General features: G+C 45.3%; 1 protein-coding gene across 2 annotated transcripts; it reads left to right on the plus strand.

Annotated features, from left to right (window-relative positions):
• Positions 1-9,081: 9,081 nt before the first annotated feature.
• On the plus strand, positions 9,082-30,981 carry sh3glb2b (SH3-domain GRB2-like endophilin B2b; the record flags this gene model as incomplete). Of its 2 annotated transcripts, XM_080528454.1 has the most annotated exons (13): positions 9,082-9,144; positions 13,915-14,056; positions 16,798-16,930; positions 18,758-18,887; positions 19,036-19,128; positions 19,996-20,007; positions 24,102-24,164; positions 26,483-26,506; positions 26,846-26,935; positions 28,865-28,965; positions 29,262-29,276; positions 29,888-30,137; positions 30,874-30,981. In XM_080528454.1, the coding sequence occupies 13 exons, from the start codon at positions 9,082-9,084 to the stop codon at positions 30,979-30,981; spliced, it is 1,224 nt and encodes a 407-aa protein (XP_080384580.1). The 2 variants fall into 2 exon arrangements, with proteins under 2 accessions (XP_080384580.1, XP_080384579.1); XM_080528453.1 differs by lacking the exon at positions 19,996-20,007.
• Between the last annotated feature and the right edge of the window lie 41,108 nt (positions 30,982-72,089).

The raw sequence follows: 72,089 nt of genomic DNA on the forward strand, positions 1-72,089 counted from the left end.
GGTAGGGATATGCCCAGACACCACTGGTGTACCCACTCTGATGTTGTTTCTCCAACAGACCCCACATTGACCTAAAGCATGGTCAATCTGTTCCATCAAATATGGACTCCAAAACCCATATTTCTTGGTGATCTTGCGTCTTACCTCCCCCCTAGCCACATGTGCTAATCCATGAGCTTCCTGTATTAACATGCCTAATAAATCTGAGGGTGCTACAACCAACCCCTCATGATTCCTCCATAGACCTGTGTCATCCTGACTTGCCCCCCTTGCTAGCCAAACGTTCTTGTCTAACGTAGTTACTCTACTCTGTAACATCAATAAATCCTCAAGTGTGACCATGCCCTGTAACTGCTTTTCATGTGTGACCAGAAGACCTTTACCTGCCTTGTCTGCTCCTGTAATGGCTTTGGCTGCATCCTCTGCAGCCCTGTTACCTTGTGTGACATGTGATGAGTCAGACCTGTGTGTGGCACACTTCACTATGGCTAATTCCTTTGGCTTCATCATGGCTTGTAACAGCTTCATGATCTGTGCGTGATGCTGTATAGGCGTACCATCAGTTCTCTTAAAACCCCGCCCCCTCCATACAGCTCCATTAAAATGACAAACATTATGTGCATAGGCAGAGTCGGTGTACACTGTCACTCTCCGTCCGGTTCCCAAGTTGCATGCTTCTGTGAGGGCAATCAATTCAGCCAACTGAGCCGAGCAAGGCTGAGGAACTGCCTCAGCCTGTTCTACAATAAACTTTGAATTTTGTGCTTTAACTAAGGAATACCCAGCGCACAAAGTTTCTCCTACCCCGTAACAAGACCCATCAACCCAATATTCTATATCAGCTCCCTTTAAAGGCAAAGCTTGTAGGTCTGTTCTATGCTTAATCACTCTGGCTGTCGATGGAACCTGAGCACCGGATGGCATCGTCACCTGACAGCCGTCAGGTGTGCATTTTACTGTACAGTTCAATTGGCATAGAGCATCTCTCCCTAGCAGCCCTGTTGGCGTGTGTTCTGACACAAGTGTTGACAGAGTTGCTCTCTGTCCCTTGTACTCTAAGTCTACAAGCTCAGTTGTAGGAATCAGCTGTTTAATTCCCTCAAATCCGATTGTCTTCACATATTCTCTAGACATAGGGAGGTGCGTGGCGCCTTCAGGCTTCTTTGTCACCACCAGCTGGCACCTCCCACTCGGATCTTCCGGGCACCCCTATAGGCCAGCTGCTGGGCCTCCGTAAGGGTTCATCACTCCTGGAGCAGGTGTAGTAGGGGGCCAATATCCTCCTCCTTGGCTCCCCCCTGCGCCCCCCTGGGGCCTGTTGCAGCAGGCACAGGCTAGATGTCCATTCTGGTCGCATTGGCATGGTTCTAGCATCTCCTTCCCTGCTGCTGTCCATCCCCCTGGTGGTGGTCCTTGGCCAGGCTGTGTGTACATCTGGTATGGAACCGCTTGCACCCCTGGTGGCCCTTGTGGGTATGGATACCCCCCTTGTGGCCCCTGTGGGTAGGACTGGTAAGTAGCAGGATACCCCCCTTGTGGCCCCTGTGAGTAGGACTGGTAAGTAGCAGTCTGCACTCCAGGTGGCTGTTGCTGTGGGGCTAAAGCCTGCACTCCCTCTATGTTCCTCTCGCTTTCAGTCAATTGCAAATGAGTCAATATTCTGAGGGATTCTTCGTCTCGTGCCTTCTGTATCTGAATGTTCTTTCGATATAACTCAACTTGATGAGCTACGTGGTCTATATAAACAGCTTTGTTCATGTGTCGTAGCCCCACCACTTCTGCTAGCTTATCCTTAACTGGGGTAGGAAGCCCTTCTTGTATTTTTTCCCTGATTATGGATTTTTCTAAGGGGTTATCTTCAGCGTCTTTCCCTGTCACACTTCTCCATTGAGAGTGCACACGGGCAACATAACCCCTGGGATTCTCATCCCCCCCCAGTGGCTTCACAATGATATTGTCTGGGTGAATGTGAGTAGGGTAGATCTCCCTGATTGCTTTCCACAGCCTGCCTCTGTTTGCTGCGAAGAGCTCTGGATCATAAACTGATGTATTGATATATCTATGAAGTCCTGCCTTCATCAATATTTCCTGCATTGTATCCAATCCTGCAATAAAAGCTAAGAGTCTTTTCAGGTCTCCCATCGCGGCCTGCGTTCCTGTCAGTATCACGTCGACCTCTCGCGTCCACGAATGTCCTCCCTCTTGAAGAACTGGGAGTTTCTCGATCACTTCAGACAAATCTGTATGATGCCACGGATGATATTCCATCTTGTTACCCCGAATCAGCACTGGACAGTTCTTTAATGTATTTGATGACATTCGGTGACAATCTCCCTCTTTCTCCGGGCGTCTTCTCCCACCTTTCCTTTCGGCTGTGGCTATCATCTTCCTGACCTGCGCGTTGTAGCCTCCATCTGCATTGTCGTCATCACTTGAGTCTTCACTGCCATCTTCGCTGTCATCTTCCTCGTCACTCCTGTCGTCCCCTTTTCCCCTTGGCTCCTTCTTCTTCTTCTGGGAATGATCCTCCAGTGCCTTAGCATATGGAGGGGGACTGGGGGCAGGACACAGGTCTGGGGATGAAATGTTCAATTTCTGTTCCAGTGTTCTGGCCAATTCTTTTTTCTTTTCCGGTTCCATCTGAGCTATTTTCTGTCCCTCTACCTTAAATAGATCTAAAATAGCTAACTCTAACTTGCGTTTCTCTGATCTAATCTTTCCTCTTTGATGTGCTTTGTGCCCATTGATAAGTATCTCCAATGTTGCAATTAATTGTAAATTAAGGCTGCCCTCTTTCGGCCACGGCTGTTCAATGTATGCCCAACGGCTATTCCATTTCGTAGACATTTTGCTAATTTCCCTAACAAGAGGATTCATTTTTTCCACTACAGCCATAGGGGATAACGTAGCCAACATTCCACGATGTTCACTAATATCTTTCAACAGCTTCGTGGAATTCGACCCCATTCTACTTGCTCAATATGCTGACAATATTCTATATTAGATAAGGTGTACGCTTCTTACAACCCACCTTCCTATTGTCTTGTTTGCTAAACAAATGCTAGTCCAATATAACTGTATTAACCGTCCACACAAAACCACTACAACCCAGAACAACAGATTTGCCTCTTGTGTATGTCAGTGCAGTATTAACTTAAATCTAATCACTTTGTAAGTACTTTATACTTAAATGTGTTTCCTAATTGTTTATGAATATGTGTCACTTGATTACTCATTCAATACTAATTACAGTTCTGGTCAACACAATTATTAAATCACAAAAGCTGGTCACACCTAAGTATTCACTGATCCACAAAAACCCTTTTACTGCTCAACTATCAAATATGTACTATTCTGCTATTCCTTAATCAAACACTGTGGAAATGACCTAACTAAAATAAAAGATGTAAATTACAAATATTAATTATAACCTGTAAAGAAATCGACTTGTTATTTGGAAAAGAATGAATGATTAATTATTAATTACAATCTGTAAAGAAATCGACTATTATCGACACAAAGAAATGGTTATTATTAGATTATCACAAAACAATTGATCAAAGTTCTGTGAAACAGAAAATTAAATGATCTGAATAATTAATTCAATCAATTAGTAATTAATTAAATTAATTAAAGTAATATCTAACAATCATCTACAAACATCATCAATGAAGGAGGGTTGTATTTCATCAATTTACAGAGAGCCAATGTTTTAAAAATGTCTTGTAACTTTTTTGTCCAGCAGGTGGAGCTGTGCTCCGGCTAACGCGCATCGATTGCGCATGCGCCAACTCTTCCATGTAAAATGGCGTCTATGAATGTTCCAACCGTAACTCTAAACTATTAAAAAATACCCCGCTGATCAATTCACTTTATCTCTATCTCTAAAATACTATAGTCTATGTAATGCAACAATCACACGCAACCCCCCTACGTGTCCGAAGCCTAAAGGCCAGAGGCAGAAAGCAGGCGGCCCAATTTAACAACCCTTTTGTCCTTGAGAAACCACCGCGTGTTTGTAGCCTGCTTTAAAACAATCTCTTTAACACAACTTGTTTTCATAAACGATTACTTTTCACGACACAGCAATATCAAGATTATCTTTCAATCCAGTTAAACTATTATTTATCTCATCCAAATCTTTCTCATATGTTTTTCACTGTTCCTCTAGAAGGTCTCTGTGTGTGTCCTGCGCGTCTGCGCGCGTGTCCTTTCACACAGACAAAGAGTAATGGAGTCTACAATTCTGCTCATATGTTTTTCACTGCTACAATAATGCTCTTTCACATATCTTACAAAATAGACTTCATAATCCAGTTACACTTTATCAAATTACAATTTTACACACATCAGACTCTTTTCTGATCTAATATACTTACAATCAATAATATATACCAGTCCACTTCAAAATGCCTTTATCAGTTTGTTGCTGGCAGTCTACACTTTTTCATATAGACACTATTAGAGTACGTCTTCCTCTAATACCAAATTTTACACACATACACGATATTCCATAACACCATGCAAATCAAATTACTCATTTACAAATACCTTACAAATTAAATCGTATATTTTCAAATACGGGCTTCTTAACCCGGCTCTCACCCCCAGTTTAAAGACTATGTAAAGTTTGTTTCTATTCCAACAAGATTACCGTTACACAGATTCTTTTGACTATAACTTATCTGAGATTTACAGTCTATTTTAAACACACCAATCGACTAGAGAGAGATCTCTCTGCAGAAACCCTACCTTCTTCGTTAGATTGAAGTTTGCAAAATACTGTAAATTAAGCTATATTATCTCCGTTGCTTGCTCGCCATTACTGTCGTGTATTTCTCTTATTGGTTACGAATCAAAGAACAATTATTGAGTTTAAGATGATTTAATTAAAGTACAGGAACAGGGTATACGTATACCAACACTGGAGCCTTGTCTCTGTCCTCCTCTCCTGGGATCCGCTCGTCAAGCCCGCCCCCCTTGGGTCTCAACCCTATCCATCCACAATATGCAAATACAGTCACAGGTCATAGCCTATCACCTTATCCAGATGGCCATGAGGGCCGTCCCCTGTGATGTCACCACGGCCCCAAGTCCGAGGGGCTGGTCAGATTACAAGAGCCATTGCACAACACTAGAAAATAGGATATATATAGTAGAAAATATACGACAACTTCAATAGTTGTGTTTTCACAAGACATTCTGATAACAAGACATTCTGATAAGGACACTGACTCACTGCTCTGCTCACAAAGTATGATATCACCATGGGAACGAGACGCTAGCAGGACACTCAAACTGATAACATACATAGACTCTCAGCACCCACACAAGAGAGGAATTGAAGGCCATGCTAACGAGCAGCTGCAACGGATTTTGTACGGACAAGTGGAAAACTACTAGATAGGGGGGGGGGGGGGGCACCACCCAGCCCAAATGTTAAATGAAATGTATAAAGACTATGTACCAAGGCAAAACGGGACTCTCGTCTGGTGGAGCTCTTGCAGTTAACTTGTTGACGGCTAGCTGAGACGGGCCTGCAGAGGTGAAACTAGATGAGACCACTTTTCCATGGAAAATAAACTATTATTGCTTGCTGATGTGCTTGAATAAATATTATCTCAATGAACAGTTCAGTAGTGGTGCCTAATATTTGATTGGATCATATCATCTTAAGAAGTGATATCAAGGACGTCTCGTTGAGATTAAACGAACTCGCTTGTAAAGTGACGACTCAATTAAATCGATACTGGAGAAGTTGATCGCCTTACATACCTCAAAGGTACAGGTATAGCTCTGAATCTGTTACGGAGGAGTACCAAGCCCAAGACTTGGAGGAACACTACCGGGGCAAGGTGTTCTTTACCTTTCTTGACATACTCTCGCATGAGCTACACCGTAGATTCAAGGGGAAGGATGACACGCCTACTGGGTCAATCCTAACAGGTCTTCTCTGCCTTACCATCTCAAGTCACTGGAAGGGCATGACAAATGACAGAGCTGCTCTATCTGTCAGAGATGTGTGCCAGTTTTATGATGCAGAAGAAGAGAATGTTGTCACCGAACTGAAGGTATTCCACTCTTCATATGCTCTCCCCTCCAACAATCATGTCACAGCTGCGCTTAAGTGCCTTAAAGACAATAATGTGGAATCAGTTTTCCCAAATCTAACTATGCTCCTCAAAACTTATGCTACTATCCCAGTGACAACTGCTTCAGTAGAGCGATCATTCTCAAAACTGAAGCTGATCAAAACCCAGCTCAGAAACCGATGTGGGGAAAAAAGGCTCTCTGATCTCATGCTGCTTTCAATTGAGAGGGATATCCCAATTGATCGTAATGAAGTCATAGACATATATAAACACATGGCCCAAAGAAGAATTCTGCTATGACTCCACTACCCACCATCTCCCTTCGGTTGCAGCAATGGCATCTGTTCATGCTTCCCCTGCAGCAAGCGCCCAACCAATATGCACCTTTGTTTGGACATGCAGAGTGATTTTCAAAATGAGACACTCATGACAATATTTTTAATTTCCAGTTACAGTAACAGTCATGTAATCTAATGTTGGGTCTTAAAATCATATTTTTTCATATAATTGTCTTGTTTCTTTTGTGTAGTTTGTAGCTTAATCATATATTTCTTTATTTCTTGATCTGTTGAAGATAGTCCTGTCCATAGGTATAGGTAGGGAGCCACCCCTCCTAAATTTCGTTGTTTGGTACCTGTACTGTAGCAATGACAATAAAGTCCATTCATTCATTCATTCATTCATTCAGGTAACTTGAGCCTAGGCTGGGGGGATGGGCTGTTTATTATGGTGGGAGGCTAGGGGGATGGGAGAGCCTCGGTTCATTGTTTTGTTTGTGAATGAATGGAATGAATGGACTTTATTGTCATTGCTACAGTACAGGTACCAAACAACGAAATTTAGGAGGGGTGGCTCCCCTGGTGTTAGGAAAGGGAAGAAAAAAAACTTTTAAAAAAAAATCACAAGAAGGGAAGGAGCTGGTTTACATAAATAAAGGCTATGTACACTATCCACTGTACTATACTGTACAGATAGACGACTAGGGTTGCATATTGCACAATAGTATTGTTTCACGTTATTTAAAGTGTCACAGTTTGCAGGCTTGAAATGTACATGTTTGTGCCTCAGCACTACACCTGATTTTTTCAGTCCAGCAGCTGCCATACAATCCGTCCAGACTGTCCAGGGCCCAGAACTTAGGTCTTTGCTGTGTTCAGGGCCTGGACGGCCCTGTGGTAGAAGCTGTTCTTCAGTCTGTTTGTCTTAGCGGCCAGGGTCCTGTACCGCCTTTTCGAGGGCAGCCTGGTAAAGTGTTCGTACCCAGGGTGGGTCGGGTCCCTGGAGATCTTGGAGGCCTTCCTGAGACAGCGTGTGTTGTACAGCTCTTCCAGAGAGGGGAGGGGGGCGCCGGTGATCTTCTGTGCTGTTCTCACGACTCTCTGTAGCGCATTTCTCTCCGCTGTTGTGCAGCTGGAGAACCAGTTGCAGATGCCGTAGGTGAGGATGCTCTCCACTGCGCCGCGGTAGAAGGTCACCAGTATCTCCTGCTTGCTGTGTTCCTTCCTGAGGACTCTCAGGGTGTATAGCCGCTGTTGTGCCCTCTTGATGGTGCCTTTTGTGTTGTCCTTCCAGGTCAGGTCATCCCGCATGTGCATCCCCAGGAATCGGAGGGTTGAGACTCTCTCCACGCTCTCTCCGTCGATGAGCAGGGGCTGGATCTCGGACTTTTTCCTCCTGAAGTCTACGATGATTTCCTGGTTCTTTGACTTGTTCAGCAGCAGGTTGTTAACCTTGCACAGCTTGCTCAGTTGCTCTACCTCATCCCTGTACGCCGCCTCGTCCCCCCCCGAGATGCATCCCACCACGGTGGTGTCGTCTGCAAACTTTACGATGGAGTTGCTGGGGTGGACGGGGGTGAAGTCGTAGGTGTAGAGGTTGTAGAGGATGGGGCTTAGCACGCAGCCCTGGGGCGACCCAGTGCTGAGTCTGAGGGCTGTGGAGGTGTGGGGGCCCACCCGCACCCTCTGGGGGCGGTCGGTCAGGAAGTCCTTGATCCACGTTTGTGAAGCATTAGTTGAAATGCAGGTGCAAATGACTGAGTGGCAGACATTGTATATGGTTTTCTAGTTCTGATTTGTTTTGACAATTTTCAAGGTTTGGTTTTATTGTGTGCTTGATTGCATTTTAAATGTTCTAATATTTCAAAGTTTGCTATTATTGTAATTCTGTATGCTCTCAGTTTGACAATAAATCTGAGTCAAACTTCATTTTCTATATAGTTTTCTTTGAGTGGGTAAATGTACAGAGGTGAATGGGTTAATTTTCAAAACAAGTGAGAAAACTGTTGAATTTGGATGGAATTTATACCTATAGTGATGTGTCAGTGAAATATAATTAGTTTTACAAAAGAAAATAAGATGAGAAAGGTCAAATGGCACTGATGGTGCCAAAATGTCTCCAAATGGCACAATTTGGTTGTCCGCCTAAACATACCTGTACTAAAACAGGTACAAAGTTGCACTGGCTCACATTACTAGCATCTAATTTGGCGTAAGTACTCATCAGACCATGGAGTACTGATTCCTAGATGATTTGGGCTACCAGCTCAGGTTTCCAAGCTGATATTCACTCTAAAAGCTGTCGTTTTTTTAGGCAGAGAGTGAATTTGAGATGTTTCACAATGTTCTAGCTCTATTTACTCAGTATTTACTTACTTTACTCAGTACACAACAAGACACACATAAGGCTAATAAAACCCATGCCACTGTTAGACCACATCAAATACAATTTCACCGATGTATTTCCCGTTAGTGGGTGGGTGATGGACAGGTAGATGCGGTCGTGACTTCTTGCAGTGGCGTAGGAGGAACATATAGGATGGTGTCTCCTTTAAAGCTAGGGCGGGTAGACGATGTCCGACTAAATAGGCCAACGAATTAGAGAGGCTTGCGTTCTACATCATCGCATCTGAGCTAGAGGACTCCCTTTGCAGGGGACACAAACGAGCCGATGTTGTGGGAACACGGCATATGAACACACTGACACGATCATGGATTTCAACGTTAAAAAGCTGGCTTCAGATGCAGGAGTCTTCTTCACCCGAGCAGTCCAGGTAATTCCTTTAGGAAATCAATCATTTGAGTTACTGAAAATAAGTGTTTGCAGTGCGCTAAACTGATACAGTGGGTAATGCAACGTCATTCGGGCTAGAAACTGTCAGGCTAATTCTACAACCTCTCGATTTGACTATCACCATAAACCCGTTATATGAATAAGCACTCGACAATGCTCGTTTAGGCTTTTTCCCTGCAACGTCATTGTAAGCCGATAACGGACTCCTTGTCCTGATGCATTATTGACGGATGTTCCCGACCGTGGCGCCACAGGGTGCATGTGACTGTCACCAGGCGACGGCGAGACTCTTCTATCACGCCTCTGCTTTTAGACATTACTGTAGGTTAGGTTAGGTCGTAGTGGCTAAATTAACAACATGTCAGTCATGTTTATCATAACCATAAGATATAGACTACCCCGTCTTTCCAAGTTTTCTTATGCCAGGACCCTGGGTTTTACTCGTTTTTTTAGACTGGAAATCTGATATGGGGAAAATGATCTGGGGTTCTGGAGATTATTCAAAATATCTGTGCTTATTGTCTATTAAGGGCATGGAGTCATTGAACAATCAGGGCCCAACGTTTTTCAGAACCATGTCATGTTGTCAGGAAAAGAGCCTGGCATTAATGACATGTCATATCAAGAGATCCATGCTGGAAGTCTTGTTATTGCTTGGAATGAAGCTCATGGTCTAGCAAATCTATGGCTTTACAAATGAATGAACATCAGAGCCCAGTATTTTTATTTTCAGTTTAATCCAGATCAGAATTATCCATATTATTTTTTGCAGAGGGGCAATCAGACAGCTCGATCTTATCCTGAACAGTAAAAAATAATATGTCATTCAGATCCAGATTAAACGTTTTGAAATACTGTGCCCAGAGACCAGAGTGAGAAGATGCATTCCTATCTTATCACGATATTCTAATAGCTGTCGTGTGACTCTAGGAATGCATGGGAGCAGAGAAATGTTGCTTAGAAATTGTTATTTATTTGTTCATAGTTTCAAGTTTCAGGTTTATTGTTACATCCCATTATACAAGTATAAGAAAGTAACATTTGTAGGCTTCAGTTCCTTGACCTTAAGATAAATAAAGTGGCAATAGTTACAGTATAAGAGACAAATAAGACAAGTGACAATAGTGGTAAAAAAAGAAGAAGACATGAGACAAATTGAGCAGTACAATAGTGGTAGTAATAGAAATAGCATAAGTATTGCACTCTTGGCAGTGCATACAGTACCTATTAAATGGGCTATGTGCTAAAGGCAGGGTAGAAAAGGACAGTCATCCAACATCCTGAAGACAAATGTGTCCCATATTACAGAAGTTCAGGTCAAGGTTGATATAGCACGGTTAACAGGGACATAATATGAGAGAGAGATAGGAAAAGAAAGGATGCATTTTTTTCAGTCATGCATAGATTTTCTCTAACAGTTTTTCTCGCCCACCTATTATGTGTATCACTATTAGATTTGTTTGGATTCAACTTTATTGTTATTGCAGAGTACAAGACCAGACAACAAAATGCAGTAAAATGAATGAATGAATTAAATTAAATTAAATTAAATTAAATTAAATGAATTTTAAACCGTGTAGCTCTATGCAGAGCAATTCATATGCATTGAATTGTCAAGAATGTTTGTAATTTCCTGTAATATAACTATTAGTGGGGTTAAAGAGGAATTCAATCGGCAATTCTGGACATGCAGTTCATGTGCTGTCTATAGAATGTCTTAATCAACAATATTGTTTAACCTTATGTGCATGGTCACTGTAGGAAGGAAACACATCCTCTTTTCATCATGTTCAATCACCATGCAGAAAACAACACCATAAGACCCAGGGACAGGGACAGGGACAGGGACAGGGACAGGGGCAGGGACAGGGACAGGGACAGGGACAGGGACAGGGACAGGGACAGGGACACTGGGTCAATAGAAGCTGGAGAGGACGCAGTATCCCAGAGCTTTGACTTAAGTTTCTCTTTTTTTAATACTTCCAATGGCTCCAAACCTTCTGCACAGTCAGCAGGGATCTTTGGTCAATGTGAGATGAATCGTTGCTGTTTTTTTTATTGAGTTATAGGATAATACTTTGGACACTCTTTGTAGACCTGTTTACGATGCAGTGATATTTTAATTCACATAACTTTTCAACTACATTTTATTTCAAAAATGTTTTAACAAACATGTAGCCTACTGTATGCTTATATTTTTTTGAAAGTCCACTCTCGTATATTTTATAATTTGGATAATAATTTGATTGGACAGAGACAATAGACAAAGACAGGAAGTACGGGTATGTCAGCAGGTAATGGGACGGATTTAAATCCATGATTATACAGTGATTCCCGCAGAAATGAAATATACTTTGGGGGAACGACTCGGGCGGGGGGGGGGGCGTGAAAAATGTAGAGATTTTTTTTCTCAATTCCTGCATTCTAGTGAATTTTCATAGTAACACTGCACTTCAGACAACCTACAACTGGTGATGGTGTCTAGGTCTTTAAGTGTTAAACAGCTGAGAGCAGTCACTGTTGTTTTTTGTGGTCTTCTTTCACACACACATCTTACCACGTGTGTATGAACATCCTCACAAACCAACAAAGAACACGATCTATATCAAATTTAAGACAGAAAACTCCACACTGGTATATGGGTGGCTCCCCCCAAAGTATAATTTATGGGTGGCTCCCCCCAAAGTATAATTTATGTTTTTTTAAGTTGTTTTTACTCACTGAGCACAAATTATACTTTGGGGGGAGCCCTTATACTTTGGGGGCCCCCCAAAGTATTAACATGCTGTGGGAATCACTGTTGTATATTTTTGATGAAATATATTGTTATTATTATTATTCCTTATCCCCTCTTTTGCATGTCATTCTTTCTTCTTTTTTTTTTTTCCTGCCCTCTGGCCACACTGAAGATTTGAACATAGGCCTAACTATGCTATGTCGTGACCAGGTCTTTCACTAACAAACTCTCTTGCTCTAGGTCTTTGGCACAGATTGTGTTTCGGTGAACCTTATTGGCCTATTTTCTATACATTATTGTCAATTAATCACAGTTTAATACTGGGCAATATCCTGTTACTGCATGACAGCATACCTGGTAGTCAAGGAGCAGAGACTGAAACATTGCTGGTCACGTTCACATGTGGAGTCCTATTGAAACACAGTATGCTTTTTGCTACATTTAATTGAACTGTATAGGAAATGGTAATCGGATCAAATTATAAAATGTTTGTAGTGATATTCATCCTAGATATGTAGCAACAGGTGGTTTGAAGACAAGTGGTAGCTTCCCAAGATAATGCCTAGGCTTTAATTGAGCAGGTTTGTGCCGGTTTATCAGCTTTGTGCAGAGATCATGGTTTGAATTGTGCCTCAATCACACTATTGTATTTAACCTTGGTCACACTGTTTGTTCTCTCCTACCTCCGGCCATAAAGTCAGTGAGAGTGAAGGCTAGCTGTTTTAGTATCATTTAGGTTATCTTTGCTTAGTTTATCTTAAGCCCTATTCGGGGGATTATCTGGGGAATTTTACCTCTGGTAGGCCTAATTTGTAATAATTACAGAGGTCATCTTGTGTTCTTAATCCCTTGCGAATCAGCTGTCTGTAAAATTCCCACTGCAAATTACCTACCATAATTCAACTCAGACGTCCTGTGATAATACTTATGCTGTGCGAATCGACATTTCAGTGATTTGGGGTGAGTTTTCTCCAACCCCATATCATATCCGGGAGAATGTCAGTAACTTTTGTGAAACACAGACTTCGCTTATCCAGTGCGAATGCGCCACATGAAACACAGATGTCAGGGGGGAATTTCTCACCTGGTCCCCAGATAATACTAATCCCATCCGAATCTGACTTTTGTGTTACAGTATTAACAGAGGGTCTAATCTGCTTTAAGATTAGCCAGTCACTCACCTGCTTCAGAGCCAGAGGAAAAACTTGCCTTATCTGATCAAATCCTACTCACCACTTACAAAGCCATCAACAATCTGGCCCCCTCCTACCTTGCTGACCTCGTCCCCCTCCACACCCCCTCCCGTTGCCTCAGGTCTGATGACCAAACCACCCTCAAGACCACCAGGACCAAGCTCCGGACCTGGGGTGATAGGGCCTTTTCAGCCGCAGCCCCGTCCCTCTGGAACGCCCTCCCCAACATTTAAACAGGCCCTCAAAACCCACCTCTTCAAGCTCGCCTTCACCAGTTAAACCTCTCCCCTTCCCCTTCCCATGTGTCCTCAGCACTACCTCAATTAGGCCCCTATACTTTCTTCTATTTACCTTTTTGTTTCTTTTAATTATTACTACTCTATTTTTTCAGTTTGTAAAGTGTCTTTGAGTTTCTAGATAAGCACTATATAAGTCTAATGTATTATTATTATTATTATTATTATCCTAATATAATTTGGTTACACTTTACATTAAGGTGCCCTTTATAAAGATGTAGGCCTATACATTATGTATGACTAGTTTCTAAACTATTGTCTATGTTTATAAACAGTTTTAACTCTTTATTTGCTTTTTTTGGTCTTTGTACTTTTAGAGCACAACATATGAAATGTCTGGATCTAATGTACAGAATGTGTCACTCATTCATTTAGTGTCATCAGTCATGATGGGTTTGTTAATGGAGAGTACAGTAGGCTATTCAACTCCTCTATTGACATGCTATTCTTTACCTACACTATAAGAGCTATATTTTAAGAGATCCGTTTCACTAGTTTTCAATCCTCATATTTTGTCTCCAAAGTTCACAGAGGAGAAGTTGGGTCAGGCAGAGAAGACTGAGCTTGATGCCCACCTAGAGAATCTAATCATTCGAGCCGACTGCACAAAGAACTGGACCGAGAAGATCTTCAGACAAACAGAGGTCCTGCTGCAGCCCAACCCAAGTAAGGCCCAGACCTAAGGTTCTGAAGGGAGACATATTTTCTGTTCTCCATCCCATGTTTGTGTGATTGCTGGCTTTGCTTCCCACCCCCCTCCCCCAATCAATTTAAACATTTATCAATTTAAAAACAAAAGACACATATTTTTTAGGTCTACCTATAATTATGACTAACTTTCATTATCTTTCCATAATTTGAAAATATTTTATGATTCTTAATCTCACAGAAGCCATATCCTAAAAATGAAAAATAACTTGATATTAGTGACCGGGGTCTATACTTGAACATTAATGATGTTTGATGTTTTACTAAACACTTTTTAAAGATCGCTTTTCTATATGTTTTACCAGAAATCAAAGCCTTTGCTTATCCCTATTTTTATAATGGAAGAAGCTTGAGAAATGTATTTCTGCCTTAATTTCCCCAGAATATAGACTCTTAGCTTTGATTTGACACACTATTTGATATGCTCTGATGAATTTGTCATTTTGATCCTCATGCGTCCTTTTACATGGTTCTATCGAACTGACTATTATTTTCAAGTCCTACTGATATATACACTAAACAAAAATATAAACTCACTTTTTGCTCCAATTTTCCAAGACTTTTTCTATGTAAACATAGAAAACCAGCATCTAATCAGGATCTTGATATGCCACGCCTGTCAGGTGGACAGATTATTTAAGCAAAGGAGAAGTGCTCATTAACACAGATTTAAACAAATTTGTGATATATTATTTTAGAGGAATAGCCCTTTTGTGTAGATAGAAAAAGTCTTAGATCTTTGATTTCAACTCATGGAAAATTGGAGCAAAAACAAAAGTGTTGCGTTTATATTTTTGTTCAGTGTACATTATCACTGGGTTGTGTGGAAGAAAGATGTCTAATATTATAAAACTCTAACCATTTACTGTCTGTTCTGACCCTCTATGCTACAGTTGATCACACTGGTAAGTCTGTCTCCACTCCCAGGGCCCTGTGCTTGGTGCTTCCCACTTCTCTAAGAACCCACCAAACAAACATGTGTGACAGCAGCTGGTGAAACCGGGAACAAGTCGCCAACCAATCAAAATGTTCAGACTTTTATTCTGTACATTTCTGCTACCTCCGGCCATAGAGTCAGTGAGAGTGAAGGCTAGCTGTTTTAGTATAGTTTAAGTTATCTTTGCTTAGTTTATCTTAAGCCCTATTCGGACGGGATTAATATTATTTGGGGGATTATCTGGGGAATTTTACCTCTGGTATAGGCCTAATTTGTAATAATTACGGAGGTCATCTTGTGTTCCTAATCCCTTGCGAATCAGCTGTCTGTAAAATGTCCATTGCAAATTACCTACCATAATTCAACTCAGACGTCCTGTGATACTTATGTCGTGCGAATTGACATTTCAGTGATTTGGGGTGAGTTTTCTCCCACCCCATATCATATCCGTGAGAATGTCAGTACATTTTGTGAAACACAGACTTCGCTTATCCAGTGCGAATGCGCCACATGAAACACAGATGTCAGGGGGGAATTTCTCACCTGGTCCCCAGATAATACTAATCCCATCCGAATCTGACTTTTGTGTTACAGTATTAACAGAGGGTCTAATCTGCTTTAAGATTAGCCAGTCACTCACCTGCTTCAGAGCCAGAGGAAAAACTTAAATCATTTTGAATACATTTCAGCGTTGAAAATCAATGACATACTCGCTAGTCATGCCAAAATATTACAATGCAATGGATTCGGTGAGTAATCCCCACTACTCTACACTAACTACATACAAGTGAGGATTACTCACCGAATCCATTTTCAGAATAAAAGTCTGAATGGTGAATCGGTGGTGACTTGTTCCTGGTTTCACCAGCTGCTGTCACATGTGTAGAGCTGGTCCCTCTGCTCTTCCTGGGTGTTGTTAGATAGATTCTGGGGAATTGGGGAAAATAACTCAGCTGGGAAAAGAACATTGCTACTGAGTCACAGAGTAAGTGTTATACTGTGCCCTGCGCAAGTCATTTCTTATTTTGGCTCTATACTCCAAAAGTTCGTTGAAAGTGTTGAAATCAAACACTTACTACAAGGTTAAAGTAGAGATTCTCAGCTTTTATTTAAGGCCGTTGGTGTACATTATTCATTTCACCATTTAGAAATCGAAACCTGCTGTGTTTGGTTCATTCACACTGAAATTCTGACTTAGCACAAATCTTAGCATCAATTATGAATTGATGCTAATTGAGTTGAGGTGTAGCAAAAGTAAAGTAAGTTGAAGACTAATACAGTAGGCGACTACTGTATGGGCAAATCTGTCAAGATGTAACGATTAAGGTAAGAATAAGCTGAAACGTTGTTGAGAGGGAAGCCCAGTGGATGTTTGTCAACCGCCCTAACCATCATAATGAGGCCCATCTAGCCTGCAGACAAACGGATGACCTGTCAGTATACAGTACGTGTGTCTTCTTTTATGTGAGTGGCCTACTTGTTCAATTCAAGTAGTCATAATTCCAATTCCATTGCTTGAAGATTCATTTTTTTTTTTTTTGTATTGCAATAGACCCCAACCCTGCTCAACCGCCCTTTGCCACTTTGTTTATTAATGCAGAGATTATTTCTCGGGTTGGTTTCTCCCCGGATGATAGAAATTCAACCATTGGAAAAAATAGCACAAATGAATAAAGCTAAATAAATATTGTATTCCAACTTATTAATGCTGTCTGTTTTGCCTTATGAATGCCAGACCTATCTCACTTCTGTCCCTGTACAGGTGCTCGCATAGAAGAGTTCTTCTATGAGAAGCTGGACAAGAAGACCCCATCCAGGACCACCAATGGAGAACTGCTGGGCCAGTACATGATTGATGCTGCCAGGGACTTTGGTCCAGGGACCCCATATGGTATGTGGATCTTGTGCAAGTGTGGGCCTTTTGGCGGTACTGTGTGCAAGAAATATAAACAAAAAGATACACACTCAAGACAAACGTGTCCACACACACACACACACACACACACACACACACACACACACTCACACACACACACACACACACAGCAAATGCTAAACTACTAAATCCTCCTTTTCGGTACAGCAGGGTAAAAATTCACAAAACATTAAGTATTAACATTTAACAGTGGTTTACTGAACAAACAATGGGTCTTCCTTTCTTAATTAAGAAAGCAGGTGCCTTGGATAATTCGTGGACAACTGTAGTTTGTGCTTGTTTATAAAGGGCTGGTATGCTTTGCTGGCTGAAATGCGGACGAGAGGGAACTATGTAATGAGGCTTGATTACTTTCAACGTATGTTTAAAACCTGTGTTCTCGACAACAGAATATGATCCGCTGCTATATAAACACCAATGGCGTCTGAATTGTTAGCAAAAGGATGCTTAAATGCCTTTTTTTCTTGTATGGCGATGTTCACATTCAGGTGATGCCATCTCACCAAATGAGTGAGCAAGTTCGATGTACAGCCGGCCGCATACCCGATCTCAGTTGAACAATGCCGGCATATAGCTTTGGTCCAGTCCACCTGTCTGTAGGTAACTGAGAAACCGTAATTTTCCCAAACAGGAGACTTAAGGGTTGCTGGCGGAACTTCAAGCTTTAGTTTAAACTAAACTAAACTAAACTACTTTCAATCTCTCTGTGGTGTGTGTGCGCATATGTACTGGCTGAGATTACTTCCAACACACGAAAAAAGCTTTTATTCTGCATGTGCAGTGGGTAAAAGAACACTGTATTCGTTCGGTACACACACGTACTGAACCGAAGGACCTGTACTGAATACATGTACCGTTACACCCCTACTTAATAACATAGTTATTCAAGGTCCAGTGTTAGGGCTATCACACCGCCAAGTAACCGTTCCCGTTCCCGTTCTGGAACCTCCGAACCTTGGTGCTGTCTGGCGAACCAGCCCGCGTTCATGCGAACCAGCCCACATTGATTGGTACTGAAGTGATTAATGCAGCGAAGCAGGGAGAGATGCTGATATATGGCGGTGGAGAAGAATGTAGGGGAGGGTTTAATTAATGCAGGGCTACCAAAGGGCATTAGATTTCCTCCCAAGGAGTGGAAGTCTTTTGTCTGGCACCCTTTCCCTCTGCCTCATCTCTCTCCCTATCTCTCCTATACAAGATCAATGACTGTGCAGTTTAACAAAGGATGAGTTATTTTATGTAAGATACATACATACTGTACCTGAATATGTAATGGGACAGTGAAGCATTCTTTCCTCTTTTGGCACTGTACTCGGAAAGTGCTTTTAAATCAAACAATTACTATGATTCTCAGCTTTTATTTGATGGTATTTGTGTTCATGTTGGTTTCACCATTTAGAAATGACACTTTTTATACATAGTCTCCCTATTTCAGAGCGTCAAAAGTAATGGGACAGATTGATGTACTGTCTAAATTAAGCACTTGTGTTTAGTATTTGGTCAACAATCCTTCACATGCAATAACTGCCTGAAGTTTGGGGTCAATGGGTCCCACCCAAGTACACAAATACCATCAAATAAAAGCTGAGAATCAACAATACCATTACTAGGGCACTGTTTTTGTTCTATCACACACAATTTTTATTTTTTTTTATTTTATTATTGTCTAAATTGACTGGGATTGACTGACCACATTATTTGTATGTTCGCAATTAAAATGTTAATTATTTTCCAATTGTGTGTGTGTGTGTGTGTGTGTGTGTGTGTGTGTGTGTCTGACAGGCAGTACCCTGATCACCGTTGGAGAGTATCAGAGGAGACTTGGGGGTGCTGAGCGAGAGTTCCTCCAGACATCTGCTATAAACTTCCTCACTCCTCTCCGCAACTTCCTGGAGGGCGACTGGAGAACCATATCTGTGTGTTGTGCCCAATTCCAAAAATTCCCCAAGCCCCTATCCCTACTTGTGTAGAAAGATTAAAGACAAATCAGAAAATATTAGTTGCAAGCAACCTAAGGCTTGATTACCACTGCCCTTAACCCTAGTTTTGTTTGTCCACATGCAGAAGGAGAGACGCCTCCTGGAGAATCGCCGGCTTGACCTGGACATCTGTAAAGCTCGCCTGAAGAAAGCCAAGCAGGCAGAGGCCAAAGCCGCGGTGAGCCCTCCTCCCCCCTTCCTCATCCTCACTCCCGTCGTGTGACTATATTTTGTTGTTTTCTTAGTACTCCTATGGTTTCATTAAATACTGTATATTGATGTTGCCAATCTGCTGTGATGCCATTGGTTGCCATTGGTTTTCATGCCTGATTGAATTCTAGCCTGTGTGCATACAGTTGGCCAGATATGTTCAAGGTAATAGTAAACATGTGACGGCTGTGTCATCAGAATGTTGTTTTCATACCCATGTGAACACTCCAGTATATCCTTTGACTATTTTTCAGTTAAGGCTACACAAACTGCCTCTCCTTCCCCTAATCTATCTCAAATGTGTTGTTAGATAATAACTCTGAACAGGACATGCTGGTAGCGGTAGGGGGTTGTGGGAGTTCCATCAGAGTCTAGGGGTCAACCTTAGACTCCTGCTCTTCAAACACCAACCTGGCAATTGTCTCTTCCAACCTATCATCTCCTTGAGTCATTTAGTGCCACGGGTGAATAAAGTTGCCCAAATTGTCAACATTCTAGATTGCCAAGGGTGACCTTAATTAACCAGAAATGCATAAATGATGAAGCTTCATTTTGTAGCCAATCAAAGTATTGTTGCTAGGTAAATACCACAACAAATGCTTGGCACTCTAGGTGGTGAGTGTTCTAGAAATCTTTGTCACTTGGTGAGTTAATCTTGGTGAATCCCTCAGCATATCACCACCCACCAGCCAACATAGAGAACCAATAAACCCTTAACAGCTGCTGCCTAGTCTGAAATCTACATTATGTGGAGCTTTTCATGTGAAGAGCATTAGCGCCACCTACTGACTATAAACTAACATGTCTCTCTGTTATCATTTGCAATTTTGTGCAGTGTGAGGGAGATGTGAGTACTGTTTTGTTTTCAGCTTATCTCGCTTGCTTCTCTAGTTTTTTTTGTCTTGAGTGCTATTAGGACGTCCTCTCTTCCGCTCTTCTTTCAAATCAATTGTTCTGTCAATGTTTTGGATGGTACACTGGAGCATTGGGGGGGATGATGTGGACTTTGAAATATTCTTTGCATTGCCATTTCTTTTCAGAAAAGGTAAAAAAACAAACAAAAAAACAGCCAACTGATGGTCTGCCTTCATCGGGTAAGATTTGAGCCCCTATTCTGGTCATCTGACTCCTATAGTGATTAAGTGGCCAATAGAGAATCTGGGGTTTTGTTGCTTCTGATTTCCCATGCTCCACTGCACCCTCTCGACTCTGAATGCTACTGCCTATTCTCACACTCAAATCCCTGAGAATGTTGAACTCATTCAACAGATTTCTCTGCAGTTGATTTTCATATTTTCATTACGCAGGTTCAAAGGTCAGGTCTGATCACATGACCAAAGCCAACATGGCTGCCATCAGGACCCTAAGTCCTCCTATCGTTTGTGACCCAGGAACAACCAGTGGTCACCATAGGAACGTATCAAATGTACGATGGAGGAAACTTGTATCCTCATGCAGATGAGATTTTAGGCATCCTGACGTATCAATGCCACGCCCGCTTTACTGCAGAAGTTTGGCATGTTGGCACACAGACTTTAGTATAATTGCAGATCCACTCTATCTTTGATCATATGAGAATGAACCATGGTGGCCTGGGGTGGTCCGGTGGTCTAGCACTGCGGTCTACAGTGCACACATATGCCCATGTCGGCATGGGTTCGAATCCGGCCCATGCCCTCCTCCTTACTTTTCTGTCTACCTTCACTATCTCTATCCAATAAAATGAAAAATATGAGTGGGACTGCCCCACTCAGAAACAAATAACCTTTAAAAAAAGAAACAAACTAAACTAAGCTAAATAAAATAGGCCTTCATTCTACACTCAATATTTTCATAAATACATATAATGAAAGGGTGTGTGAGGGGAAATAAACTTTCCTAATACCAAAAGTGAAGTATATTAAGTTATGTAGCAGACAAGAAATGACATGGTACTCCCTATTGGTGGACAAGTTGCACAACTGTTAATGATCATATAGAATCCTGTTCCATTTTTCTTATGTGATGAATTGCTTATGGAATTATGTTTACCATCAAGGTAATGATTGTTTCTGTTGTGGAATTCTTGTGAAAGCTCAGTTTTTCATATCAACTTGGACTACAGTATAATCTTTCAAAGCATTAACAAAACGTTACACATTCACAAAGTGGGACAAATTTGTAGATGACATTCTAGATATGAGTGCATTCTTAATTCTGTGCTTGCAAGTTATTTTAATTTTTTTCTCATTTAAAATGTTTATTGGTTCAAAAGCAATCACCGTTAACTACCTGAGAGGTGTAGCCTAAACTAGGCAAATCTCTGTTTTGGGGGCATGCGCTCAAAGCATGGCAAAAGTCCCATAAGATAATTCTATAAAGGCAGTTGCAGTAAATACAATTGTTGATAGTAACTATGGTGAGTTTTCAAGCAGTCTCTCTCTCAGCGAGTGGCTTTCCTTTCTCCACAGCGCTGCAATTTTGATGTTGTGCATGATGGATATCGAATTCTGGAATTTTTCAGGCTGAGACTATTAAACAAAAATGTGACAGCAGCTGGTGAAACCGGGAACAAGTTGCCAACCGACGGATAAATGTCATAAATAAATGTCAGCGTTGTTGAAAACCAAAGACACACTCGCTCACGATTCTGTGAATAATTCCCACTACTCTACACTAACTAGGTAGTAGTGGGGATTACTCACCAAATCCATTGCATTGCAATGTTTTGGCTTGACTAGCGAGTGTGTCATTGATTTTCAACAATGTTAACATTTATTTTTCTGAATAAAAGTCTGAACATTTTGATTGGTTGGTGACTTGTTCCCGGTTTCACCAGCTGCTGTCACAAAGTCTTCAATGTCGGGCTCGGGCTGGACTCTCAACGGGCCTGGGTCAGGTCATCAGGCCCGTTTCAAGCTCTAATGTAAAGTCCCTAAGTGATACAGAACACTAGAGGCTAGTGTTATGGCGCTTTTCCATCAGCGGCTCGCTTCGGGTCGGGTCGCTTCGGGTCGGGTCGCTTCGGGTCGGGTCGCTTCGGCCCGCTTTTGAACAGTTCTGGTTTTCCACTATACACAACAGACCAGGAACTACTAGGAGGAGTAGGCGATAGTAGGCGGAGTTACGCGTCATAAAAGCGCCCAATGGTGGTGACGTATATTTTCACGAGACACAACACAGCAACAACAACAGCAACATGGAGGAACTTGAAGCTATCGTATGCCTTTCCCTCGGCATGTGGTGTGTTTTTTTGGAGAGAAAGAGAAAGAGAGAGAGGAAGCTATGTACACATAATAAAGTCATGTTTTTTGAACCCTTAAAACCACTGCCTTCACTTGTCTGCTTTATGAACTGTAGTATCATTGTGTGCCGTGTTATTCACAGACAAACACGGTGCCCTTTGCGGGTTAATAACTTCGGTTTACCGTGGGTTAGGATAACAATTCCAACGTGTCCGGATAGAGGAGAGGACAGGGAATCCAAAACCATTTGAATGGTGTCGATCCTACACTCCTATCACCGTCGACAGCGCGGAGCGAATTCCCGGGTAGAAATATTCTCTGCCCCCGCTGTCAACAGGAGTTTCATCCAGCAGCAAGCGGTGCTTTGCGGGTTAATAATTTTGGATTACCGTGGGTTAGGATAACAATTCAAACGTGTCCGGATAGGGGAGAGGACAGGGAATCCAAAACCATTTGAATGGTATCGATCCTACACTCCTATCACCGTCGACAGCGCGGAGCGAATTCCCGGGTAGAAATATTCTCTGCCCCCGCTGTCAACAGGAGTTTCATCCAGCAGCAAGCGGTGCTTTGCGGGTTAATAACTTTGGATTACCGTGGGTTAGGATAACAATTCAAACGTGTCCGGATAGGGGAGAGGACAGGGAATCCAAAACCATTTGAATGGTGTCAATCCTACACTCCTATCACCGTCGACACAGCGCAGAGCGAGTTTCTCTGCCCCCGCTGTCAACGGGACTTTCAACCAGCAGCAAGCGGTGCTGCGAGCAGCAAGCGGTGCTGCGAGCAGCAAGCGGTGCTGCGAGCAGCAGCGGCCGGGTGAACTCCCGGTTCATTGAGTTTACGGTTAAAAGCATAACTTCTCGGGGTGTCAGCGCGGTGGTTAAGGGCTCAAAATGACCGTAGACCGATGGTGAAGTTAGCAAAGGAGTATTGTGTTTCTACCACATTCACAGCCGGTGTTATTCACGGGCAAAGACGGTGCATAATAGCGATTTTTGTGTTATGCTTGTTGTAAATAAAAGTTCTATGATGCATTGAAATGACATTAAACTAAGATAATACGATGGTCAGCATAATTTTTCGAATCTTTATTAATAAGCTATTAAAGAAACTGTAGTGACATTTTCCAAGAGCGAATGTGGTATTTCAAGATGGCGGTTAGCGAAGAAATCTATGAACATGGGATGACGATTTCCATTGACCAATCAACGGTGTGCAGCGTCACACGTCACACGCAGCCTGGCAAAAAGGTTCCGGGTCTAAATTTAGACCCTGGTATCGAAGGGTAGCTAAAGAAGCGAGCCGAACCGAGCCGAGGCGACCCGGGCCGACAAATGGAAAAGCGCCAAAGAAGCAGGCCAGCCCGGGTCGACCCGGGCTGGCACGATAGTGGAAAAGGGGCTTTAGAAGACACCAGACATGTAGAAGTGTCACATGATTGCAAGAAGGGAACAATATCCTTCACACAACCCCTGACTCCAAAAGGTCAGCATTTTGTGAGAAAGAAAACGTTGTTAGACGTCGGGACGCCCTCCAACAGCTTTGCTTCTTTGTCTAACTCAGATCCCCGTCGGCTGTTGAAACAGACCTTTTGCTTCTTTGCTGTATGTTGCTTGTCATCTTTTCTTCTTCTTTTGTTTGTTTGTTTGAAGCAGCTTGTGTTGATGCATGACCTTGTCAACTCTGTCGTCCCCCCCCCCCCCTCTACCCGTAGGCCGCGCCCGATTTTCAGGAGACTAGGCCCCGAAATTATGTTCTGTCTGCGAGCGCCTCTGCGGTAAGAGCCCCAGAGATCCCTTGGAAAGAGGACAAGAGGAACCTGATTTAGATCAGTGCATACACATCACAGACATGAGCTGTACATAATGCTGGCACACACACACACACACACACACACACACACACACACACACTCACATACTCACACACTCAGACACTTTTTGCCCACACAGGGTGCGTTGCAACTCCTGGTCCAATTTATACTGGGTAGCTTTATCTACCATTCATTCCCTCATTCTACCAATTCATTGTCACCAGGGATGTAATAGTAGGAAAAAAAAGTTGGGTAAATGCTGGATACCAGAGCAAATTATGAATGTAAACAGTAACGTCAAAATCTGCACATTTTAGCAATAGGTGGGTATATGCCATTACCTACTACTTTACATCCCTGACTGTCATCCTTTCTCACACCAGTGTTTGCTGTACGGTTTCCACATCCACGGTTAGATTATGGGATAGACAGAGATATATAGATGCAGATAGGAAGCCCTACTCCAATGATTCTCAACTCTTGACTCTTGGGGACTGTTTTGCTCGAGCCCAGAATTAGAACTCACCTGATTTCAACTCATCTGGGCCGTGATGATTAGTTGAATGAGGTGTGTTACTGCTGAGTTGGAACAAAAGCCTGCACATCCTGTAGCTTTACCCAGAAACAGAGTTGAGAAATCCAGCCCTGGACAGTTATGTATGTTCTTCCTCCCCTTTGGTGCTTTATCCCATCCAGCTGAGCAGCGGCTGGGAAAGTTGGGAGTTGGGAGAGGAGTCCAGTGTGTCGGAGCAGAGGAAAGTTGTATGTCGTTATAGAACGTATCGACCACACTAGATTGGATAAACATCGTGGTGAAGTGATATAGAAGTTGTTACTTACTCCAGTGTCGAATAGAAAGTTTGTGTCGTGTGTTGACGCCAATGTGTTGTGGACTCACCACCTTCCACTCCCAAATGGATAGACCCATACATGTTTGCCTTTAGGTCGAAAATTGCTTCTTCAATCTTATCCACCTCATTTCCTCTTATCGGTCTCTTCTCCTTTTACCACATTTGAGAAGGTTTCGGTTGCGTTCCAGTCTGTCTGCGAATCAGTTGTGCTGTACAAATGAACCAATTGTTGCAATACCTGTCATTAACATTGCAGTGAGATTGCTACAATATGTCACTCACTGAACACTTTATTAGGAACACCTGTACACCTTGTCATTCATTCAGGTGATGTAATGGTGTGGGGAATGTTTTTATGGCACCCTTTGGGCCTGTTAATACCAATCAATATCCCTTGAATGCAGCAGCCTATTTGAGTATTGTTTCTGACCATGTGCCTTCATGGCCTCAATATACCCATCTTCTAATGGCTACTTCCAGCATGATAATGCACCATGTCTCAAAGCAAACGTAATCTCAAACTGGTTTCATGAACATGACAATGAGTTCAGTGTTCTTCAGTGGCCTTCCCAGTCACCGGATCTGAATCCAATAGAACACCTTTGGGATGTGGTAGAATGGGAGATTCACAGCTTGAAAGTGCACCTGACAAATCTGTCAATCTGTCAATCATGCCATCATATACCAGAATCTCAAAGGAATGTTTCCAACATCTAATGGAATCAATGCCATGAAGAATTGAGGCTGTTTTGAGAGCAAAGAAAGGCCCTACCCAGTATTTGTATAGTGTTCCTAATAAAGTGTTCGAATATACATTTATGACAAATGTCATAATAGAGAAAAAGGGGTGTATCATATTTAATTATAAACACGTCTGCTACGTCTTCCCATTCTTTTGTGACCTCAAAACTGAGAGCAGTTGATCAAGGTATTTCCTTTGACTCACAAACACAGAGAGTAATTCACTGTAAATAGTATATAGTAGTCAAGTTTTTAGCCAACAACAGTCATCATATTTTCAGACCAGTTTACTAATCAGCCTGTCTTCAAATCCATCTACATGGACAATCGATAATCCATATAATCATACTCCAAAAATATCAATGGTTAGCTTAAAATGTCTATGTGAGACATCACAGCACAATTGACAATTCATACGTAGATTCAGTAATATACATTGGTCAGTACCACAGTAACATATAGAGTATGTACATAGAGAGCACTTGTTTCACTATGAGCATGTAGAGTTGTTGATTATTTACCAGTGAGTGTAGGTATCTGGTGATTGCCTTGTGAATAGACAAACGGCCTGGGGCGAGGGACTGAAGGTGGATGTGAACTGCCTTCTCTGGGGGGATGTCATTACTGTCAGACGTGTCGGTCTGAGAACGACTCTTGTCTCCTTTCTTGTTGTCATGCTGCTTCCCCCAGCTGTGGAGCGAGGAGGTGGACAAAGTAAGTATCCCTCAGAAATAGGCATCCCAACCAAATGACCTAAAGAATGCTCTAGATGTCTACCAGCAACCTACATGTTCATAGGTTGAGTTTGTATAAGAACCACAGATGCTAAATGACACTTAATAGGTGTTCCGAGTCTTTGAGAGGCAATTCACTGCGTGTGTGCGTGTGTGTCTTGTGTGTCGTGTGTGTGTCGTGTGTGTGTCGTGTGTGTGTCGTGTGTGTGTCGTGTGCGTGTGCGTGTGCGTGTGTGTGTGTGTGTGTGTGTGTGTGTGTGTATATGTGTTGCCCCACTCATGTAAATGCTGACTGTGTCTTCTCTCTCCTCCTCGGTAGGCGGAGCATGAGCTGCGTGTGGCTCAGACTGAGTTTGACAGACAGGGAGAAGTCACACGGCTGCTGCTGGAGGGCATCAGCAGTACACATGTAAGTCTGCAAACACACCGCACACAACCCCCTTCACACACATAGATAAGTGCAGTATTTTATCTCAACTTTAACAGTACAGTATACAATTTGAATTTGAATTGCATTTACACACTTTTGGGGCATGTCTTTCGCTATGGTGAGTGAATAGTGAATGATATGTCAACGTTTATTTAAGTTACCAGAGAACATGTTTCTGAACACTTCAATTAAGGAGGTCAGGGCATCAGCTCATCATTATGGCCTATAACGAGAGAACCTCACTAGACTCTTTCAGTGTCTTACCTTAGTCGGGAATCAATAGACAAATAACTAGTTTAAGTAAGAGTCATTTCCTGTCATGCTATATGTATGTCGGAAATGTCCCTCCTAATTATAAGATAGAATTTGAACACCAACCGGTGTACAAACCGTGCTATGTGTTAAACCCTGCTGTGCAACACAACTAAGGAACATAAAGTAATTTCTAGGCTTAACCTGGTCAATTATATTGCATGCTCAGATTCTAACAGACTATTCTAGCACACACATCTATCTGTTTTTGGACAAATGAGAAAAGCGTTGAATCAAATTTGAGGAGATTTATTTTAGACAAGCAATAGCATTATTTTAGACAAGCAATGGCGTTGTTTACTTCAATAAACTGATTGTACAATCAAAAGTGGAAATACGGAAAATATAAAAAGTACCTTTGTAGGGGATTGTTCTAAGAAAATAATCAGTTGAGAAAATATTGTTTTTAGCAAGACTGTACGTGCTAACTCACGTAGGCGTTTGGTTAAGCTGACTCTCCAAACAATCATTCTGAAAACCTTTTATATCATCCCAGACCAAATGGAATTTCTACAGAACAAAGAAGGACCTTTTATCAAATCGGGAGACCTTCTGGCAAATTGCAAAACAACATTAGTATTCATTCATGAACAGGGTTCGCCAAGGCTATCCTGGGTGAGGCTCAATCGTCTCCGGACCGGCGTCGGGCGTTTCCGCTCATCAATGCACAGATGGGGCTTGGCCCCAAATGCGTCGTGCGAGTGTGGCGCAGAGGACCAAACCGCAGACCATATTATCCTGGATTGCCCGGTGTACCACCCACCCAACGGGATGCATGGTCTGTCGGTATTAGATGACGAGACGATGACGTGGCTTCTGGAGGGGTGTCCAGAAATATAGCCCGGGTGAGCCCCTCAACCAGGTCTCGGGGTGGTAAAAGGGTAGCCCCTCGGCCCCGAGCCTGGTGGAGTGGAGAGGAAAAACAACTACCCATACGCCGAAGAAGGGTTCTCCACAGGTCTTCAGCTGGGCCCGGAGATAACGGTGCCATACCATGACCGTTGTAATAAACTGATTGTTCATTTGACTGAATTCCTGTGGAGAATAATCAAAGACACATAGCGAAATACTAAAAAGAAACATCACACAATAATGAAATGAACATAAAAATACTGCTTGTACATTGTCCAGGTGTGCCCACTTACCTGTGACACTGAATCAGAGGTGACAACAGTTAATCAAGGCGATTCCTTCGGCTCATAAACACAGTGTGCTTACATATGTGCTTATGGAAATAGAGTGGACACTCACACACACAATCAATTCAATTTCAGACCAGTTTAATAATTAGCCTGTCTTCATATCCATCAACCCACAAACCCTATGACCTTTCAGGATAATGAAGCTCACAAGGTATTGCTAAGTAACATAACTCAATGACCAAAAACTGTCAACCACAGCCAATGTGTACAGTAGCCTATGTGGGAAATCAAAATGGTATTTTGAGTAAACTATCCCTTTAAACAATTAAGAAGATAATTAATTACCAACAGTAACACATGTTGTGTTAGGAGACTTTGAGAGAGTTTCATTGCTTGTGTGCGTGTGTGTGTGTGTGTGTCTGTGTGTCTGCGTCCTTCCTCTCTCACTTTACAGGTGAACCACTTGCGCTGTCTCCATGAGTTTGTTGAGGCCCAGGCCACCTACTACGCCCAGTGTCACCAGTACATGCAGGAGCTCCAGAAGGAACTGAGCAGGTAGAGTGCATGCAGGATAATCCAGCTGACCTTACTGACCTCGCTGCAAGCAAGTCCAACTCTTGAAATTCATCATACCGAGTTATTATAAGAGGGCTTGCTCTCAGCAAGGTTTTTCAATTACTGATTTAACTTTCACTTATTAGTGTAACTTCTGTTATTCGTCATACTTCATTTTCTTATTCTTTGAATTGAGTTAACTAGTTAACTAGGGCTTATATACGCTACTGTATGGCATATTTCGTCCATATTTTTAAAATAAAAAATTCCCTCCTCTCCAAACTCTCTGCTGACAGTGCTAATGGAAATACGTAAGTACATCTCTGCATGTCAGGGCCTATAGAAAGTCTACACACTCTTTCAAAATATTCAACTTTTGTTGTCTTATAGTATGTTTTCACCCTTATCTACTATTAAATTGATTTTTAAGCTCTCTACTGGACACTTAAAAAAAAAAAAAATAATAATAATAATAATAATTGATTAAAATGAAAAACTGAGAAGACTTGTTTCTTCAGTATTCACCTGTGCTGTTACAACAAGTTATGCAATAAGTTGAATTGAGTCCATCTGAGTGCAGCAATGATAGTGCTATTGCTATCAGAACAAATCCCTTTGTCTTGGTAAGGTCCATCATTTGAATAGGGAATCAATGACTTGTTGTTGATAAGGCTGGCACATCAAACTGAGTAATTTCAATGTTTTTAGAAAACATGTTAACACAAGTCTGAATGATTAAGAGAGCCATGTGTTTGATTATTATCATTTAATTATTCTGTTATTAATGTTGTGCATTTGTGAACATGCACCACATATTTACTAGTTTGCATCTTAGTTCCGCTTTTCCTTATGTGTTTTTTTTGCATTACCATGTCAATCAATTCACACCATCTCTTCCTCTCTTCATGAATCTCAACCCCAGGTTCCAAAACAACTTTGTTGGAAACCCCTCCACCTCCACCACCTGTCCCTCTCCCATCTCCTCTGCCACCCTGCCTGGGGCCTCACCCCCTGGGCTGCTCTCAGCCTCGTCCTCCTCTGCCACTGCTCGGGAGTCTGGCCCACTGAAGATCGAGGAGTTTCAGCCCCCCACCACAGGCACGCGCAAGGCCAAAGTCCTGTATGACTACGATGCCCATGACACCAGTGAGCTTTCCTTGCTGGCTGACGAGGTACAGTATGAGCAGTTTATTTTTTATTTGATTTTTTACATAAAAGATGAATATCAACATGCATGCAAAAGGACAATGGTTTACAAGCATGAGAGGACAAGGTCTATCAGTGAAAGGTTCTCAGAAAAAGTTAAATCAAAAGAGAGAACATGGATTTTTATACACAGGTGATAGTCACGCCCTCAGGTAAGGTACAAGCCAATCACAGACATTTCCTGTCGGCATCTGTAATGAGATGTGGGTCACATGACGCTAGCTGTAATGAATAAATAAGATGAAGATGTTATGGGGAAATTACCCTCACTTTCTCTTAGGGACAGGTTTCAGATTGCCAGGCCTGGTCTAGTTGTTACAGGTGGACTGGGCAAGAGAAAAGAGAGTAATCAGGTCATTGTGATAATTTAAATGTGTCTGTTGTTGAGCAAATGCCAAGTCTCTAGAAGAGAAAAACGTTTCTTTTGTTTACTGGGTTGGGGTCGTTAATGTGTTAATTTGTCCAGACAGTCTGGCTGGCAATAATGTAGTACACTGACAAATATTACCCCTACAGCTTATCCCGCGTGAATGCGCCACACTAAACAGACGTCGGGACAGGGACGGGGGGGTTCTAAATTACGGACGTCACCACATAATACTAGTCCGGTGCAAATAGTGACTAAAAAGCCTCCCAAAATTAACACTGCTGTGTATGGCTGCTCTGTTCTGTGCTAACGTGACAGCCACCTCTGCTTTCCAGCTCATCACCGTGTACACCGTGCCAGGCATGGACCCTGACTGGCTGATCGGAGAGCGGGGCAACCAGAAGGGAAAGGTGCCCGTCACATACTTGGAGCTCCTGAGCTAGACTGACTAAACAAGCTAACACACACACACACACACACACACACACACACACACACACACACAATATCCGGTACACAAAGTATATACATAAATAAACACACACTCTCTCTCTCAAGCAAACTAATACCCACTAATTGTTGGTCTCATGGATGCTTGTGTGTACAACACACTCACGTTGTTTTCTGACCATGGCAGACACATATGCAAAGTTGTCCAAAAGCAAACAAAAGTTAAATGAATATGGCTACAAAATGCATGAGAAGGGGGAACAGTTACCAAGACCACAGTGAATATACATTCTGAACACATTGTTGCTTTATTCTACTGTCCCTGTTTAGAATGATTCTACTGTCCTGTTTAGAATGATTCTACTCATCTGCTTATCGGCATAATGTAGCTGAGGAGTAAGAGGGACTGCTTCTGGCTACAGACACCCCTACACTGTTTCTGTTTGCCTCTTCTTCTCTCCTTCCAGAGCTGCCTCGAAGTTTAGAGGAATGTTCACTCATGTCTTGGTGAACCCAAATGTATTTAATAATAACTCCAGTTATTAGTCACATCTTAGTTTTATCTCCCAACAAAGCTGTTTTAGTCACAGTTACTCACTGTCTCTGACATTTTAACATGTTTCCAGAATTCAAGATAACTCATGATGATGATGATGATGATGATGATGATGTCCCTGTCTCCCGATTGCACTCTTTGTCATGAATATGGATTACATGGTAAAAGTATTTACATGAGTCACTAAGATAACGGGACACACACCCCAAATAGAGCAATAGTTTTCATTCTGTTCGCATTCAGTTGTACATATTATATTTTTGTATTTTATCCCCTTTGATAGCACTGGTTACATTTTTTGTAGTGTTCCCCCATCTTTTGCCAGTTATGTTTGTGAGGACATGGATAAAACCATACTAACTAAAACTAAAAACTAAAAGAGAAGTTTATGCATATCTAAGTATTGAGTTGATCTTGTGGTGTGTGTGTGTGTGTGTGTGTGTGAGAGAGAGATTAGTTTATTTGTCTTGTTTGGAATGTGTATACAGTATGTTCTAGTATCTGAGTGTCTTGTACGTCCAATTGGTCAAGAGATGTTTGTTATAAGTGGTGTGTATCATTTTTGTGAGCTATTTGGTCTTCATGTTTTGACCTGCATAAGTGTTTAGCGTTAGGAATTAGGGTTGATTTGGAACATATTACAGTGTATCTCTACCCTTTACCTGACCTTTTGTCAGTATACATAATACTTGTTCTTTGACCAATTGTTATTGTATGAATGAAACTTGAACTAAATAAAACATACCCTGTTGCAACTGATGAGGAAAAACCACTGGATTATTTCACAACAATTTGCAGTATAATAAAGCTGGACATACAATCATAATACATATAATGGCCCCCATTTCCTTATTCAAAACAACACATAAAGGTCCAATATGTGTAATGGTTGTAATGACCGTTAGTCGGTAGTGATCAGGGAATGGGATCCCTTGAAGGAAATATTTCATTTATGTTTGTTGTTTTGGTCCGGAATGGTTTTTTCTAAAGGTGTGAGTGCTCTACCCGAGACACGGTTTGCTGTACAAATGTTGCTACTGCAAGAGATGGAGGAGCAGACCTGCAGGCCAGCAGACCCCAGTCAAGGCTTGATCAAAGCTTTTTCTCGGACCTCCACCTCTGTCAAGCCTCACCAGCTTGGTGGTACCAATTTCCCACCAAAAGTTTTCATTGTCATTTCATTTCATTGTACGTAATTTTAATGCTCAGTTCTTTCTCCTTTTTCCAACAATCTACAACCGGATAGAGGACAGAATCCTGCACCTACATCCTGATAGAGACAAGTCAACAAGGTTACAACTGGTCCTGGGGGGTATTCCATCAACGTCGCAAAAAGAAAATCCAGACTTATTTTAATAAATCCCACAAGATTTATCAAAACATCCAGGCTTATTTTGACAAGTCGCACCACTAGGTGGACAAAAACAGAAACTGACAGGTAGACAGGGGTGGTATAGGGACTGTATTGAAGCCCGAAGACTGAAATGAGTAATGCACCCTTCAAATGGGAACCGGACAAAGACATTTCAAATGCTATATTTAACTAATTTAGTACCAAGAGTGAATAAAGTAGCCCAAATTCTCAAGGGTGACTTTATTCACTAAAATGCACAACATGATGCTTTATTTTGTAGCTCTGGAAGAAGACTATTTGTCTCTTGTTCCAGAGCTTCAGGATGTAGGTGCAGGACTCTCCTCTATCCAGTTGTAGGTTGTTGGAAAAAGGAGAAAGAACTGAGCACACATTTTTAATACAAAGTATTATGTACATTTCAGCAGTTAGTCATTTTAAGTTTTTTTTTTTTTTCCCCCAGAGTGGGGCAGTCCCATTCATATGTTTTATTTTATTGGATAGAGATAGTGAAGGTAGACAGGAAGGTAAGGAGGAGAGGGCATGTCAGCAGGACATGGGCCGGATTCGAACCCATGCCGACATCGGCATATGTGTGCACTGTAGACCGCGGTGCTAGACCACTGGACCACAGCAGTTAGTCATTTTAAGAGTAATGTAGACCTATGTAGCCTTCATACGAATACAAAACGTGATTTAGGTCTGTAAAAACACAATAGCCTCCCTTATACACTGCAACAGGCTATACGAACTATAATTCTCCTGTTATTCTAGCTTTTTTGTCCCTTCAACGTCACCTCCTCCACCCCCTCCCGACCAGCCACCGTGTCACCATCCACGACCAGCTACTCGTCCAAGAACAGGCCGGTCCGATCAGCTGTCCTCCGCAGGGGCAGAACCACCCACTAGTGCCCCCCCCCCGTACAGAGATACTATAGCCTACCTCACCTCAGGGCTATTGTTTACAGCAGACAGAGCCTACAGACTTCATGTTCTTCTGGACTACATTCTTTCAGATATTCATATAGCCTACATAATATAAATTATAAATTAATATAAGTTATAGGCTATAGGCTACTCTGGGTGTCTCATAGTAATTGTTTGATTTCAAATCCAAACTCTTTTGGAGTGTAGAACTAAAAGAAGAACCCCCCCAACAGACAGATATGGACGGACACACGCACATACACGCCCACAGTCGCACACACATTTACTCTACAGAAACAACACAAACACAGACTGGTCAGTAACTGTGGAGAAACAATGTCATTTTTTATTATAAATATGAACATGTAAAATCAAACATACATGATATGTAATGTATGGGAAAAACATTGAGAATAGAAAAGATTGGGTTCCGATCTATTGTCAAGGCTGCACTGCAGCGTCCACTCACAGGCGCTATCCCACTACTGGACGGCACGGGGGCTTTGACCTGCTTCGTTTCCGACCTGGGCCGGTGCACCCCTCCTTAGACGACCTGGTAGTCCCGGGCTCCCCCAGGAGCACCATATCGATACCGAACTTAGTGTGGACACCCGTTCGACATGGGCCGCTACAGCCCAGAGCTCCTCAGCTCATTCGATCCGCCAACCTCAGCCTCCCGGTGACTTGGATTACAGGCACGCGCCACCGCGCCCGGCGAGAATGTCTGCTGCAGGGAAAGGCGATGAAGTGTCCGCTTCTGACGTCATCGTTTCCAAAGCGCGGTAGCCGAGGCTTTATTATAAGAAGGAGCAACACATTAGTGGGGATCTGAAGCGGACCGGCTACATTTTTAACTGGAATAGTTTTTTGAAATAATGAATAGCGTTTCTATAACCCAGGTTTGAAAAAAACAAAACATGTCCAGTATAAATATCATTTATATATCAATTTCGTAGAAAAGTGAGGTGGGGGGGTGGGGTCTTAATTTGAACCTATCAGAGTAATGTAGACCTATGTAGCCTACATACGAATACAAAACGTGATTTAGGTCTGTAAAAACACAATAGCCTCGCCTGCAACAGGCTATACGAACTATAATTCTCCTGTTATTCTAACTTTTTTGTCCCTTCAACGTCACCTCCTCCACCCCCTCCCGCCCAGCCACCGTGTCACCATCCACGACCAGCTACTCGCCCAAGAACAGGCCGGTCCGATCAGCTGTCCTCCGCAGGGGCAGAACCACCCACTAGTGCCCCCCCCCCCCCCCCCCCCCCCCCCCGTACAGAGATACTATAGCCTACCTCACCTCAGGGCTATTGTTTACAGCAGACATAGCCTACAGACTTCCTGTTCTTCTGGACTACATTCTTTCAGTTATTCATAGTTACTAACTGACGCTAGGAGTTAGAGCTATAGTCTAGTCCTGAAGGGTCAGCTTAGCCGTTTCTCTCCACAAACATCGTCTGAAAACATATTTTCCTGGCCTTTTTCAAGCCCGTCAATAATTTTTTGCTAATTTAAGTAATGGAAACGTGTTAAAATGCAAATGTTGCCTTGAGGCAACACCGTACCATTCTGGATTCACCATGACAACATGACATTGTGGTATTGTGTATTTAGGCCTGGCTGAGAAGCAGCGCAGGGGTCCTCCTGCCTCATCAGTGAAAACGCGGCGCTCTCTGACCGCAACACGCGCGTCTCTCTGACAGACAAGCTAACGTAGCCAGTCCCACACTGACACACAGCGCTGCCCCGCCCCCTGGCGGACAGACACATCCAGATACAATTCCTGATTGGTATGCAAAACATATCAAATGTTTTGTTTTGCATAGCTGATATGCCAGATCGATGTCATGTGTCACCAATCAGTCAACGTGGATGAAAAATACTCCATCCATTCGTGTTAGAATCAGAATCAGAATCAGAATCAGAAGACTTTTATTGCCATGACATGTAAACATGTTAGGAATTTGGTTTGGAACAATGGAGCACGGTTTACAGCAGGACAGGTGCAAGACAGGACAAGACAGTGCAAACCAACATCAAAGTGCAAGAGTCATAATTAATATAAATATAAAGTGCAGAGATCAAGTGTTCAAGTGTTCAAGTGTTCATATCCAGACAGTCCAAAGCTCTCTGGGTGGGGGTGGAGGGAGGGTAGATAGATAGGGGTCAGGTCAGGGGGGGGTGGGGCCAGCGGCATTTAGGAGCCGGATGGCTGTGGGGAAAAAGCTGTTTGTATGTCGGGCCTTCACAGTTTTTAGGGACCGCACCCTCCTGCCTGAGGGGAGCGGGGCGAAGAGACCGTGTCCTGGGTGTGCGGGGTCAGCCATGATCTTCCTGGCCCTCCCCAAAGCCCTACTTTTAAACAGGGCCTCAAGGGGGGGCAAAGGGCAGCCAATCACCCTCTCCGCCGAGCGTATCACCCGCTGCAGCTTGGCCTTGTCCTTGGCCGCTGCAGCGGGGAACCAGATGATGATGGCGGAGGTGACGATGGACTCAATGATGGCCGTGTAGAAGTTCACCAGCGTGGTCTTAGGAAGGTGGAATTTCCTGAGCTGCCTCAGGAAAAACAGTCTCTTCTGGGCCTTTTTTGTGAGGGCGTCGATGTTGGGCCCCCACTTCAAGTCCCGAGAGACTGTCACCCCAAGGAAGCGGCATGACTCCACTGTGGTGACTGGAGTGCCTCCCAGTATGATTGGAGAGGGAGGGGGTGGGTTCCTCCTGAAGTCCACTATCAGCTCCACTGTCTTAAGAGCATTCAGCTCTAGGTTGTTCCGGGTGCACCAGGAGACCACCAAGTAAATCTCGCTCCTGTAAGCAGATTCATCCCCCCTGGAGATGAGCCCTACCAGGGTGGTATCGTCCGCTGCATTCAGCTACTGAAGCTAAATTGTTTTGCAGCCAATTGGCTATTGCCAGAACTTCATCTGGGAGTAATGACTGTATTTTGAAGTTACAAATATAAGGCTTGGAGTTATTTAAACATGTTGTTGACATGAGTGTGCCCTCCAGTCATCCCTATCCCAGTGTGAGTGGGGCATAATTGATTGATTGACACCAGCTGTGTGACATGAATGATTGAGCCAGCTGATCCTATATATGTGACCATTCCCACAATAAAAGTTGCTTCCTTGATAACATGAACCCTGTCTGACAGCGTATGATTCCTCCGTTCAGTCCGATCGTTATGGTCTTAGCCAATACGCAATAACCAACGTTTAACAGGTTATGGGCCCAGAGTGCTACCATGGCGAGACAATCGGAAAGAAGTTCGCGTTGGTCTCGACTAGCGTTTGACGGAGATGAGGAAAGGTACGAACTGTGGGAAACAAAGTTCATGGGCCATCTCCGGCTACAGAAACTGAAAGACACTCTCAAAGCAGACCTTCCCAAAGCAGCTTCGGCTCAGGAGTTGAGAGAAGATGAGGAGAAAAATGCAGAGATTTACGCAGAGCTCATTCAGTTTCTAGATGACAAAGGTTTGTCGCTCATAATGCGAGACGCACCAGATGACGGACGAAAAGCCCTAGAGATATTGCGCAATTATTATGCGGGTTCAGGGAAGCCAAGGGTTATAAGTCTCTATACAGAGTTGACCACGCTCTCGCTCCGTTGAACGTTCGAAAGGTTTGAAAGTTCGAAAGGTTTAAATATCCTAAAACCGTCATAATTCCGTTAGCGTCTCGGTGGTCTTGTGGTTACGACCGAGAACATTAGCGGTTCTGGCCTATTTTAAGGTCGCAGATACGAGACGGCACTATGAACTCGAGTGCGACCTACGTATGTCAGAACCTTGATCTGGATCTGTATGTGTCCGACCGTTGATCCATAACAATAAAGCCAGATCAACCACACTTTTTGATATATTGTGTGTTGTCAGCCATGTCATCTCAGGGTCGCCGGTTCGAGTCCAGCCGCGGACATGTATGACTGCCTGTCATCCCTGCTCTCTCACCCATCTTTCCTGTCAATATCTACTGCCTCTATCCCATTAAAGCAGAAATGCCCTAAAAATTGCGTACATAGTTACTAACTGACGCTAGGAGTTAGAGCTATAGTCTAGTCCTGAAGGGTCAGCTTAGCCGTTTCTCTCCACAAACATCGTCTGAAAACATATTTTCCTGGACTTTTTCAAGCCCGTCAATATTTTTTTGCTAAATAAGTAATGGAAACTTGTTAAAATGCAAATGTTGCCTTGAGGCAACTCCGTACCATTCTGGATTCACCATGACAACATGACATTGTGGTATTGTGTATTTAGGCCTGGCTGAGAAGCAGCGCAGGGGTCCTCCTGCCTCATCAGTGAAAACGCGGCGCTCTCTGCCCGCAACACGCGCGTCTCTCTGACAGACAAGCTAACGTAGCCAGTCCCACACTGACACACAGCGCTGCCCCGCCCCCTGGCGGACAGACACATCCAGATACAATTCCTGATTGGTATGCAAAACATATCAAATGTTTTGTTTTGCATAGCTGATATGCCAGATCGATGTCATGTGTCACCAATCAGTCAACGTGGATGAAAAATACTCCATCCATTCGTGTTAGAATCAGAATCAGAATCAGAAGACTTTTATTGCCATGACATGTAAACATGTTAGGAATTTGGTTTGGAACAATGGAGCACGGTTTACAGCAGGACAGGTGCAAGACAGGACAAGACAGTGCAAACCAACATCAAAGTGCAAGAGTCATAATTAATATAAATATAAAGTGCAGAGATCAAGTGTTCATATCCAGACAGTCCAAAGCTCTCTGGGTGGGGGTGGAGGGAGGGTAGATAGATAGGGGTCAGGTCAGGGGGGGGGTGGGGCCAGCGGCATTTAGGAGCCGGATGGCTGTGGGGAAAAAGCTGTTTGTATGTCGGGCCTTCACAGTTTTTAGGGACCGCACCCTCCTGCCTGAGGGGAGCGGGGCGAAGAGACCGTGTCCTGGGTGTGCGGGGTCAGCCATGATCTTCCTGGCCCTCCCCAAAGCCCTACTTTTAAACAGGGCCTCAAGGGGGGGCAAAGGGCAGCCAATCACCCTCTCCGCCGAGCGTATCACCCGCTGCAGCTTGGCCTTGCCCTTGGCCGCTGCAGCGGGGAACCAGATGATGATGGCGGAGGTGACGATGGACTCAATGATGGCCGTGTAGAAGTTCACCAGCGTGGTCTTAGGAAGGTGGAATTTCCTGAGCTGCCTCAGGAAAAACAGTCTCTTCTGGGCCTTTTTTGTGAGGGCGTCGATGTTGGGCCCCCACTTCAAGTCCCGAGAGACTGTCACCCCAAGGAAGCGGCATGACTCCACTGTGGTGACTGGAGTGCCTCCCAGTATGATTGGAGAGGGAGGGGGTGGGTTCCTCCTGAAGTCCACTATCAGCTCCACTGTCTTAAGAGCATTCAGCTCTAGGTTGTTCCGGGTGCACCAGGAGACCACCAAGTAAATCTCGCTCCTGTAAGCAGATTCATCCCCCCTGGAGATGAGCCCTACCAGGGTGGTATCGTCCGCTGCATTCAGCTACTGAAGCTAAATTGTTTTGCAGCCAATTGGCTATTGCCAGAACTTCATCTGGGAGTAATGACTGTATTTTGAAGTTACAAATATAAGGCTTGGAGTTATTTAAACATGTTGTTGACATGAGTGTGCCCTCCAGTCATCCCTATCCCAGTGTGAGTGGGGCATAATTGATTGATTGACACCAGCTGTGTGACATGAATGATTGAGCCAGCTGATCCTATATATGTGACCATTCCCACAATAAAAGTTGCTTCCTTGATAACATGAACCCTGTCTGACAGCGTATGATTCCTCCGTTCAGTCCGATCGTTATGGTCTTAGCCAATACGCAATAACCAACGTTTAACAGGTTATGGGCCCAGAGTGCTACCATGGCGAGACAATCGGAAAGAAGTTCGCGTTGGTCTCGACTAGCGTTTGACGGAGATGAGGAAAGGTACGAACTGTGGGAAACAAAGTTCATGGGCCATCTCCGGCTACAGAAACTGAAAGACACTCTCAAAGCAGACCTTCCCAAAGCAGCTTCGGCTCAGGAGTTGAGAGAAGATGAGGAGAAAAATGCAGAGATTTACGCAGAGCTCATTCAGTTTCTAGATGACAAAGGTTTGTCGCTCATAATGCGAGACGCACCAGATGACGGACGAAAAGCCCTAGAGATATTGCGCAATTATTATGCGGGTTCAGGGAAGCCAAGGGTTATAAGTCTCTATACAGAGTTGACCACGCTCTCGCTCCGTTGAACGTTCGAAAGGTTTGAAAGTTCGAAAGGTTTAAATATCCTAAAACCGTCATAATTCCGTTAGCGTCTCGGTGGTCTTGTGGTTACGACCGAGAACATTAGCGGTTCTGGCCTATTTTAAGGTCGCAGATACGAGACGGCACTATGAACTCGAGTGCGACCTACGTATGTCAGAACCTTGATCTGGACCTGTATGTGTCCGACCGTTGATCCATAACAACAAAGCCAGATCAACCACACTTTTTGATATATTGTGTGTTGTCAGCCATGTCATCTCAAGGTCGCCGGTTCGAGTCCAGCCGCGGACATGTATGACTGCCTGTCATCCCTGCTCTCTCTCACCCATCTTTCCTGTCAATATCTACTGCCTCTATCCCATTAAAGCAGAAATGCCCTAAAAATTGCGTACATAGTTAGCCTACATAATATAATTTATAGATTAATATAAGTTATAGGCTATAGGCTACTCTGGGTGTCTCATAGTAATTGTTTGATTTCAAATCCAAACTCTTTTGGAGTGTAGAACTAAAAGAAGAACCCCCCCCCCAACAGACAGATATGGACGGACACACGCACATACACGCACACACATTTACTCTACAGAAACAACACAAACACAGACTGGTCAGTAACTGTGGAGAAACAATTCATGTTTTTTTATTATAAATATGAACATGTAAAATCAAACATACATGATATGTAATGTATGGGAAAAACATTGAGAATAGAAAAGATTGGGTTCCGATCTATTGTCAAGGCTGCACTGCAGCGTCCACTCACAGGCGCTATCCCACTACTGGACGGCACGGGGGCTTTGACCTGCTTCGTTTCCGACCAGGGCCGGTGCACCCCTCCTTAGACGACCTGGTAGTCCCGGGCTCCCCCAGGAGCACCATATCGATACCGAACTTAGTGTGGACACCCGTTCGACATGGGCCGCTACAGCCCAGAGCTCCTCAGCTCAGAAGGAGCAACACATTAGTGGGGATCTGAAGCGGACCGGCTACATTTTTAACTGGAATAGTTTTTTGAAATAATGAATAGCGTTTCTATAACCCAGGTTTGAAAAAAACAAAACATGTCCAGTATAAATATCATTTATATATCAATTTCGTAGAAAAGTGAGGTGGGGGGGTGGGGTCTTAATTTGAACCTATCAGAGTAATGTAGACCTATGTAGCCTACATACGAATACAAAACGTGATTTAGGTCTGTAAAAACACAATAGCCTCGCCTGCAACAGGCTATACGAACTATAATTCTCCTGTTATTCTAACTTTTTTGTCCCTTCAACGTCACCTCCTCCACCCCCTCCCGCCCAGCCACCGTGTCACCATCCACGACCAGCTACTCGCCCAAGAACAGGCCGGTCCGATCAGCTGTCCTCCGCAGGGGCAGAACCACCCACTAGTGCCCCCCCCCCCCCGTACAGAGATACTATAGCCTACCTCACCTCAGGGCTATTGTTTACAGCAGACATAGCCTACAGACTTCCTGTTCTTCTGGACTACATTCTTTCAGTTATTCATATTAGTTACTAACTGACGCTAGGAGTTAGAGCTATAGTCTAGTCCTGAAGGGTCAGCTTAGCCGTTTCTCTCCACAAACATCGTCTGAAAACATATTTTCCTGGCCTTTTTCAAGCCCGTCAATAATTTTTGCTAATTTAAGTAATGGAAACTTGTTAAAATGCAAATGTTGCCTTGAGGCAACACCGTACCATTCTGGATTCACCATGACAACATGACATTGTGGTATTGTGTATTTAGGCCTGGCTGAGAAGCAGCGCAGGGGTCCTCCTGCCTCATCAGTGAAAACGCGGCGCTCTCTGACCGCAACACGCGCGTCTCTCTGACAGACAAGCTAACGTAGCCAGTCCCACACTGACACACAGCGCTGCCCCGCCCCCTGGCGGACAGACACATCCAGATACAATTCCTGATTGGTATGCAAAACATATCAAATGTTTTGTTTTGCATAGCTGATATGCCAGATCGATGTCATGTGTCACCAATCAGTCAACGTGGATGAAAAATACTCCATCCATTCGTGTTAGAATCAGAATCAGAATCAGAATCAGAAGACTTTTATTGCCATGACATGTAAACATGTTAGGAATTTGGTTTGGAACAATGGAGCACGGTTTACAGCAGGACAGGTGCAAGACAGGACAAGACAGTGCAAACCAACATCAAAGTGCAAGAGTCATAATTAATATAAATATAAAGTGCAGAGATCAAGTGTTCATATCCAGACAGTCCAAAGCTCTCTGGGTGGGGGTGGAGGGAGGGTAGATAGATAGGGGTCAGGTCAGGGGGGGGGTGGGGCCAGCGGCATTTAGGAGCCGGATGGCTGTGGGGAAAAAGCTGTTTGTATGTCGGGCCTTCACAGTTTTTAGGGACCGCACCCTCCTGCCTGAGGGGAGCGGGGCGAAGAGACCGTGTCCTGGGTGTGCGGGGTCAGCCATGATCTTCCTGGCCCTCCCCAAAGCCCTACTTTTAAACAGGGCCTCAAGGGGGGGCAAAGGGCAGCCAATCACCCTCTCCGCCGAGCGTATCACCCGCTGCAGCTTGGCCTTGCCCTTGGCCGCTGCAGCGGGGAACCAGATGATGATGGCGGAGGTGACGATGGACTCAATGATGGCCGTGTAGAAGTTCACCAGCGTGGTCTTAGGAAGGTGGAATTTCCTGAGCTGCCTCAGGAAAAACAGTCTCTTCTGGGCCTTTTTTGTGAGGGCGTCGATGTTGGGCCCCCACTTCAAGTCCCGAGAGACTGTCACCCCAAGGAAGCGGCATGACTCCACTGTGGTGACTGGAGTGCCTCCCAGTATGATTGGAGAGGGAGGGGGTGGGTTCCTCCTGAAGTCCACTATCAGCTCCACTGTCTTAAGAGCATTCAGCTCTAGGTTGTTCCGGGTGCACCAGGAGACCACCAAGTAAATATCGCTCCTGTAAGCAGATTCATCCCCCCTGGAGATGAGCCCTACCAGGGTGGTATCGTCCGCTGCATTCAGCTACTGAAGCTAAATTGTTTTGCAGCCAATTGGCTATTGCCAGAACTTCATCTGGGAGTAATGACTGTATTTTGAAGTTACAAATATAAGGCTTGGAGTTATTTAAACATGTTGTTGACATGAGTGTGCCCTCCAGTCATCCCTATCCCAGTGTGAGTGGGGCATAATTGATTGATTGACACCAGCTGTGTGACATGAATGATTGAGCCAGCTGATCCTATATATGTGACCATTCCCACAATAAAAGTTGCTTCCTTGATAACATGAACCCTGTCTGACAGCGTATGATTCCTCCGTTCAGTCCGATCGTTATGGTCTTAGCCAATACGCAATAACCAACGTTTAACAGGTTATGGGCCCAGAGTGCTACCATGGCGAGACAATCGGAAAGAAGTTCGCGTTGGTCTCGACTAGCGTTTGACGGAGATGAGGAAAGGTACGAACTGTGGGAAACAAAGTTCATGGGCCATCTCCGGCTACAGAAACTGAAAGACACTCTCAAAGCAGACCTTCCCAAAGCAGCTTCGGCTCAGGAGTTGAGAGAAGATGAGGAGAAAAATGCAGAGATTTACGCAGAGCTCATTCAGTTTCTAGATGACAAAGGTTTGTCGCTCATAATGCGAGACGCACCAGATGACGGACGAAAAGCCCTAGAGATATTGCGCAATTATTATGCGGGTTCAGGGAAGCCAAGGGTTATAAGTCTCTATACAGAGTTGACCACGCTCTCGCTCCGTTGAACGTTCGAAAGGTTTGAAAGTTCGAAAGGTTTAAATATCCTAAAACCGTCATAATTCCGTTAGCGTCTCGGTGGTCTTGTGGTTACGACCGAGAACATTAGCGGTTCTGGCCTATTTTAAGGTCGCAGATACGAGACGGCACTATGAACTCGAGTGCGACCTACGTATGTCAGAACCTTGATCTGGACCTGTATGTGTCCGACCGTTGATCCATAACAATAAAGCCAGATCAACCACACTTTTTGATATATTGTGTGTTGTCAGCCATGTCATCTCAAGGTCGCCGGTTCGAGTCCAGCCGCGGACATGTATGACTGCCTGTCATCCCTGCTCTCTCTCACCCATCTTTCCTGTCAATATCTACTGCCTCTATCCCATTAAAGCAGAAATGCCCTAAAAATTGCGTACATAGTTAGCCTACATAATATAATTTATAGATTAATATAAGTTATAGGCTATAGGCTACTCTGGGTGTCTCATAGTAATTGTTTGATTTCAAATCCAAACTCTTTTGGAGTGTAGAACTAAAAGAAGAACCCCCCCCCCCAACAGACAGATATGGACGGACACACGCACATACACGCACACACATTTACTCTACAGAAACAACACAAACACAGACTGGTCAGTAACTGTGGAGAAACAATGTCATTTTTTATTATAAATATGAACATGTAAAATCAAACATACATGATATGTAATGTATGGGAAAAACATTGAGAATAGAAAAGATTGGGTTCCGATCTATTGTCAAGGCTGCACTGCAGCGTCCACTCACAGGCGCTATCCCACTACTGGACGGCACGGGGGATTTGACCTGCTTCGTTTCCGACCTGGGCCGGTGCACCCCTCCTTAGACGACCTGGTAGTCCCGGGCTCCCCCAGGAGCACCATATCGATACCGAACTTAGTGTGGACACCCGTTCGACATGGGCCGCTACAGCCCAGAGCTCCTCAGCTCATTCGATCCGCCAACCTCAGCCTCTCGGTGACTTGGATTACAGGCACGCGCCACCGCGCCCGGCGAGAATGTCTGCTGCAGGGAAAGGCGATGAAGTGTCCGCTTCTGACGTCATCGTTTCCAAAGCGCGGTAGCCGAGGCTTTATTATAAGAAGGAGCAACACATTAGTGGGGATCTGAAGCGGACCGGCTACATTTTTAACTGGAATAGTTTTTTGAAATAATGAATAGCGTTTCTATAACCCAGGTTTGAAAAAAACAAAACATGTCCAGTATAAATATCATTTATATATCAATTTCGTAGAAAAGTGAGGTGGGGGGGTGGGGTCTTAATTTGAACCTATCAGAGTAATGTAGACCTATGTAGCCTACATACGAATACAAAACGTGATTTAGGTCTGTAAAAACACAATAGCCTCGCCTGCAACAGGCTATACGAACTATAATTCTCCTGTTATTCTAACTTTTTTGTCCCTTCAACGTCACCTCCTCCACCCCCTCCCGCCCAGCCACCGTGTCACCATCCACGACCAGCTACTCGTCCAAGAACAGGCCGGTCCGATCAGCTGTCCTCCGCAGGGGCAGAACCACCCACTAGTGCCCCCCCCCCCCCCCCGTACAGAGATACTATAGCCTACCTCACCTCAGGGCTATTGTTTACAGCAGACATAGCCTACAGACTTCCTGTTCTTCTGGACTACATTCTTTCAGTTATTCATAGTTACTAACTGACGCTAGGAGTTAGAGCTATAGTCTAGTCCTGAAGGGTCAGCTTAGCCGTTTCTCTCCACAAACATCGTCTGAAAACATATTTTCCTGGCCTTTTTCAAGCCCGTCAATAATTTTTTGCTAATTTAAGTAATGGAAACTTGTTAAAATGCAAATGTTGCCTTGAGGCAACACCGTACCATTCTGGATTCACCATGACAACATGACATTGTGGTATTGTGTATTTAGGCCTGGCTGAGAAGCAGCGCAGGGGTCCTCCTGCCTCATCAGTGAAAACGCGGCGCTCTCTGACCGCAACACGCGCGTCTCTCTGACAGACAAGCTAACGTAGCCAGTCCCACACTGACACACAGCGCTGCCCCGCCCCCTGGCGGACAGACACATCCAGATACAATTCCTGATTGGTATGCAAAACATATCAAATGTTTTGTTTTGCATAGCTGATATGCCAGATCGATGTCATGTGTCACCAATCAGTCAACGTGGATGAAAAATACTCCATCCATTCGTGTTAGAATCAGAATCAGAATCAGAAGACTTTTATTGCCATGACATGTAAACATGTTAGGAATTTGGTTTGGAACAATGGAGCACGGTTTACAGCAGGACAGGTGCAAGACAGGACAAGACAGTGCAAACCAACATCAAAGTGCAAGAGTCATAATTAATATAAATATAAAGTGCAGAGATCAAGTGTTCAAGTGTTCAAGTGTTCATATCCAGACAGTCCAAAGCTCTCTGGGTGGGGGTGGAGGGAGGGTAGATAGATAGGGGTCAGGTCAGGGGGGGGGTGGGGCCAGCGGCATTTAGGAGCCGGATGGCTGTGGGGAAAAAGCTGTTTGTATGTCGGGCCTTCACAGTTTTTAGGGACCGCACCCTCCTGCCTGAGGGGAGCGGGGCGAAGAGACCGTGTCCTGGGTGTGCGGGGTCAGCCATGATCTTCCTGGCCCTCCCCAAAGCCCTACTTTTAAACAGGGCCTCAAGGGGGGGCAAAGGGCAGCCAATCACCCTCTCCGCCGAGCGTATCACCCGCTGCAGCTTGGCCTTGCCCTTGGCCGCTGCAGCGGGGAACCAGATGATGATGGCGGAGGTGACGATGGACTCAATGATGGCCGTGTAGAAGTTCACCAGCGTGGTCTTAGGAAGGTGGAATTTCCTGAGCTGCCTCAGGAAAAACAGTCTCTTCTGGGCCTTTTTTGTGAGGGCGTCGATGTTGGGCCCCCACTTCAAGTCCCGAGAGACTGTCACCCCAAGGAAGCGGCATGACTCCACTGTGGTGACTGGAGTGCCTCCCAGTATGATTGGAGAGGGAGGGGGTGGGTTCCTCCTGAAGTCCACTATCAGCTCCACTGTCTTAAGAGCATTCAGCTCTAGGTTGTTCCGGGTGCACCAGGAGACCACCAAGTAAATCTCGCTCCTGTAAGCAGATTCATCCCCCCTGGAGATGAGCCCTACCAGGGTGGTATCGTCCGCTGCATTCAGCTACTGAAGCTAAATTGTTTTGCAGCCAATTGGCTATTGCCAGAACTTCATCTGGGAGTAATGACTGTATTTTGAAGTTACAAATATAAGGCTTGGAGTTATTTAAACATGTTGTTGACATGAGTGTGCCCTCCAGTCATCCCTATCCCAGTGTGAGTGGGGCATAATTGATTGATTGACACCAGCTGTGTGACATGAATGATTGAGCCAGCTGATCCTATATATGTGACCATTCCCACAATAAAAGTTGCTTCCTTGATAACATGAACCCTGTCTGACAGCGTATGATTCCTCCGTTCAGTCCGATCGTTATGGTCTTAGCCAATACGCAATAACCAACGTTTAACAGGTTATGGGCCCAGAGTGCTACCATGGCGAGACAATCGGAAAGAAGTTCGCGTTGGTCTCGACTAGCGTTTGACGGAGATGAGGAAAGGTACGAACTGTGGGAAACAAAGTTCATGGGCCATCTCCGGCTACAGAAACTGAAAGACACTCTCAAAGCAGACCTTCCCAAAGCAGCTTCGGCTCAGGAGTTGAGAGAAGATGAGGAGAAAAATGCAGAGATTTACGCAGAGCTCATTCAGTTTCTAGATGACAAAGGTTTGTCGCTCATAATGCGAGACGCACCAGATGACGGACGAAAAGCCCTAGAGATATTGCGCAATTATTATGCGGGTTCAGGGAAGCCAAGGGTTATAAGTCTCTATACAGAGTTGACCACGCTCTCGCTCCGTTGAACGTTCGAAAGGTTTGAAAGTTCGAAAGGTTTAAATATCCTAAAACCGTCATAATTCCGTTAGCGTCTCGGTGGTCTTGTGGTTACGACCGAGAACATTAGCGGTTCTGGCCTATTTTAAGGTCGCAGATACGAGACGGCACTATGAACTCGAGTGCGACCTACGTATGTCAGAACCTTGATCTGGACCTGTATGTGTCCGACCGTTGATCCATAACAACAAAGCCAGATCAACCACACTTTTTGATATATTGTGTGTTGTCAGCCATGTCATCTCAAGGTCGCCGGTTCGAGTCCAGCCGCGGACATGTATGACTGCCTGTCATCCCTGCTCTCTCTCACCCATCTTTCCTGTCAATATCTACTGCCTCTATCCCATTAAAGCAGAAATGCCCTAAAAATTGCGTACATAGTTAGCCTACATAATATAATTTATAGATTAATATAAGTTATAGGCTATAGGCTACTCTGGGTGTCTCATAGTAATTGTTTGATTTCAAATCCAAACTCTTTTGGAGTGTAGAACTAAAAGAAGAACCCCCCCCCCAACAGACAGATATGGACGGACACACGCACATACACGCACACACATTTACTCTACAGAAACAACACAAACACAGACTGGTCAGTAACTGTGGAGAAACAATTCATGTTTTTTTATTATAAATATGAACATGTAAAATCAAACATACATGATATGTAATGTATGGGAAAAACATTGAGAATAGAAAAGATTGGGTTCCGATCTATTGTCAAGGCTGCACTGCAGCGTCCACTCACAGGCGCTATCCCACTACTGGACGGCACGGGGGCTTTGACCTGCTTCGTTTCCGACCAGGGCCGGTGCACCCCTCCTTAGACGACCTGGTAGTCCCGGGCTCCCCCAGGAGCACCATATCGATACCGAACTTAGTGTGGACACCCGTTCGACATGGGCCGCTACAGCCCAGAGCTCCTCAGCTCAGAAGGAGCAACACATTAGTGGGGATCTGAAGCGGACCGGCTACATTTTTAACTGGAATAGTTTTTTGAAATAATGAATAGCGTTTCTATAACCCAGGTTTGAAAAAAACAAAACATGTCCAGTATAAATATCATTTATATATCAATTTCGTAGAAAAGTGAGGTGGGGGGGTGGGGTCTTAATTTGAACCTATCAGAGTAATGTAGACCTATGTAGCCTACATACGAATACAAAACGTGATTTAGGTCTGTAAAAACACAATAGCCTCGCCTGCAACAGGCTATACGAACTATAATTCTCCTGTTATTCTAACTTTTTTGTCCCTTCAACGTCACCTCCTCCACCCCCTCCCGCCCAGCCACCGTGTCACCATCCACGACCAGCTACTCGCCCAAGAACAGGCCGGTCCGATCAGCTGTCCTCCGCAGGGGCAGAACCACCCACTAGTGCCCCCCCCCCCCCCCCCCCCCCCGTACAGAGATACTATAGCCTACCTCACCTCAGGGCTATTGTTTACAGCAGACATAGCCTACAGACTTCCTGTTCTTCTGGACTACATTCTTTCAGTTATTCATAGTTACTAACTGACGCTAGGAGTTAGAGCTATAGTCTAGTCCTGAAGGGTCAGCTTAGCCGTTTCTCTCCACAAACATCGTCTGAAAACATATTTTCCTGGCCTTTTTCAAGCCCGTCAATAATTTTTTGCTAATTTAAGTAATGGAAACTTGTTAAAATGCAAATGTTGCCTTGAGGCAACACCGTACCATTCTGGATTCACCATGACAACATGACATTGTGGTATTGTGTATTTAGGCCTGGCTGAGAAGCAGCGCAGGGGTCCTCCTGCCTCATCAGTGAAAACGCGGCGCTCTCTGACCGCAACACGCGCGTCTCTCTGACAGACAAGCTAACGTAGCCAGTCCCACACTGACACACAGCGCTGCCCCGCCCCCTGGCGGACAGACACATCCAGATACAATTCCTGATTGGTATGCAAAACATATCAAATGTTTTGTTTTGCATAGCTGATATGCCAGATCGATGTCATGTGTCACCAATCAGTCAACGTGGATGAAAAATACTCCATCCATTCGTGTTAGAATCAGAATCAGAATCAGAATCAGAAGACTTTTATTGCCATGACATGTAAACATGTTAGGAATTTGGTTTGGAACAATGGAGCACGGTTTACAGCAGGACAGGTGCAAGACAGGACAAGACAGTGCAAACCAACATCAAAGTGCAAGAGTCATAATTAATATAAATATAAAGTGCAGAGATCAAGTGTTCAAGTGTTCAAGTGTTCATATCCAGACAGTCCAAAGCTCTCTGGGTGGGGGTGGAGGGAGGGTAGATAGATAGGGGTCAGGTCAGGGGGGGGTGGGGCCAGCGGCATTTAGGAGCCGGATGGCTGTGGGGAAAAAGCTGTTTGTATGTCGGGCCTTCACAGTTTTTAGGGACCGCACCCTCCTGCCTGAGGGGAGCGGGGCGAAGAGACCGTGTCCTGGGTGTGCGGGGTCAGCCATGATCTTCCTGGCCCTCCCCAAAGCCCTACTTTTAAACAGGGCCTCAAGGGGGGGCAAAGGGCAGCCAATCACCCTCTCCGCCGAGCGTATCACCCGCTGCAGCTTGGCCTTGTCCTTGGCCGCTGCAGCGGGGAACCAGATGATGATGGCGGAGGTGACGATGGACTCAATGATGGCCGTGTAGAAGTTCACCAGCGTGGTCTTAGGAAGGTGGAATTTCCTGAGCTGCCTCAGGAAAAACAGTCTCTTCTGGGCCTTTTTTGTGAGGGCGTCGATGTTGGGCCCCCACTTCAAGTCCCGAGAGACTGTCACCCCAAGGAAGCGGCATGACTCCACTGTGGTGACTGGAGTGCCTCCCAGTATGATTGGAGAGGGAGGGGGTGGGTTCCTCCTGAAGTCCACTATCAGCTCCACTGTCTTAAGAGCATTCAGCTCTAGGTTGTTCCGGGTGCACCAGGAGACCACCAAGTAAATCTCGCTCCTGTAAGCAGATTCATCCCCCCTGGAGATGAGCCCTACCAGGGTGGTATCGTCCGCTGCATTCAGCTACTGAAGCTAAATTGTTTTGCAGCCAATTGGCTATTGCCAGAACTTCATCTGGGAGTAATGACTGTATTTTGAAGTTACAAATATAAGGCTTGGAGTTATTTAAACATGTTGTTGACATGAGTGTGCCCTCCAGTCATCCCTATCCCAGTGTGAGTGGGGCATAATTGATTGATTGACACCAGCTGTGTGACATGAATGATTGAGCCAGCTGATCCTATATATGTGACCATTCCCACAATAAAAGTTGCTTCCTTGATAACATGAACCCTGTCTGACAGCGTATGATTCCTCCGTTCAGTCCGATCGTTATGGTCTTAGCCAATACGCAATAACCAACGTTTAACAGGTTATGGGCCCAGAGTGCTACCATGGCGAGACAATCGGAAAGAAGTTCGCGTTGGTCTCGACTAGCGTTTGACGGAGATGAGGAAAGGTACGAACTGTGGGAAACAAAGTTCATGGGCCATCTCCGGCTACAGAAACTGAAAGACACTCTCAAAGCAGACCTTCCCAAAGCAGCTTCGGCTCAGGAGTTGAGAGAAGATGAGGAGAAAAATGCAGAGATTTACGCAGAGCTCATTCAGTTTCTAGATGACAAAGGTTTGTCGCTCATAATGCGAGACGCACCAGATGACGGACGAAAAGCCCTAGAGATATTGCGCAATTATTATGCGGGTTCAGGGAAGCCAAGGGTTATAAGTCTCTATACAGAGTTGACCACGCTCTCGCTCCGTTGAACGTTCGAAAGGTTTGAAAGTTCGAAAGGTTTAAATATCCTAAAACCGTCATAATTCCGTTAGCGTCTCGGTGGTCTTGTGGTTACGACCGAGAACATTAGCGGTTCTGGCCTATTTTAAGGTCGCAGATACGAGACGGCACTATGAACTCGAGTGCGACCTACGTATGTCAGAACCTTGATCTGGACCTGTATGTGTCCGACCGTTGATCCATAACAATAAAGCCAGATCAACCACACTTTTTGATATATTGTGTGTTGTCAGCCATGTCATCTCAAGGTCGCCGGTTCGAGTCCAGCCGCGGACATGTATGACTGCCTGTCATCCCTGCTCTCTCTCACCCATCTTTCCTGTCAATATCTACTGCCTCTATCCCATTAAAGCAGAAATGCCCTAAAAATTGCGTACATAGTTACTAACTGACGCTAGGAGTTAGAGCTATAGTCTAGTCCTGAAGGGTCAGCTTAGCCGTTTCTCTCCACAAACATCGTCTGAAAACATATTTTCCTGGACTTTTTCAAGCCCGTCAATATTTTTTTGCTAAATAAGTAATGGAAACTTGTTAAAATGCAAATGTTGCCTTGAGGCAACTCCGTACCATTCTGGATTCACCATGACAACATGACATTGTGGTATTGTGTATTTAGGCCTGGCTGAGAAGCAGCGCAGGGGTCCTCCTGCCTCATCAGTGAAAACGCGGCGCTCTCTGCCCGCAACACGCGCGTCTCTCTGACAGACAAGCTAACGTAGCCAGTCCCACACTGACACACAGCGCTGCCCCGCCCCCTGGCGGACAGACACATCCAGATACAATTCCTGATTGGTATGCAAAACATATCAAATGTTTTGTTTTGCATAGCTGATATGCCAGATCGATGTCATGTGTCACCAATCAGTCAACGTGGATGAAAAATACTCCATCCATTCGTGTTAGAATCAGAATCAGAATCAGAATCAGAAGACTTTTATTGCCATGACATGTAAACATGTTAGGAATTTGGTTTGGAACAATGGAGCACGGTTTACAGCAGGACAGGTGCAAGACAGGACAAGACAGTGCAAACCAACATCAAAGTGCAAGAGTCATAATTAATATAAATATAAAGTGCAGAGATCAAGTGTTCATATCCAGACAGTCCAAAGCTCTCTGGGTGGGGGTGGAGGGAGGGTAGATAGATAGGGGTCAGGTCAGGGGGGGGGTGGGGCCAGCGGCATTTAGGAGCCGGATGGCTGTGGGGAAAAAGCTGTTTGTATGTCGGGCCTTCACAGTTTTTAGGGACCGCACCCTCCTGCCTGAGGGGAGCGGGGCGAAGAGACCGTGTCCTGGGTGTGCGGGGTCAGCCATGATCTTCCTGGCCCTCCCCAAAGCCCTACTTTTAAACAGGGCCTCAAGGGGGGGCAAAGGGCAGCCAATCACCCTCTCCGCCGAGCGTATCACCCGCTGCAGCTTGGCCTTGCCCTTGGCCGCTGCAGCGGGGAACCAGATGATGATGGCGGAGGTGACGATGGACTCAATGATGGCCGTGTAGAAGTTCACCAGCGTGGTCTTAGGAAGGTGGAATTTCCTGAGCTGCCTCAGGAAAAACAGTCTCTTCTGGGCCTTTTTTGTGAGGGCGTCGATGTTGGGCCCCCACTTCAAGTCCCGAGAGACTGTCACCCCAAGGAAGCGGCATGACTCCACTGTGGTGACTGGAGTGCCTCCCAGTATGATTGGAGAGGGAGGGGGTGGGTTCCTCCTGAAGTCCACTATCAGCTCCACTGTCTTAAGAGCATTCAGCTCTAGGTTGTTCCGGGTGCACCAGGAGACCACCAAGTAAATCTCGCTCCTGTAAGCAGATTCATCCCCCCTGGAGATGAGCCCTACCAGGGTGGTATCGTCCGCTGCATTCAGCTACTGAAGCTAAATTGTTTTGCAGCCAATTGGCTATTGCCAGAACTTCATCTGGGAGTAATGACTGTATTTTGAAGTTACAAATATAAGGCTTGGAGTTATTTAAACATGTTGTTGACATGAGTGTGCCCTCCAGTCATCCCTATCCCAGTGTGAGTGGGGCATAATTGATTGATTGACACCAGCTGTGTGACATGAATGATTGAGCCAGCTGATCCTATATATGTGACCATTCCCACAATAAAAGTTGCTTCCTTGATAACATGAACCCTGTCTGACAGCGTATGATTCCTCCGTTCAGTCCGATCGTTATGGTCTTAGCCAATACGCAATAACCAACGTTTAACAGGTTATGGGCCCAGAGTGCTACCATGGCGAGACAATCGGAAAGAAGTTCGCGTTGGTCTCGACTAGCGTTTGACGGAGATGAGGAAAGGTACGAACTGTGGGAAACAAAGTTCATGGGCCATCTCCGGCTACAGAAACTGAAAGACACTCTCAAAGCAGACCTTCCCAAAGCAGCTTCGGCTCAGGAGTTGAGAGAAGATGAGGAGAAAAATGCAGAGATTTACGCAGAGCTCATTCAGTTTCTAGATGACAAAGGTTTGTCGCTCATAATGCGAGACGCACCAGATGACGGACGAAAAGCCCTAGAGATATTGCGCAATTATTATGCGGGTTCAGGGAAGCCAAGGGTTATAAGTCTCTATACAGAGTTGACCACGCTCTCGCTCCGTTGAACGTTCGAAAGGTTTGAAAGTTCGAAAGGTTTAAATATCCTAAAACCGTCATAATTCCGTTAGCGTCTCGGTGGTCTTGTGGTTACGACCGAGAACATTAGCGGTTCTGGCCTATTTTAAGGTCGCAGATACGAGACGGCACTATGAACTCGAGTGCGACCTACGTATGTCAGAACCTTGATCTGGACCTGTATGTGTCCGACCGTTGATCCATAACAATAAAGCCAGATCAACCACACTTTTTGATATATTGTGTGTTGTCAGCCATGTCATCTCAAGGTCGCCGGTTCGAGTCCAGCCGCGGACATGTATGACTGCCTGTCATCCCTGCTCTCTCTCACCCATCTTTCCTGTCAATATCTACTGCCTCTATCCCATTAAAGCAGAAATGCCCTAAAAATTGCGTACATAGTTAGCCTACATAATATAATTTATAGATTAATATAAGTTATAGGCTATAGGCTACTCTGGGTGTCTCATAGTAATTGTTTGATTTCAAATCCAAACTCTTTTGGAGTGTAGAACTAAAAGAAGAACCCCCCCCCCCAACAGACAGATATGGACGGACACACGCACATACACGCACACACATTTACTCTACAGAAACAACACAAACACAGACTGGTCAGTAACTGTGGAGAAACAATGTCATTTTTTATTATAAATATGAACATGTAAAATCAAACATACATGATATGTAATGTATGGGAAAAACATTGAGAATAGAAAAGATTGGGTTCCGATCTATTGTCAAGGCTGCACTGCAGCGTCCACTCACAGGCGCTATCCCACTACTGGACGGCACGGGGGATTTGACCTGCTTCGTTTCCGACCTGGGCCGGTGCACCCCTCCTTAGACGACCTGGTAGTCCCGGGCTCCCCCAGGAGCACCATATCGATACCGAACTTAGTGTGGACACCCGTTCGACATGGGCCGCTACAGCCCAGAGCTCCTCAGCTCATTCGATCCGCCAACCTCAGCCTCCCGGTGACTTGGATTACAGGCACGCGCCACCGCGCCCGGCGAGAATGTCTGCTGCAGGGAAAGGCGATGAAGTGTCCGCTTCTGACGTCATCGTTTCCAAAGCGCGGTAGCCGAGGCTTTATTATAAGAAGGAGCAACACATTAGTGGGGATCTGAAGCGGACCGGCTACATTTTTAACTGGAATAGTTTTTTGAAATAATGAATAGCGTTTCTATAACCCAGGTTTGAAAAAAACAAAACATGTCCAGTATAAATATCATTTATATATCAATTTCGTAGAAAAGTGAGGTGGGGGGGTGGGGTCTTAATTTGAACCTATCAGAGTAATGTAGACCTATGTAGCCTACATACGAATACAAAACGTGATTTAGGTCTGTAAAAACACAATAGCCTCGCCTGCAACAGGCTATACGAACTATAATTCTCCTGTTATTCTAACTTTTTTGTCCCTTCAACGTCACCTCCTCCACCCCCTCCCGCCCAGCCACCGTGTCACCATCCACGACCAGCTACTCGTCCAAGAACAGGCCGGTCCGATCAGCTGTCCTCCGCAGGGGCAGAACCACCCACTAGTGCCCCCCCCCCCCCCCCCCGTACAGAGATACTATAGCCTACCTCACCTCAGGGCTATTGTTTACAGCAGACATAGCCTACAGACTTCCTGTTCTTCTGGACTACATTCTTTCAGTTATTCATAGTTACTAACTGACGCTAGGAGTTAGAGCTATAGTCTAGTCCTGAAGGGTCAGCTTAGCCGTTTCTCTCCACAAACATCGTCTGAAAACATATTTTCCTGGCCTTTTTCAAGCCCGTCAATAATTTTTTGCTAATTTAAGTAATGGAAACTTGTTAAAATGCAAATGTTGCCTTGAGGCAACACCGTACCATTCTGGATTCACCATGACAACATGACATTGTGGTATTGTGTATTTAGGCCTGGCTGAGAAGCAGCGCAGGGGTCCTCCTGCCTCATCAGTGAAAACGCGGCGCTCTCTGACCGCAACACGCGCGTCTCTCTGACAGACAAGCTAACGTAGCCAGTCCCACACTGACACACAGCGCTGCCCCGCCCCCTGGCGGACAGACACATCCAGATACAATTCCTGATTGGTATGCAAAACATATCAAATGTTTTGTTTTGCATAGCTGATATGCCAGATCGATGTCATGTGTCACCAATCAGTCAACGTGGATGAAAAATACTCCATCCATTCGTGTTAGAATCAGAATCAGAATCAGAATCAGAAGACTTTTATTGCCATGACATGTAAACATGTTAGGAATTTGGTTTGGAACAATGGAGCACGGTTTACAGCAGGACAGGTGCAAGACAGGACAAGACAGTGCAAACCAACATCAAAGTGCAAGAGTCATAATTAATATAAATATAAAGTGCAGAGATCAAGTGTTCAAGTGTTCAAGTGTTCATATCCAGACAGTCCAAAGCTCTCTGGGTGGGGGTGGAGGGAGGGTAGATAGATAGGGGTCAGGTCAGGGGGGGGTGGGGCCAGCGGCATTTAGGAGCCGGATGGCTGTGGGGAAAAAGCTGTTTGTATGTCGGGCCTTCACAGTTTTTAGGGACCGCACCCTCCTGCCTGAGGGGAGCGGGGCGAAGAGACCGTGTCCTGGGTGTGCGGGGTCAGCCATGATCTTCCTGGCCCTCCCCAAAGCCCTACTTTTAAACAGGGCCTCAAGGGGGGGCAAAGGGCAGCCAATCACCCTCTCCGCCGAGCGTATCACCCGCTGCAGCTTGGCCTTGTCCTTGGCCGCTGCAGCGGGGAACCAGATGATGATGGCGGAGGTGACGATGGACTCAATGATGGCCGTGTAGAAGTTCACCAGCGTGGTCTTAGGAAGGTGGAATTTCCTGAGCTGCCTCAGGAAAAACAGTCTCTTCTGGGCCTTTTTTGTGAGGGCGTCGATGTTGGGCCCCCACTTCAAGTCCCGAGAGACTGTCACCCCAAGGAAGCGGCATGACTCCACTGTGGTGACTGGAGTGCCTCCCAGTATGATTGGAGAGGGAGGGGGTGGGTTCCTCCTGAAGTCCACTATCAGCTCCACTGTCTTAAGAGCATTCAGCTCTAGGTTGTTCCGGGTGCACCAGGAGACCACCAAGTAAATCTCGCTCCTGTAAGCAGATTCATCCCCCCTGGAGATGAGCCCTACCAGGGTGGTATCGTCCGCTGCATTCAGCTACTGAAGCTAAATTGTTTTGCAGCCAATTGGCTATTGCCAGAACTTCATCTGGGAGTAATGACTGTATTTTGAAGTTACAAATATAAGGCTTGGAGTTATTTAAACATGTTGTTGACATGAGTGTGCCCTCCAGTCATCCCTATCCCAGTGTGAGTGGGGCATAATTGATTGATTGACACCAGCTGTGTGACATGAATGATTGAGCCAGCTGATCCTATATATGTGACCATTCCCACAATAAAAGTTGCTTCCTTGATAACATGAACCCTGTCTGACAGCGTATGATTCCTCCGTTCAGTCCGATCGTTATGGTCTTAGCCAATACGCAATAACCAACGTTTAACAGGTTATGGGCCCAGAGTGCTACCATGGCGAGACAATCGGAAAGAAGTTCGCGTTGGTCTCGACTAGCGTTTGACGGAGATGAGGAAAGGTACGAACTGTGGGAAACAAAGTTCATGGGCCATCTCCGGCTACAGAAACTGAAAGACACTCTCAAAGCAGACCTTCCCAAAGCAGCTTCGGCTCAGGAGTTGAGAGAAGATGAGGAGAAAAATGCAGAGATTTACGCAGAGCTCATTCAGTTTCTAGATGACAAAGGTTTGTCGCTCATAATGCGAGACGCACCAGATGACGGACGAAAAGCCCTAGAGATATTGCGCAATTATTATGCGGGTTCAGGGAAGCCAAGGGTTATAAGTCTCTATACAGAGTTGACCACGCTCTCGCTCCGTTGAACGTTCGAAAGGTTTGAAAGTTCGAAAGGTTTAAATATCCTAAAACCGTCATAATTCCGTTAGCGTCTCGGTGGTCTTGTGGTTACGACCGAGAACATTAGCGGTTCTGGCCTATTTTAAGGTCGCAGATACGAGACGGCACTATGAACTCGAGTGCGACCTACGTATGTCAGAACCTTGATCTGGACCTGTATGTGTCCGACCGTTGATCCATAACAATAAAGCCAGATCAACCACACTTTTTGATATATTGTGTGTTGTCAGCCATGTCATCTCAAGGTCGCCGGTTCGAGTCCAGCCGCGGACATGTATGACTGCCTGTCATCCCTGCTCTCTCTCACCCATCTTTCCTGTCAATATCTACTGCCTCTATCCCATTAAAGCAGAAATGCCCTAAAAATTGCGTACATAGTTACTAACTGACGCTAGGAGTTAGAGCTATAGTCTAGTCCTGAAGGGTCAGCTTAGCCGTTTCTCTCCACAAACATCGTCTGAAAACATATTTTCCTGGACTTTTTCAAGCCCGTCAATATTTTTTTGCTAAATAAGTAATGGAAACTTGTTAAAATGCAAATGTTGCCTTGAGGCAACTCCGTACCATTCTGGATTCACCATGACAACATGACATTGTGGTATTGTGTATTTAGGCCTGGCTGAGAAGCAGCGCAGGGGTCCTCCTGCCTCATCAGTGAAAACGCGGCGCTCTCTGCCCGCAACACGCGCGTCTCTCTGACAGACAAGCTAACGTAGCCAGTCCCACACTGACACACAGCGCTGCCCCGCCCCCTGGCGGACAGACACATCCAGATACAATTCCTGATTGGTATGCAAAACATATCAAATGTTTTGTTTTGCATAGCTGATATGCCAGATCGATGTCATGTGTCACCAATCAGTCAACGTGGATGAAAAATACTCCATCCATTCGTGTTAGAATCAGAATCAGAATCAGAATCAGAAGACTTTTATTGCCATGACATGTAAACATGTTAGGAATTTGGTTTGGAACAATGGAGCACGGTTTACAGCAGGACAGGTGCAAGACAGGACAAGACAGTGCAAACCAACATCAAAGTGCAAGAGTCATAATTAATATAAATATAAAGTGCAGAGATCAAGTGTTCATATCCAGACAGTCCAAAGCTCTCTGGGTGGGGGTGGAGGGAGGGTAGATAGATAGGGGTCAGGTCAGGGGGGGGGTGGGGCCAGCGGCATTTAGGAGCCGGATGGCTGTGGGGAAAAAGCTGTTTGTATGTCGGGCCTTCACAGTTTTTAGGGACCGCACCCTCCTGCCTGAGGGGAGCGGGGCGAAGAGACCGTGTCCTGGGTGTGCGGGGTCAGCCATGATCTTCCTGGCCCTCCCCAAAGCCCTACTTTTAAACAGGGCCTCAAGGGGGGGCAAAGGGCAGCCAATCACCCTCTCCGCCGAGCGTATCACCCGCTGCAGCTTGGCCTTGCCCTTGGCCGCTGCAGCGGGGAACCAGATGATGATGGCGGAGGTGACGATGGACTCAATGATGGCCGTGTAGAAGTTCACCAGCGTGGTCTTAGGAAGGTGGAATTTCCTGAGCTGCCTCAGGAAAAACAGTCTCTTCTGGGCCTTTTTTGTGAGGGCGTCGATGTTGGGCCCCCACTTCAAGTCCCGAGAGACTGTCACCCCAAGGAAGCGGCATGACTCCACTGTGGTGACTGGAGTGCCTCCCAGTATGATTGGAGAGGGAGGGGGTGGGTTCCTCCTGAAGTCCACTATCAGCTCCACTGTCTTAAGAGCATTCAGCTCTAGGTTGTTCCGGGTGCACCAGGAGACCACCAAGTAAATCTCGCTCCTGTAAGCAGATTCATCCCCCCTGGAGATGAGCCCTACCAGGGTGGTATCGTCCGCTGCATTCAGCTACTGAAGCTAAATTGTTTTGCAGCCAATTGGCTATTGCCAGAACTTCATCTGGGAGTAATGACTGTATTTTGAAGTTACAAATATAAGGCTTGGAGTTATTTAAACATGTTGTTGACATGAGTGTGCCCTCCAGTCATCCCTATCCCAGTGTGAGTGGGGCATAATTGATTGATTGACACCAGCTGTGTGACATGAATGATTGAGCCAGCTGATCCTATATATGTGACCATTCCCACAATAAAAGTTGCTTCCTTGATAACATGAACCCTGTCTGACAGCGTATGATTCCTCCGTTCAGTCCGATCGTTATGGTCTTAGCCAATACGCAATAACCAACGTTTAACAGGTTATGGGCCCAGAGTGCTACCATGGCGAGACAATCGGAAAGAAGTTCGCGTTGGTCTCGACTAGCGTTTGACGGAGATGAGGAAAGGTACGAACTGTGGGAAACAAAGTTCATGGGCCATCTCCGGCTACAGAAACTGAAAGACACTCTCAAAGCAGACCTTCCCAAAGCAGCTTCGGCTCAGGAGTTGAGAGAAGATGAGGAGAAAAATGCAGAGATTTACGCAGAGCTCATTCAGTTTCTAGATGACAAAGGTTTGTCGCTCATAATGCGAGACGCACCAGATGACGGACGAAAAGCCCTAGAGATATTGCGCAATTATTATGCGGGTTCAGGGAAGCCAAGGGTTATAAGTCTCTATACAGAGTTGACCACGCTCTCGCTCCGTTGAACGTTCGAAAGGTTTGAAAGTTCGAAAGGTTTAAATATCCTAAAACCGTCATAATTCCGTTAGCGTCTCGGTGGTCTTGTGGTTACGACCGAGAACATTAGCGGTTCTGGCCTATTTTAAGGTCGCAGATACGAGACGGCACTATGAACTCGAGTGCGACCTACGTATGTCAGAACCTTGATCTGGACCTGTATGTGTCCGACCGTTGATCCATAACAACAAAGCCAGATCAACCACACTTTTTGATATATTGTGTGTTGTCAGCCATGTCATCTCAAGGTCGCCGGTTCGAGTCCAGCCGCGGACATGTATGACTGCCTGTCATCCCTGCTCTCTCTCACCCATCTTTCCTGTCAATATCTACTGCCTCTATCCCATTAAAGCAGAAATGCCCTAAAAATTGCGTACATAGTTAGCCTACATAATATAATTTATAGATTAATATAAGTTATAGGCTATAGGCTACTCTGGGTGTCTCATAGTAATTGTTTGATTTCAAATCCAAACTCTTTTGGAGTGTAGAACTAAAAGAAGAACCCCCCCCCCAACAGACAGATATGGACGGACACACGCACATACACGCACACACATTTACTCTACAGAAACAACACAAACACAGACTGGTCAGTAACTGTGGAGAAACAATTCATGTTTTTTTATTATAAATATGAACATGTAAAATCAAACATACATGATATGTAATGTATGGGAAAAACATTGAGAATAGAAAAGATTGGGTTCCGATCTATTGTCAAGGCTGCACTGCAGCGTCCACTCACAGGCGCTATCCCACTACTGGACGGCACGGGGGCTTTGACCTGCTTCGTTTCCGACCAGGGCCGGTGCACCCCTCCTTAGACGACCTGGTAGTCCCGGGCTCCCCCAGGAGCACCATATCGATACCGAACTTAGTGTGGACACCCGTTCGACATGGGCCGCTACAGCCCAGAGCTCCTCAGCTCAGAAGGAGCAACACATTAGTGGGGATCTGAAGCGGACCGGCTACATTTTTAACTGGAATAGTTTTTTGAAATAATGAATAGCGTTTCTATAACCCAGGTTTGAAAAAAACAAAACATGTCCAGTATAAATATCATTTATATATCAATTTCGTAGAAAAGTGAGGTGGGGGGGTGGGGTCTTAATTTGAACCTATCAGAGTAATGTAGACCTATGTAGCCTACATACGAATACAAAACGTGATTTAGGTCTGTAAAAACACAATAGCCTCGCCTGCAACAGGCTATACGAACTATAATTCTCCTGTTATTCTAACTTTTTTGTCCCTTCAACGTCACCTCCTCCACCCCCTCCCGCCCAGCCACCGTGTCACCATCCACGACCAGCTACTCGCCCAAGAACAGGCCGGTCCGATCAGCTGTCCTCCGCAGGGGCAGAACCACCCACTAGTGCCCCCCCCCCCCCGTACAGAGATACTATAGCCTACCTCACCTCAGGGCTATTGTTTACAGCAGACATAGCCTACAGACTTCCTGTTCTTCTGGACTACATTCTTTCAGTTATTCATATTAGTTACTAACTGACGCTAGGAGTTAGAGCTATAGTCTAGTCCTGAAGGGTCAGCTTAGCCGTTTCTCTCCACAAACATCGTCTGAAAACATATTTTCCTGGCCTTTTTCAAGCCCGTCAATAATTTTTGCTAATTTAAGTAATGGAAACTTGTTAAAATGCAAATGTTGCCTTGAGGCAACACCGTACCATTCTGGATTCACCATGACAACATGACATTGTGGTATTGTGTATTTAGGCCTGGCTGAGAAGCAGCGCAGGGGTCCTCCTGCCTCATCAGTGAAAACGCGGCGCTCTCTGACCGCAACACGCGCGTCTCTCTGACAGACAAGCTAACAAGCTAACGTAGCCAGTCCCACACTGACACACAGCGCTGCCCCGCCCCCTGGCGGACAGACACATCCAGATACAATTCCTGATTGGTATGCAAAACATATCAAATGTTTTGTTTTGCATAGCTGATATGCCAGATCGATGTCATGTGTCACCAATCAGTCAACGTGGATGAAAAATACTCCATCCATTCGTGTTAGAATCAGAATCAGAATCAGAATCAGAAGACTTTTATTGCCATGACATGTAAACATGTTAGGAATTTGGTTTGGAACAATGGAGCACGGTTTACAGCAGGACAGGTGCAAGACAGGACAAGACAGTGCAAACCAACATCAAAGTGCAAGAGTCATAATTAATATAAATATAAAGTGCAGAGATCAAGTGTTCAAGTGTTCAAGTGTTCATATCCAGACAGTCCAAAGCTCTCTGGGTGGGGGTGGAGGGAGGGTAGATAGATAGGGGTCAGGTCAGGGGGGGGTGGGGCCAGCGGCATTTAGGAGCCGGATGGCTGTGGGGAAAAAGCTGTTTGTATGTCGGGCCTTCACAGTTTTTAGGGACCGCACCCTCCTGCCTGAGGGGAGCGGGGCGAAGAGACCGTGTCCTGGGTGTGCGGGGTCAGCCATGATCTTCCTGGCCCTCCCCAAAGCCCTACTTTTAAACAGGGCCTCAAGGGGGGGCAAAGGGCAGCCAATCACCCTCTCCGCCGAGCGTATCACCCGCTGCAGCTTGGCCTTGTCCTTGGCCGCTGCAGCGGGGAACCAGATGATGATGGCGGAGGTGACGATGGACTCAATGATGGCCGTGTAGAAGTTCACCAGCGTGGTCTTAGGAAGGTGGAATTTCCTGAGCTGCCTCAGGAAAAACAGTCTCTTCTGGGCCTTTTTTGTGAGGGCGTCGATGTTGGGCCCCCACTTCAAGTCCCGAGAGACTGTCACCCCAAGGAAGCGGCATGACTCCACTGTGGTGACTGGAGTGCCTCCCAGTATGATTGGAGAGGGAGGGGGTGGGTTCCTCCTGAAGTCCACTATCAGCTCCACTGTCTTAAGAGCATTCAGCTCTAGGTTGTTCCGGGTGCACCAGGAGACCACCAAGTAAATCTCGCTCCTGTAAGCAGATTCATCCCCCCTGGAGATGAGCCCTACCAGGGTGGTATCGTCCGCTGCATTCAGCTACTGAAGCTAAATTGTTTTGCAGCCAATTGGCTATTGCCAGAACTTCATCTGGGAGTAATGACTGTATTTTGAAGTTACAAATATAAGGCTTGGAGTTATTTAAACATGTTGTTGACATGAGTGTGCCCTCCAGTCATCCCTATCCCAGTGTGAGTGGGGCATAATTGATTGATTGACACCAGCTGTGTGACATGAATGATTGAGCCAGCTGATCCTATATATGTGACCATTCCCACAATAAAAGTTGCTTCCTTGATAACATGAACCCTGTCTGACAGCGTATGATTCCTCCGTTCAGTCCGATCGTTATGGTCTTAGCCAATACGCAATAACCAACGTTTAACAGGTTATGGGCCCAGAGTGCTACCATGGCGAGACAATCGGAAAGAAGTTCGCGTTGGTCTCGACTAGCGTTTGACGGAGATGAGGAAAGGTACGAACTGTGGGAAACAAAGTTCATGGGCCATCTCCGGCTACAGAAACTGAAAGACACTCTCAAAGCAGACCTTCCCAAAGCAGCTTCGGCTCAGGAGTTGAGAGAAGATGAGGAGAAAAATGCAGAGATTTACGCAGAGCTCATTCAGTTTCTAGATGACAAAGGTTTGTCGCTCATAATGCGAGACGCACCAGATGACGGACGAAAAGCCCTAGAGATATTGCGCAATTATTATGCGGGTTCAGGGAAGCCAAGGGTTATAAGTCTCTATACAGAGTTGACCACGCTCTCGCTCCGTTGAACGTTCGAAAGGTTTGAAAGTTCGAAAGGTTTAAATATCCTAAAACCGTCATAATTCCGTTAGCGTCTCGGTGGTCTTGTGGTTACGACCGAGAACATTAGCGGTTCTGGCCTATTTTAAGGTCGCAGATACGAGACGGCACTATGAACTCGAGTGCGACCTACGTATGTCAGAACCTTGATCTGGACCTGTATGTGTCCGACCGTTGATCCATAACAATAAAGCCAGATCAACCACACTTTTTGATATATTGTGTGTTGTCAGCCATGTCATCTCAAGGTCGCCGGTTCGAGTCCAGCCGCGGACATGTATGACTGCCTGTCATCCCTGCTCTCTCTCACCCATCTTTCCTGTCAATATCTACTGCCTCTATCCCATTAAAGCAGAAATGCCCTAAAAATTGCGTACATAGTTACTAACTGACGCTAGGAGTTAGAGCTATAGTCTAGTCCTGAAGGGTCAGCTTAGCCGTTTCTCTCCACAAACATCGTCTGAAAACATATTTTCCTGGACTTTTTCAAGCCCGTCAATATTTTTTTGCTAAATAAGTAATGGAAACTTGTTAAAATGCAAATGTTGCCTTGAGGCAACTCCGTACCATTCTGGATTCACCATGACAACATGACATTGTGGTATTGTGTATTTAGGCCTGGCTGAGAAGCAGCGCAGGGGTCCTCCTGCCTCATCAGTGAAAACGCGGCGCTCTCTGCCCGCAACACGCGCGTCTCTCTGACAGACAAGCTAACGTAGCCAGTCCCACACTGACACACAGCGCTGCCCCGCCCCCTGGCGGACAGACACATCCAGATACAATTCCTGATTGGTATGCAAAACATATCAAATGTTTTGTTTTGCATAGCTGATATGCCAGATCGATGTCATGTGTCACCAATCAGTCAACGTGGATGAAAAATACTCCATCCATTCGTGTTAGAATCAGAATCAGAATCAGAATCAGAAGACTTTTATTGCCATGACATGTAAACATGTTAGGAATTTGGTTTGGAACAATGGAGCACGGTTTACAGCAGGACAGGTGCAAGACAGGACAAGACAGTGCAAACCAACATCAAAGTGCAAGAGTCATAATTAATATAAATATAAAGTGCAGAGATCAAGTGTTCATATCCAGACAGTCCAAAGCTCTCTGGGTGGGGGTGGAGGGAGGGTAGATAGATAGGGGTCAGGTCAGGGGGGGGGTGGGGCCAGCGGCATTTAGGAGCCGGATGGCTGTGGGGAAAAAGCTGTTTGTATGTCGGGCCTTCACAGTTTTTAGGGACCGCACCCTCCTGCCTGAGGGGAGCGGGGCGAAGAGACCGTGTCCTGGGTGTGCGGGGTCAGCCATGATCTTCCTGGCCCTCCCCAAAGCCCTACTTTTAAACAGGGCCTCAAGGGGGGGCAAAGGGCAGCCAATCACCCTCTCCGCCGAGCGTATCACCCGCTGCAGCTTGGCCTTGCCCTTGGCCGCTGCAGCGGGGAACCAGATGATGATGGCGGAGGTGACGATGGACTCAATGATGGCCGTGTAGAAGTTCACCAGCGTGGTCTTAGGAAGGTGGAATTTCCTGAGCTGCCTCAGGAAAAACAGTCTCTTCTGGGCCTTTTTTGTGAGGGCGTCGATGTTGGGCCCCCACTTCAAGTCCCGAGAGACTGTCACCCCAAGGAAGCGGCATGACTCCACTGTGGTGACTGGAGTGCCTCCCAGTATGATTGGAGAGGGAGGGGGTGGGTTCCTCCTGAAGTCCACTATCAGCTCCACTGTCTTAAGAGCATTCAGCTCTAGGTTGTTCCGGGTGCACCAGGAGACCACCAAGTAAATCTCGCTCCTGTAAGCAGATTCATCCCCCCTGGAGATGAGCCCTACCAGGGTGGTATCGTCCGCTGCATTCAGCTACTGAAGCTAAATTGTTTTGCAGCCAATTGGCTATTGCCAGAACTTCATCTGGGAGTAATGACTGTATTTTGAAGTTACAAATATAAGGCTTGGAGTTATTTAAACATGTTGTTGACATGAGTGTGCCCTCCAGTCATCCCTATCCCAGTGTGAGTGGGGCATAATTGATTGATTGACACCAGCTGTGTGACATGAATGATTGAGCCAGCTGATCCTATATATGTGACCATTCCCACAATAAAAGTTGCTTCCTTGATAACATGAACCCTGTCTGACAGCGTATGATTCCTCCGTTCAGTCCGATCGTTATGGTCTTAGCCAATACGCAATAACCAACGTTTAACAGGTTATGGGCCCAGAGTGCTACCATGGCGAGACAATCGGAAAGAAGTTCGCGTTGGTCTCGACTAGCGTTTGACGGAGATGAGGAAAGGTACGAACTGTGGGAAACAAAGTTCATGGGCCATCTCCGGCTACAGAAACTGAAAGACACTCTCAAAGCAGACCTTCCCAAAGCAGCTTCGGCTCAGGAGTTGAGAGAAGATGAGGAGAAAAATGCAGAGATTTACGCAGAGCTCATTCAGTTTCTAGATGACAAAGGTTTGTCGCTCATAATGCGAGACGCACCAGATGACGGACGAAAAGCCCTAGAGATATTGCGCAATTATTATGCGGGTTCAGGGAAGCCAAGGGTTATAAGTCTCTATACAGAGTTGACCACGCTCTCGCTCCGTTGAACGTTCGAAAGGTTTGAAAGTTCGAAAGGTTTAAATATCCTAAAACCGTCATAATTCCGTTAGCGTCTCGGTGGTCTTGTGGTTACGACCGAGAACATTAGCGGTTCTGGCCTATTTTAAGGTCGCAGATACGAGACGGCACTATGAACTCGAGTGCGACCTACGTATGTCAGAACCTTGATCTGGACCTGTATGTGTCCGACCGTTGATCCATAACAACAAAGCCAGATCAACCACACTTTTTGATATATTGTGTGTTGTCAGCCATGTCATCTCAAGGTCGCCGGTTCGAGTCCAGCCGCGGACATGTATGACTGCCTGTCATCCCTGCTCTCTCTCACCCATCTTTCCTGTCAATATCTACTGCCTCTATCCCATTAAAGCAGAAATGCCCTAAAAATTGCGTACATAGTTAGCCTACATAATATAATTTATAGATTAATATAAGTTATAGGCTATAGGCTACTCTGGGTGTCTCATAGTAATTGTTTGATTTCAAATCCAAACTCTTTTGGAGTGTAGAACTAAAAGAAGAACCCCCCCCCCAACAGACAGATATGGACGGACACACGCACATACACGCACACACATTTACTCTACAGAAACAACACAAACACAGACTGGTCAGTAACTGTGGAGAAACAATTCATGTTTTTTTATTATAAATATGAACATGTAAAATCAAACATACATGATATGTAATGTATGGGAAAAACATTGAGAATAGAAAAGATTGGGTTCCGATCTATTGTCAAGGCTGCACTGCAGCGTCCACTCACAGGCGCTATCCCACTACTGGACGGCACGGGGGCTTTGACCTGCTTCGTTTCCGACCAGGGCCGGTGCACCCCTCCTTAGACGACCTGGTAGTCCCGGGCTCCCCCAGGAGCACCATATCGATACCGAACTTAGTGTGGACACCCGTTCGACATGGGCCGCTACAGCCCAGAGCTCCTCAGCTCAGAAGGAGCAACACATTAGTGGGGATCTGAAGCGGACCGGCTACATTTTTAACTGGAATAGTTTTTTGAAATAATGAATAGCGTTTCTATAACCCAGGTTTGAAAAAAACAAAACATGTCCAGTATAAATATCATTTATATATCAATTTCGTAGAAAAGTGAGGTGGGGGGGTGGGGTCTTAATTTGAACCTATCAGAGTAATGTAGACCTATGTAGCCTACATACGAATACAAAACGTGATTTAGGTCTGTAAAAACACAATAGCCTCGCCTGCAACAGGCTATACGAACTATAATTCTCCTGTTATTCTAACTTTTTTGTCCCTTCAACGTCACCTCCTCCACCCCCTCCCGCCCAGCCACCGTGTCACCATCCACGACCAGCTACTCGCCCAAGAACAGGCCGGTCCGATCAGCTGTCCTCCGCAGGGGCAGAACCACCCACTAGTGCCCCCCCCCCCCCGTACAGAGATACTATAGCCTACCTCACCTCAGGGCTATTGTTTACAGCAGACATAGCCTACAGACTTCCTGTTCTTCTGGACTACATTCTTTCAGTTATTCATATTAGTTACTAACTGACGCTAGGAGTTAGAGCTATAGTCTAGTCCTGAAGGGTCAGCTTAGCCGTTTCTCTCCACAAACATCGTCTGAAAACATATTTTCCTGGCCTTTTTCAAGCCCGTCAATAATTTTTGCTAATTTAAGTAATGGAAACTTGTTAAAATGCAAATGTTGCCTTGAGGCAACACCGTACCATTCTGGATTCACCATGACAACATGACATTGTGGTATTGTGTATTTAGGCCTGGCTGAGAAGCAGCGCAGGGGTCCTCCTGCCTCATCAGTGAAAACGCGGCGCTCTCTGACCGCAACACGCGCGTCTCTCTGACAGACAAGCTAACGTAGCCAGTCCCACACTGACACACAGCGCTGCCCCGCCCCCTGGCGGACAGACACATCCAGATACAATTCCTGATTGGTATGCAAAACATATCAAATGTTTTGTTTTGCATAGCTGATATGCCAGATCGATGTCATGTGTCACCAATCAGTCAACGTGGATGAAAAATACTCCATCCATTCGTGTTAGAATCAGAATCAGAATCAGAATCAGAAGACTTTTATTGCCATGACATGTAAACATGTTAGGAATTTGGTTTGGAACAATGGAGCACGGTTTACAGCAGGACAGGTGCAAGACAGGACAAGACAGTGCAAACCAACATCAAAGTGCAAGAGTCATAATTAATATAAATATAAAGTGCAGAGATCAAGTGTTCATATCCAGACAGTCCAAAGCTCTCTGGGTGGGGGTGGAGGGAGGGTAGATAGATAGGGGTCAGGTCAGGGGGGGGGTGGGGCCAGCGGCATTTAGGAGCCGGATGGCTGTGGGGAAAAAGCTGTTTGTATGTCGGGCCTTCACAGTTTTTAGGGACCGCACCCTCCTGCCTGAGGGGAGCGGGGCGAAGAGACCGTGTCCTGGGTGTGCGGGGTCAGCCATGATCTTCCTGGCCCTCCCCAAAGCCCTACTTTTAAACAGGGCCTCAAGGGGGGGCAAAGGGCAGCCAATCACCCTCTCCGCCGAGCGTATCACCCGCTGCAGCTTGGCCTTGCCCTTGGCCGCTGCAGCGGGGAACCAGATGATGATGGCGGAGGTGACGATGGACTCAATGATGGCCGTGTAGAAGTTCACCAGCGTGGTCTTAGGAAGGTGGAATTTCCTGAGCTGCCTCAGGAAAAACAGTCTCTTCTGGGCCTTTTTTGTGAGGGCGTCGATGTTGGGCCCCCACTTCAAGTCCCGAGAGACTGTCACCCCAAGGAAGCGGCATGACTCCACTGTGGTGACTGGAGTGCCTCCCAGTATGATTGGAGAGGGAGGGGGTGGGTTCCTCCTGAAGTCCACTATCAGCTCCACTGTCTTAAGAGCATTCAGCTCTAGGTTGTTCCGGGTGCACCAGGAGACCACCAAGTAAATCTCGCTCCTGTAAGCAGATTCATCCCCCCTGGAGATGAGCCCTACCAGGGTGGTATCGTCCGCTGCATTCAGCTACTGAAGCTAAATTGTTTTGCAGCCAATTGGCTATTGCCAGAACTTCATCTGGGAGTAATGACTGTATTTTGAAGTTACAAATATAAGGCTTGGAGTTATTTAAACATGTTGTTGACATGAGTGTGCCCTCCAGTCATCCCTATCCCAGTGTGAGTGGGGCATAATTGATTGATTGACACCAGCTGTGTGACATGAATGATTGAGCCAGCTGATCCTATATATGTGACCATTCCCACAATAAAAGTTGCTTCCTTGATAACATGAACCCTGTCTGACAGCGTATGATTCCTCCGTTCAGTCCGATCGTTATGGTCTTAGCCAATACGCAATAACCAACGTTTAACAGGTTATGGGCCCAGAGTGCTACCATGGCGAGACAATCGGAAAGAAGTTCGCGTTGGTCTCGACTAGCGTTTGACGGAGATGAGGAAAGGTACGAACTGTGGGAAACAAAGTTCATGGGCCATCTCCGGCTACAGAAACTGAAAGACACTCTCAAAGCAGACCTTCCCAAAGCAGCTTCGGCTCAGGAGTTGAGAGAAGATGAGGAGAAAGATGAGGAGAAAAATGCAGAGATTTACGCAGAGCTCATTCAGTTTCTAGATGACAAAGGTTTGTCGCTCATAATGCGAGACGCACCAGATGACGGACGAAAAGCCCTAGAGATATTGCGCAATTATTATGCGGGTTCAGGGAAGCCAAGGGTTATAAGTCTCTATACAGAGTTGACCACGCTCTCGCTCCGTTGAACGTTCGAAAGGTTTGAAAGTTCGAAAGGTTTAAATATCCTAAAACCGTCATAATTCCGTTAGCGTCTCGGTGGTCTTGTGGTTACGACCGAGAACATTAGCGGTTCTGGCCTATTTTAAGGTCGCAGATACGAGACGGCACTATGAACTCGAGTGCGACCTACGTATGTCAGAACCTTGATCTGGACCTGTATGTGTCCGACCGTTGATCCATAACAATAAAGCCAGATCAACCACACTTTTTGATATATTGTGTGTTGTCAGCCATGTCATCTCAAGGTCGCCGGTTCGAGTCCAGCCGCGGACATGTATGACTGCCTGTCATCCCTGCTCTCTCTCACCCATCTTTCCTGTCAATATCTACTGCCTCTATCCCATTAAAGCAGAAATGCCCTAAAAATTGCGTACATAGTTACTAACTGACGCTAGGAGTTAGAGCTATAGTCTAGTCCTGAAGGGTCAGCTTAGCCGTTTCTCTCCACAAACATCGTCTGAAAACATATTTTCCTGGACTTTTTCAAGCCCGTCAATATTTTTTTGCTAAATAAGTAATGGAAACTTGTTAAAATGCAAATGTTGCCTTGAGGCAACTCCGTACCATTCTGGATTCACCATGACAACATGACATTGTGGTATTGTGTATTTAGGCCTGGCTGAGAAGCAGCGCAGGGGTCCTCCTGCCTCATCAGTGAAAACGCGGCGCTCTCTGCCCGCAACACGCGCGTCTCTCTGACAGACAAGCTAACGTAGCCAGTCCCACACTGACACACAGCGCTGCCCCGCCCCCTGGCGGACAGACACATCCAGATACAATTCCTGATTGGTATGCAAAACATATCAAATGTTTTGTTTTGCATAGCTGATATGCCAGATCGATGTCATGTGTCACCAATCAGTCAACGTGGATGAAAAATACTCCATCCATTCGTGTTAGAATCAGAATCAGAATCAGAATCAGAAGACTTTTATTGCCATGACATGTAAACATGTTAGGAATTTGGTTTGGAACAATGGAGCACGGTTTACAGCAGGACAGGTGCAAGACAGGACAAGACAGTGCAAACCAACATCAAAGTGCAAGAGTCATAATTAATATAAATATAAAGTGCAGAGATCAAGTGTTCATATCCAGACAGTCCAAAGCTCTCTGGGTGGGGGTGGAGGGAGGGTAGATAGATAGGGGTCAGGTCAGGGGGGGGGTGGGGCCAGCGGCATTTAGGAGCCGGATGGCTGTG

Source organism: Nansenia antarctica, assembly GCF_963989245.1.
Source record: "Nansenia antarctica genome assembly, chromosome: 4".
Taxonomy (NCBI): domain Eukaryota; kingdom Metazoa; phylum Chordata; class Actinopteri; order Argentiniformes; family Microstomatidae; genus Nansenia; species Nansenia antarctica.